This window comes from Balaenoptera borealis, assembly GCF_965194805.1.
Source record: "Balaenoptera borealis genome assembly, chromosome: 10".
Lineage (NCBI taxonomy): Eukaryota > Metazoa > Chordata > Mammalia > Artiodactyla > Balaenopteridae > Balaenoptera > Balaenoptera borealis.
This window is the reverse complement of record NC_138874.1, coordinates 113,333,271-113,405,359: the sequence shown is the minus strand read 5'-3', so window position 1 is coordinate 113,405,359 and position 72,089 is coordinate 113,333,271. Positions and strand designations below refer to the sequence as shown.

The following is a 72,089-nucleotide window of genomic DNA, read 5'->3' as shown; positions in this document are numbered from 1 at the left end:
AAACCAGAAACAAACAAACAAACAAAAAAGCCCCCAAAAATCCTCTCTCCTAACATGAGTTTGTCCTGATGGGGCCATGCGTGTCTGGATCCAGATAGACTCTATGCACACAACTGAATGGGTATTGCTAACCTAGCTTTTTTTATGCTTTGCACACATTTGATGGCTCAGTTCGCTATCTGGCTTAGGGAAAGGAGCACGGATGGGGAAAGCTGTTGAAGGGAGCGTGCAAGGAGGCTTGCTGGAAAATCAGGGTCTTAGCCAATCCAGATCAGAGGGAGATTGCACAGGGAGTTTGTGATTGACACAGGGACATCAACTCTTCACAAAGCTCTTGCCCACGGTGGACACAATTAACGTTTGCTAAATGAATGAATGGACAAAAATTACACTTTAATTCCACCTCTGAGGATCCTAGAGTTAACATATATCTTGCATTAAAGAGCCTATGTATACAGATCCTGTATAAATGGGTTCTATAGTTAATAAAGAAATCCAGAGAAAATCTGAAATGTTGAGTAGAAGAAAAGGCTGGAACATCAAATAGTCCGAATATAGAGACTCCAAAACATCTCCTTGTGTGGAGAGCATCCGGTGAACCAAACATCAGATCCAAAGTGCTCAGACCCTTTGGAATTATTCTTTAAAATCCCTGTGACATGGACAGAACATTCTTCTGGAACAACCCAGGACCACGGTTGACTTGGAGCAGCTGGAGGAAGCTAAGTCTTCTGTGTTGTTTGTTTACTGGGGATGCCAGGTCACTTTGCAGAGAATTGTTTGCCCTGGAGTCCCTGATCAAATTTGTGAAGTTTCACTAAAAACCCACAGCAGCCCCAAACTGTCAGACTTCATTCTGACTTGATGGTTTGTCATCTCTTCTAGTGTTGCCTGTTTCATTGTGATCAACACCTCCAATATTTTTTGGTTAAGGGATGATTTGTTGATTTCCTCTCCTCCCGCTCAGTTTCTCTGGGGTGAAGTCTCAGGAATGTTGACACTTGGTTATTTTCAGCTCCTGTTAAATCACCATCACCCTTAGGGCTCAGATCCCATGGTACTGGGGCCCTGCTAAGACATTTGAGAGCCGAGGTCTGGGGCACGGGAGGTGAAACAGGAGAAGCCTGGGGTTTAAGCTTACATTTTTCTGTCGCACTGCTAGCGGGAGGTCACTGCTATAGCTTTCTGAGATTTTTGATTTCCACAGTGGGGTGCTTATCATGTAGAAGATTTTAAAGGAATTATGCTGTGGGCTTCCAGAGTCATTACATGGATCTCGGGAGAACCAAGAACTTGACTTTTACCTCCTTTCTTATCCTTTTCTCATCTGTGCAAGCCTGAAATTAAAGTGCAAGCAGATAGAGCTAGCCCCAGGAAGAGTGGAAACCACAGGAAACAGATCAGAGTGTGCTCTTAAGGGTTTGAATCAGCTTTATCCACTGACTCTCTCAGAAATTGACCAAAGCAGAAAAGGTCTCCTGTTTCAATTATTTGTAATAGTCCAATCACACACTAATTTTCTACACCTGTTTTTCTCCTTTGTATGGACGATTCCAGATTTTCCAGGCTATTTAGGAAATAATTGCTATACAGCAGCATTCACTCCATAAGTTAACAATTCCTGAAGCTTTTCCCCGGTAACAGGTATCATTGAAGTAAAAAGTATTTTTTTCCTCATCATTTTCTCCTGAGATAATACAGGTTTTTCAAAGCAGAGGAGCCTTCATTCATTCAACAAATATTTATTAATAACCTACTATGTGCCTGGAACTAGGCTAGGTGCAGACAACCGGTCTTTGCCACCATCGTCCTATATTATAGCTAAGCAAGTAAACATCATACGTGGGCAAAACACAGTGTGGTGGGAAGCGCTACGGAGACAACTAAGCAGAGAAGGGGGTCGGGAGAGATGGGAGCATCCCTGAGAAGGTGACATGTGAGTTTCAATGATAGATGCCCCATCAGCAGGTGAAGGCTTCTCTTGGTGGAGTCTGGGGCACTCGAATTTTTGGATTGGACCAGTTGAAGCCTGGGGTTTAAAAATCAATAAAAGGCTAGGGTTGGAAGTGACCTTGCAAACCCTACTGTCAACCCCGTTCATTCCACTAGTGGAGACACCAACCCCTGAGATGTTAACTGACCAGCTGTGTCTCTGCTCAGCCCTGGGTTCTGTACACTGTGCTTCACACATGGACACTTGTGTCTAATTACCTTTCCTCTCCCTGAGAATTCAGTCCACCTGCCCCCCTCCTTCATGGTTTTGTAGGTTGCTTATGGAGCAACCTCTAATCATTGCCAGGAACCAAAAGGCAAGCAGGGTCACCCCGCAACTGTCCATTGTCTTGGACTCAGAAGTGGCTGCAACCCCACACTGGGCTATCAGGTCATCTTCGCTGTGGAACTGAATTCCATGGGCTGTTTGGCAACCCACCTTACCTTTCAGAGCAGGTATAGTGCATTCTCCCGTGTGCACTTGTAATATAAACTCCTACTGGCCTTGATCTTCAAGTGGGAGGTGAATTACACATAGAAGACCCTGCACACTTCCGCTGTCTCTACACACCAGCACAAGTGTCAGTGGCTACCATGTGTTACGATGCTAAAATGGCTGGCTCTTCTCTTTGTAGTTTTATAATGCATGTCAAATGTTAATGCCTTCTTTCCATCTGCTTGGAAAAGAGCAGGTGCAGAATTTGACATGTGAAAGTAATCGGGATTCTTCTGCTGGAAGCATGTTCTGCAGGGTGGTAGGTCATCAGTGCTCTATAGGCCAGCCCACGGAGCCCAGGGGCTGTCGTTGCTCTGAGCAAAATAAGAGCGATGCTTCTGTTCAACCATCCAGACAACTCAGGGGTCAAAAGAACGTATCCATTCCTTGGGCAAAAAGCTCATAAGATGAGAGTATTTACTGGGATATTAAAGTTAACATATCATACTGGTCCAATCATCCATTAATTCAACACACACACAGATGCTACAAAGAAGAACAAGACAAACCATGGCCCTTCCTCTCTTGCAGTCCAGTGGGGGAAAGCAGACCTGTGAATAAACAGTTCTGTTTGGTAAGTGTTATAATCGTGATAAGATAACAAATTCTTATAGGGTGATAGAGGAGAGAGATACAAGCCCTGCTTGGGTTTGGGGTCAGGGAAGGCTTTTTAGAGGAGGTGAAATTCAAGCTGGGTCTTGAGGAATGGGTGGGAGCTCATCCATAGAGGAGAGAAAAGACTTTGTGGGCAGCAGGAACAGCCAGCATGAAGACAAGGAATTCTGCAGGAACAGGCATGGGGTCCAGGAACCAGGAGTCACTCCGGGTGACTGGAGTTTGAAGTGTGGATGGGATAGTTCAGTGGGCGCCGAGACCACAGCCGAAGGGGCCCTGGGGAAAGGGTCTGCATGTCCCTCTGTTCTTTGGTTGGTGGAGTCGTTACCAGCACAGATCCCCATCTCCAAAGGCGAAGATTGTCTCAACCTGCATGCCAGTCAGAATCATGAACCTACCATTTGCACTGGGCTCCTAAGGATGTCTGGATGTACCCACTCCTTCCTAGGGTCGCTGCCTTCCACGTGTCCACAGCAGAGCAGCAGACGTGCAGCTGTTCTGGAATTGGTGAGCTTCGGCCCTTTTCCAAAGACTGTCTTTGCGCACCAGCCCCTCCCTGCATCAGCCAGGCAGCTCCGGCTCTCTTAATTGCTGTGATCATTATCATTATAATAATGGGATGGGCTCCCTCGTGGAATCGGATCCAATTACGTGGCCGCAAAGCCTGCTCAGCTTAGTGCCCGGGTCTCCACATCACCGTCAGATGAGTCATTGGCAGACAGAGCTAACTGCGAGCTGGCAGCTTCGCCGGCCCTGAGACAGGAGCGGGTCACTGCAGTAATTTCACGTGAGTGCAAAGGGCAGCCTTGGGTAGTTTCCATCTCTCTCTGTGAAACAGTAGAGCTGTTTGAACTTATCCTGGGGCAGCAGCAGAGGGTGGGTGAAGCTGCAGGAAATGTGACAGGCAGACCTCGGAGTGGAATCCTTCACGTGCTCCTGACGGTGGTCTGGACTACAGACAGTGAGGTATGGAAAGGTGTTTTCTCTCTCCCCCTGCCTCTGCCTTCTTCCTTTACGATTGCACCTTTTGTGTGAGGAGACAATCAATTAGACCACGGCAGAGAAGCCCCCATGCGCTAATCCCTTCTTAAGGAAACCAAAGGCACACTTAGAATCCCTTAGAGTAAACCTCACGGCAAGGAACAAACCTCATTTTTAAAAAAAATGCTTATTCACCCTATTCCTAAAGCTTAGGTTTCATGGCTGTAATTAAAAAACAAGGATCTTATTTAAAAACTTAGGTTCCATTAAAAAGCACACACAGGGTGAACAATCCCACAGACACTGGCTCGAAAATAGAGTGCTGCGGATGAGGGAGGTGGCATTTTAAAAATACAAATGGAGAGGACCAAATCAGAGTAGTGGCAGAAGTGTGCTCAATCAGTCAATCAACTCTAGAAGATTTCCTGAGGGCAGAATACGGCATTATTGCTTATGATTAAAATAAACAGAGAAGACAGTATCTCTACCCAGTAGGAGAATAAGCTTTTCTAGAGCAACATTTTCAACAAGTCCAAACAATAGATACTGTTCAAATAACGGAGTGCATTGTGGGGTGATGCAGGGGGCAGCATCTAGAAGGGAGCTCTGACTGTGAACCTGTCCTCCCAGACAGGATGGTTCTGGAGACCCAGCATTCTGCGGTTGCCGGGAGACAAGTAGAGACTGGGGGCAAAAAAGGCTCAGAGGAGTGAGGTTCCAAGACCCTACTTGGGAGGCTGCAGAGGGAAAGGCGAGTCTGGCCAAGGAGGGGGTGGGGCACGTGGCCAGCGATGAACAAAGTCATCACAGAGAGAGACGTCAGGAAGTCCTCCCGGGAGCCTCTGGATGGACCGTCTACAGGCCTCATGCAGGACCAGAGCTCTTACTGGGCTGTTTGTTTTGCACGTCTTCCCATCTGCTGGCGTCCAGAGTAAGTGGATTCCCAACTCCTTCCTCTCTCAGAAGAGCCACGGGGCAGCAACAATTATGATCCCATCTCATTAACTGTTTCCCTCCCTCCTCCTGCCCCAGTCTACTTCTGGCTTTGTTCCCCCAAATCTTCAGGAAGGAATGTCATGGGAGTTTCTAGAATGAAAAAACTCTCTTTTGGACTTTTTGACTAACCCAGTGTTCTGAGCACAGCCTTTGGAAGCTGAGGTCCTAACTACACCCACTGGAGGTGACCTTGGGAGGCACCCCTATGTTTTGTCCACTGTACTGACAGTCAACAGGGAGGGAGTTGTCCCAGCTGTTTAGAATGTCAAGGAAGGCAGGTGTGGTGGTGTTATTCTCACCAGTGTAAAAATAATATTTACTGTAAATCATTAGAGTTGCTTCATATCTGCTAATCACAGTTGAAAAGGAAATAGGCTGTCTGTTGGATTACAAATATTATGACCCAGATAAGTGACAGGGTGGTCAATTCTTTTTCATCCCAGGAGCTCTTAGCATTGGGGTGGAAAGAGGAAATCTGTAGGAACTGCAACACCAACTCTGATGTCATTAAATGAAACCTCCGTTGTTGCATAGCCTAAATTTTAGTTTCCAGAGAAACACTCTGACAAAGAAATGAAACCATATTGATCTGCATCTTTATCATAATAAAGTTCTAAACACGGATTTAGGAATGTTGTTTTGTTTTTCCACTGGAAATGAGACAACATGTTGGTGTTTACCAGGCTGTAGGCTGTGTCAGAAGCTCAGTGCTGTTACTGTGGCAACAAGATGCTCTTGCACCTCTCTGCAATACCGCCATGGCTTTGCTTGGACCATTTCCCAAAGAGTCTGGAGGGTTCTTTCCCAGTGGACATTTTGACCTGACGTTACATTTACAGAATCAACCAAAGGACTCACACAGAGTATTCATCTTAGATTCAGAAATCCTCAGAAATTTTGCCCCCCACCCCAATAAAAGGCAATGGTCAGTCAGAAGTCTGTGTGAAGTCTACCTTAGCAGCCAGGGAGGGTAAAAGGTCAGGACATTCTCTACTGAAGAGGCATGATTTGGGTCCAAGAAAACAAGGAGCCATTTGTCATGCATCATAGATGAAGTCAACCTTAAGAAAAAAGCCAAGACCCCACACAAGGTCCCAAAGCCTGTGCTGGAGGCTGCAGAGACCCCAGAGGAAAAGCAGGAGCAGCTAGAAGGAGAAAGAGAACGTTTTTAGGGAAATATATGCATAAATATAGTCTTAAGGGCTTCCCTGGTGGTGCAGTGGTTAAGAATCCGCCTGCCAAAGCAGGGGACACGGGTTCGATCCCTGGTCTGGGAAGATCCCACATGCCGCGCAGCAACTAGGCCCGTGAGCCACAACTACTGAGCTTGTGCTCTAGAGCCTGCGAGCCACAACTACTGAGTCAGCGTGCCACAACTACTGAAGCCCGCACCCCTAGAGCCCGTGCTCCTCAAAAAGAGAAGCCACCACAATGAGAAGCCCACGCACCGCAACGAAGAGTAGCCCCCGCTCACCGCAACTAGAGAAAAGCCAGCACACAGCAACGAAGACCCAATGCAGCCAAAAATAAAATAAATAAATTTATTTAAAAAAATATAGTCTTGGGCTTCCCTGGTGGCGCAGTGGTTGAGAATCTGCCTGCCAATGCAGGGGACGTGGGTTCGAGCCCTGGTCTGGGAAGATCCCACATGCTGCGGAGCAACTAAACCCGTGCACCACAACTACTGAGCCTGCGCGTCTGGAGCCTGTGCTCCGCAACAAGAGAGGCTGTGATAGTGAGAGGCCCGCTCACCGCGATGAAGAGTGGCCCCCACTTGCCGCAACTAGAGAAAGCCCTCGCACAGAAACAAAGACCCAGCACAGCCATAAATAAATAAATAAATAAATAAATAAATAAATAAAAATTTTAAAAAAATGTATAGTCTTGAGAGACTGTTCAATTCTTTTTTTTTAAACAAATTTTTTAAAATTAATTAATTATTTATTTGTTTGTTTTTTGGCTGTGTTGGGTCTTCATTTCTGTGCGAGGGCTTTCTCTAGTTGCGGCAAGCGGGGGCCACTCTTCATCGCGGTGCGCGGGCCTCTCATTATCGCGGCCTCTCTTGTTGCGGGGCACAGGCTCCGGACGCGCAGGCTCAGTAGTTGTGGCTCACGGGCCTAGTTGCTGCGCGGCATGTGGGATCTTCCCAGACCAGGGCTCGAACCCGTGTCCCCTGCATTGGCAGGCGGATTCTCAACCACTGCGCCACCAGGGAAGCCCCTGTTCAGTTCTTTATAAGAAGGCATGGTCTTTAGCATGACATGGACTGGGCCCAGTACAGGTTCTGCTAAGTGTTAATTCTGTGACTTTGAGGAGGAACTTGACCTCTCTGAGTCTTGGTTTCCTTATTGGAAAAGTGTGGTTTATAATATCAACTTCTGCAGGCTTTTGGGAAAAGTATTGATAATAAATACTGTCCCGCATGTGAGTGCTGTGTCATGATGTCTGACACACAGTAAGTGCTCAGTGACCCCCTTAGCTTTCTCATTCATTGTCTATTGGGCATTGACAGGTGATGCAGACATTCAGATAAACATGTTTCAATTCCTACCTTCAGGGAGCTGAAAGCGTAATTGGGGCGGGAGGAGGGGGATAGGTATTCATCTAATGGTCATGCAGTGTGACAAGCCTGAGAGCAAAGGGGCAGACAGAGCGTCTAACCATATCAGAAGAGTTGGGTGGGGCACCAGAGGAAGTGGCCCCAAAACCATGCCTTGAAAGAAGCACCAGAATTTACCAATAGAGATGTAGCTGGAAGGGCATTCCTGGCCAGAATGGCACCACTGCAGAGGATGGGACTTCTTGGTGCATGGAGGAGCTTCACATGCTCGGATGAGGCTGCCACATCTGGCAGTCACCCAATGCCCTTCAGCACTAAGGCCTCCGGGACAGTTCCCCGATCACTGTGTGTGTTTGGGGGTGGGGATGGAAAGGGGGTGCTGAAGGACCACAGACTACCTTAAAACTATGAGTTCACCTTGTCAAAGAAAATCAACATATACTAACCGCTTGCTTATTTTTTAAAAATAATATTTTGATTGCGATATAGTTCACATACCATACAATTCACCTATTTAAAGTACACAGTTCAGTGGTTTATAGTACATTCACAGAGTCATGCAACCATCACCATAGTCATTTTTAGGAGATTTTCATCCCCTAAAATGGAACCACCTGTACACATCAGCAGTCACTCCCCATTTCTTTCCAGCCCCCAGCCCTATGCAACCACTAATCCATTTTCCTTTTCTCTGGGTTTACCTATTCTAGATACTTCATATAAATGAAATCATATAACATGTGGCCTTTTGTGACTCGCTTTTTTTTTACTTAGCCTAATGTTTTCAAGATCCAACACTGTTGTAGTATGTATTCGTACTTTATCCCTTTTTATGGCCAAATAATTCCACTGTATGGATATAACACATTATTTATCCATTAATCAGTTGATGGACATTGTGTTATTTTCCCTTTTTGGCGATTACAATTAATGCTGCAATAAGCTTTCATGTACCAGTTAAAATGGATAAAAGGGACCAAGGGTGTGATGACAGATGGAAACTAAAGCTTTGGTGGTGAGCACACTGTAGTATAGACAGAAGTCAAAATATAATATTGGACACATAAAACTTATATAATGTTATAAATCAAGAAACAAATAAGTAAAATTCTAAAAGAGGTTAATATCCAGTGAAGTTATCCTTTCCACATGAAGACAGGATAAAAACATTTTCAGATAAACAAAAATTGAGAGAATTAATCAGCCACAGACATGTTAACAACAACAAGAACAAAAAAATGCGAAAGAAAATTCTTCAGGCTGAAGGGAAACAGCACAACTAACATTATCAGAGGAAGGAAGACTATTAGAAATGTTAAATATGTGGGCACATACAAAATATTATTTGTATACTTCTTTCTCTTAACTTTATTAAAAGATATATGACTTTTCAAAGTAATTATGGTAGCACTGTATTGATGGGTTTATAATATCTATAGATGTAGTATATAAGATATCGATATCACTAAGATTGTGGATGGAGATAAACAGAACTATATTGCTTTAAGTTTACTATATTTTACCTAAAGTAACTCAATATTAACTCTAAGTAGTTTGATGTACGTTTAAGATGTATATTGCAATCCTAAGAGTAACCACTAAAAATAATGCAAAGAGATATCTACAAAGTCACTAGATGAATTAAAAATGGAATATGAAAAGGTCTGATGAACACATACACGTATGCACACAAGGGAATGAAGAAGAGATGAAAAGCAGACAAACCAAAAACAAATAGCAGAATGGCAATCTTAGATGAAACATCAGTAATTAAATTAAAGGCAAGTGGATTGAACACCCTACCAAATGACAGGATAAAATTCATGAACCAACTATATACTGTTATAAGATATTTACTTTGAATACAAAAACAAATAGACTGCACATTGACAACTTGATAAAGACATACCATGAAAATTTGAGACAGAAGTGGCTACATTAAAATCACACAAAATACCCTTAAAGACAAGGACTATTACTGAAAAGAAGAACACTTTTTATACATGGCAATATTAATTTACTCTTTTCGCCATGCAAAACTTTTTCTTGTGAAATCAAATTTATCAATCCTTTTCCTTACTGATTGTGGATTTTGAGTTTCCCCCACTGAACCTATATAGACAAGTTCACTCATATTTTCATCTAGTACTTAAAAGTTTTCGTTTTTAAAAAATATTTAAATCTCTGATCCATTTTCACAAGCACTGAAAAAGTAAAATAGTCATGAGAAATTTTTGCCTCAAAATCTACAAAAGGTCTTGATTTGGTGCAACTGAATTAAGCTGACATTTGTTAGTTAAGAATGATTGTATTTCCACTTGCACTTCCATGTGCATTTCATTGGTAAATAATCAGCATGCAAGTTTTGGATATGAAAGCAAAACTCTCCAAATACGTTCTCTTTTTACGATCAAATGGGTGAGAAATTTCACAAGCCTGAACTAGCTCAGGTTCCTTACAGCTTTCTTGTCTTTCCATCTGTCATCACACCCTTGGTCCCTTTTATCCATTTTAACTGGTACGTGAAAGCTTATTGCAGCATTAATTGTAATCGCCAAAAAGGGAAAATAACACAATGTCCATCAACTGATTAATGGATAAATAATGTGTTATATCCATACAGTGGAATTATTTGGCCATAAAAAGGAATAAAGTCAGCAGGAAGCTGCTGGGGCATGGTTTGGGAATGGATCCTTTCTGGAAAAGACAGGGCTGTGACTTTTGTTTCCCAGCATGATCATGGTCATTGAGTCTCTCTTTGGTATTAGTAGCTTTCAGAGTGTCTCCCGTAACTGTCCAGTGGGTGATGTGTGGCTCTATGCTAAGCCCAGCCCTAATGCATGAAGACGGGTCAGGTTATACAGTAGCAATGAGACAGGCAGACACCCGTGGGGGGTGAGGAATCTCTACACAGGCTCTCTTGATTCCAAGGGGTTCCCATGTCTGGCTTTTCACAACTATAATTTATTAAAGGTGTTAGTGGGATCCTGGTTAAGTTTCTCATTTTATAGAGAACTCACACAGTTTGTATTTTTGTCTTTTTAGAAGACATACTTTCAGGATTAGAATACACATATACATGTATACACAGACACATTTTATCTATCTTCTATCTTTTCTGGCTCTTAGATCAAGGTTTACTGCGGTGTTGTTTCTTTTGAAATACAAGTTGATTTGGAGATCCATAATTGTTATCAAATAATATGTATAGGGCTTCCCTGGTGGCGCAGTGGTTAAGAATCCACCTGCTAATGCAAGGGACACGAGTTCGAGCCCTGGTCCGGGAAGGTCCCACATGCCGCGGAGCAACTAAGCCCGTGTGCCACAACTGCTGATCCTGCACTCTAGAGCCCGCGAGCCACAACTAGTGAGCCCGCGTGCCACAACTACTGAAGCAGGCGAACCTAGAGCCTGCGCTCCGCAACAGGAGAAGCCACCGCAATGAGAAGCCCATGCACCACAACGAAGAGTAGCCCCCACTCGCCACAACTAGAGAAAGCCTGCACGCAGCAATGAAGACCCAATGCAGCCAAAAATAAAAAATAAAAATAAAATAAATAAATTTAAAAAATAATATGTATAAATAGTAATATATGTATAAATCATAGGTATAAATCTCAGTTCCTGTGACATGCAAATGTTGGAGCATGTGAGGATCTTGCAGTCACAGGCACTAATTTAAATAGTTTTAATGTGATACAGGCACCCAGCTTGGGGGAGAGAGATGTTGTTGGAATATCCTTCAGTTACGCGATACTTTAGCAGACTTGCAAACAGATGTGTACTCCAGCAATTAAACTGGAGTCTGCTCTTCCCCATCTCTGGGAGGTGGGCCTCCCTTGGGGCGTGGTGGAAAGGGCCCAGAAATCAAAGTCTTGTGGCTGAGGCCAGAGTCCTTGTGTGGTTTCTTTGAGGCTCACCGCTCAGGCAGGGACCAGCCGCTTAGACTGTCAGCCTCGACTTCTGCATATGGAAGCTCATGATGAAATGATGTGAAGATCTAAAGAAATGATACTGGGAATTCCCTGGCAGTCCAGTGGTTAGACCCCGCACTTTCACTGCTGAGGGCACAGGTTCAAACCCTGGTTGGGGAACTAAGATCCCACAAGCTGCGCAGCATGGTCAAAAAAAAAAAAATTAAAAACATAATAAATAAATGATACAAATGAACTTATTTACAAAACAGAAACAGACTCACAGACTTCAAAAACAAATTTATGGTTACCAAAGGGGACAGGTGAGGGGGTGCGTTAAATTAAGAGCTGGGGATGAACAGATATACACTACGATATAAAAATAGATAATCAACAAGGAACTACTGTATAGCACAGGGAACTCTACTCAATACTCTGTAATGACCTATGTGGGAAAAGACTCTGAAAAAGAATGGATATATGTATATGTATAACTGAACCACTTTGCTGTACACCTGAAACTACCACAACATTGTAAATCAACTATACCGCAAGATAAAATAAAAATTAAATTAAAAAACAAAAGAAAATATCATACCTACCTTAAGCCTTGTTTGTGGGGCTCAGATGGATCATTTATGTATAATAGGCAAACTGGTCTCTTGGTTGTGGGAGAACTCAGTCACACCATTTGGGTTCAAATCCCAGCTCTACAGTTAGTTGCTGTGTCATTTGGGCAAGTTATTCAAACCTCTCTGTGCTTTAGTCTCCTCATGTATAAAGTAAAGATAGCAATAAGTCCTACTTCTTAGGTTGTAAGGGTTACATGAATTCATTGGTTAAAAACCAGTTAGAGGGCTTCCCTGGTGGCGCAGTGGTTGAGAATCTGCTTGCCAATGCAGGGGACACGGGTTCGAGCCCTGGTCTGGGAAGATCCCACATGCCGCGGAGCAACTAGGCCCGTGAGCCACAACTACTGAGCCTGCGCGTCTGGAGCCTGTGCTCCGCAACAAGAGAGGCCGCGATAATGAGAGGCCTGCGCACCGCGATGAAGAGTGGCCCCCACTTGCCGCAACTAGAGAAAGCCCTCGCACAGAAACGAAGACCCAACGCAGCCATAAATAAATAAATAAATAAATAAATAAATAAATAGTAAAAAAAAAAAAAAACCAGTTAGAATAAACTCTGGCACATAGTATGTTAGGTATTATTATTACAAAGAAAGACAATTTTAGAAATGTTCTGGAACTGCATAATAAACAATTAACATGTGTTGTGTCCCTACCAAGTACCAGGCACATTCCAGGTATTTTATGTGTATTTCCTCATTCAATCCTCAAAGAATTGCCGTGAGGTGGTGTCTTTTACCGTGGGGGAACGGGAGACCCAGGGAGCTTATGAATTAGATGGTTTCCCTCCAAATAATCCTGATGGTAAACGTAGAGCCAGTGTATGAAGCCAATACCCAGGTTCTACATACTCAACCATAACTTTTTCCAAAAGCGACCACTTCTGTATAACCCTCTCTTCACTATGCCAGCCCCTCTTGGTACCATAAGCACCCACCCCTTTGCCCTGGGGGTCAAGTCCTAACTGCCCAGAGGACTCAGCCTGTGCTTAGCCCTCCAGCCTCTTCTTATGCCACCCCAATGCTGGGCACCAGCCACGTTGATCTTTCATGTCCCTGAAACATCTCTTCTTCTCTTGCTTCCAAGTCTTTGTGCTTTCCTGCTGCCCAGAATACGTTTATATTCTTGTTCAGCGTTTTATTTAAACAAAAGTATATGTCACCGTGAAACACAGGCAAAAGGCTTGAAAAACAATCTCAGGGACCTAAATTTCTTTTGTTTGTTAGTGGGCTGTGCTGAAAATTGTCTCTTTCTGTAAGAGAAAATAGACAAGGACACAGAATATTTATTACTCAGTGGGCTAAATGCCGAAAGCTGTTTATCTGGCTAATCAGGTTGAAGCCATGGACTTAAGTGAGAATAGACTTGACTGTCCTTTGTTCTTTACCATTAAGTAGAGATTCTCTTCTGTGTTCCTTGACATTCAACATACAGAAGGAATGACTCCCTGAAATGTCAAATTATTTTACTACAGAGCCTGTTTTAATTTCTTAGGAATATAACCTTTCAAGCAAAGGCTTATGTTAACTCTGAAGTTGGTAAAACATGTTCTAGAAAAACAGTTTGAAATCATTAAAGTGTTTGTTCCAGGATAACAGGATATATAGCAATAGTTCATAAAAGATGCCTGTGATTATTGGATTACATTGGAAGTAAACACACTTGGCTTTTATCTCTTCTCCCTTTGTTACTCTGAAAATGGGACTGTACCCTGGGAACTTGCTGGCAAGGAAAAAATGCACCCATCCCCAGCTACCTGTATTTAAAATGCCTCTGGAAGTTTCTGATGCAAACGTACCAGAATGCTGTCTTGCTTCCATCCCCTAAATACTGTGTCAGAACAGTTTTCTGAAGTTTCCAACTGTCACTCCCAGAACGTGAAGCTCTATCTGTGCCCGTCTGCTGACGGGTTATAAAGAGCACCTCCCTCAGACAGCACAGCCCACGTGCCTTCAACTCTGAATACTCATCCCTCAAGCAAATGTTTTCTGACCACCTACTGTGTTCCAGGCTGCATTCCTGCCAGGGTTCCAGGCTTTGCAAGCCACACACAGTCTCTGTCCCATATTCTTCTTTGTTTTTTGTTTGTTTGTTTGGCTTTGTTTCTGACGCTCTAGAAACTTAAAAGCCATTCCTAGCTCAGGGCCATAGAAAAACAGGCAGTGGACTGGATTTGGCTCCTGGTGATATTTCAAGGTGATATCGTGATGAAAAATGCAAACACAGCCCCACCCTCAGAGAGTGATGGAGAGCGATGAGTCATCTATGAGAGGAAGTAAGAGGGTTGTGAAAACAAAGACTCAAAGGCCAAACCCAGAGAGGCTTCCTGGAGGAGGGACACCGCCTGTGCGGGGAGGATAGAGGTTGTGAGGATGACTGCAGTGGGCACACCGGGAGGAGGACTGGGGCCGAAAAAGCTGTTTGTGCAAAGTTGGTGAGGCAGGAGAGAAAAGGAAAGAGTAACGCCCTGTATGGCTGCACTCGATAGCCTGAGGGTGTCAGTGTGGCCTAAGGAGCCTTGTAGGGTGTTCAGCCGTGTGGGTTTAAAAGGAAGGAGGAGCTACTGAAAAGTGTGAAGCCAAGAGGCCAGGAGTCATCAGCCTAGGGCTGCAGAAGTGGGTGGATGGAGGGAGCCCCAGGGAATGTGGTCCAGAGGGAGGTGGTGGAGGAATGCAGGAGAGAGAGGATGGAGCTTGGACTGACCTTGGAGCTTGCCAGCCCCTCTTAGGCCAGTTAGAGGCCAGAGAGAATGACTAGGAGGTGAGCCTAAGCCCTCTCCTTATAGGACAATTGCTTGGAGAGTGGAGAGAGGGGCTTTGAGATCAGCCTGGGACCCTTCCCACAGCCCGTGGGACCTTCCAGAGACTAATCAAACCTCTACGCTCCCCTATTGCCTTAGTGATGGAAAGCAAGGTTCTGCTAACAGACAAAAAAGTGCCCAAATCCTTGTCCTGTGTTTACTGAGACTCCATCAATGTGCCCCAAACCTGGGTCTTAGGGGCCTGAAGAGTAATCAGCCTACTCTGTCTACAGGGAGTTGACTGTCCGGTTAGGGAGACAGATAGGCAAAGTGACCACAACACAAGAAAGAACAAGATGCGGTTAATCCTTAGTTTTAGGAAGACAGTGCTATAGGAGGAGATGGAATGATGGTTTGATGGGAAGGCAGCTTCCCAAAGGCCCTGGTGCTGGAAGCTGGAAAGGCTTATTTATTACTGCCTCTCCTAATGGAACGTTCCACAGTTTTCTGGAGGTCTGTTTGGGGAAACCCACCTCAGCCACACTTGGAAGCATGCATTGGGAAGAGGAGCAATTGGTGGGGCGGAGAACCCACCTAATTTCAGTTGGCATCTTAGTCACCTTGATGAACTTGGCTACCTGCCCATCCGTTTGTGCCTAGTATGTAAGGCAACTGTGCGAATGAATCTTCCCTTTCTTGCACCATCTCATGCCAACAGCAGCTTCTGTCCTGAGTGCTGGAGGGAGTTGCTAACAAGCCTAAGCCAGGGAGACAAGAGCTACTTGATGAGAATGACTCACATTCATTTGTGAGCGATACTAATGATTCAAGGGAGAATAATGACAAATTTTCCTTTCTCTCAAACAAGGAACTTTGTGCCAAACTGGTTTTTGATGAGGTCAGAAAGATACTAAGAGGTCATTAACACACTTGTCCCAGTTTTGTGTTTCTATTGTGTAAAACTTTTAAGAATCAGACAGATTTACAATGGATAAAAACGTGTAGACTTCTGGATCTTACTTTTTTTCAGTTATACATTTGTCGATGAAATGTGCAGAAACGTGCATATGATTCAGCTGAACCTTTGATTATGCTTTTCACAAATGTATTTTCCCCCAAATTATGGGATTGTCAATATGATGCTGAACTGGGGCATAGGAGAAGGACAAACTCAATACCCTTTCACATTCTACACTGATTAGAGGACCACTTGTGGCCTTTCTGGAAAAATAAAGACCCTAACTAGAGAGATAAATTTTATGGCCAATGGGGATAACCAGATGCAGTGGGACCCTCTTGTAATTTCACCCTGTAGTCCCTGTAGGTGGTGGACCTGAGTTCTTACAGATAACACTGTTTTCAGTTCCACTGTTAGAAGGAATTACTCCTACTTATAAACTTCAGTGAGGTTGAAGCAGTGAGCCTGTGATCAACAGAGCCTCCAGTTGGGAAGAGAGATGAAGGAGAGACATTCTGAACAATTTTTTTGGAGGCTTGTCTGATGGAGGAAAGTTGGGTTAGAGGGAAGAGAGAAGCAAGCTTCAACCTGAGGGCCCCCTCCCCCAACCTGAGGGCCCCCTCCCCCAACTCCAACTCTAAACCTATCAGCAGCACATGACATCATCATTGGATTGGGCATCTGGGTACCTGCACCACTTCTGAGATAAGCAAAAGGATCAGGAAGGCTGGCATCAGCCAGCATAGCTGCATAGAGCTACCTTAAGTATTTCACATTAAATTCAGCTTAAAGAGGTTTTCGTAGTTATAGACTTTTTTATTTCCACTGTTTATCAATTTATCTGTAAGTTAAAACGGAGGATATTCTTCAGAGAAATGACATCGGGAGAAATAGTTTTTAAAAATCTTTTCATTTTTATTACATTTTATCCCTTCCGATTCAAGAGAACAATAAAACTAGATCATATATGTAATCTGATCAGATTTTTCACTGTAAACTTGTAGAAGCTTTAAGTTCAATATTATGATTATTTTCAGTTAAATATCTGAAGCCAGTAGGGGGCATTTAGGAAAAAACTTTGTCTATCAAGTATCACCTTTAGAAGCTGTGAATTACTTCTGCTGATATTCAGTGTTTAAGCTTGACTAAATCTGGGTCATGGTAATGCCCGCTATGACCTGAATGGTGAGATGTATCCCTTGCAAAAGGAAACAGAGCAAGATTTATCCAGTGTCTGACTGCTGGCTCATCATTCATACAGAATTTTAGTGTCAGTCTCTGGACAGAATAAACACACCTGTGAAAATTGCCTAGACCTGTTGAAACTGGAGTAAAATAAAAATATTAATGACAAAAAGAGATGGAAAAATAAATTTAAAAATAAAATAGTAAAAAAAAAAAAAAAAATATATATATATGTATATAAATGATAGTGGTTGGAGACCCTCTTTGCCAGAAATGCTGTCATGTTGCTGGGAACAGGCTTGTTCAGTGGAAACACCTAGTTCTGGGCCTGGAATGACCGGATGCTCAATATTGGGGGAAGCCCAGGTGTTTGGCAGAGGCAGAGAAGATACGGAGATGGGTCAGAGAAGACACATGAACCAAGTCTCACAAAGAACAAAATTCTAGCTCCATAAGCCCTTTCCCTGGGAAGGTCTCCTGAGAGGTTAATCTGGATTCTTCTCCCAGTATCAGTGCCACTGAACTTGATTTCCAGTTCTTTTCCATATCAGGTCTGTAGCTAGAGCCATCCCATATTTCACAGCCATGGTCCCCTACTCAACTGATGGAACCTCAGGAATATGGGTCACACGTTTACCCTCACATTCCCCCCATATCGAACTGCTGTTTCGAGACCCTTAAGTCTTTGCTCACCTAGTTTCTGCTACCAGGGGTGCCTGCCTGGCGAATCTCCACTCCACCTTCCAGGGTTCACGACGAGGCTCCCGCCCGATGAAGTCTTTGCTGGGCCGCATGCTGCTGTGGAGATGGCACCAACCCCTCTCCCCATTTCATTGGCCTCCTTGATTTACTTAACTACTTTTTCTGATGCTCCTGCAGGCTGCTTTTGTAGAGTCCCAAGTATATACCAAGCACTCAAAGTTTGCTGAGAAAATAAATACGTAGATCTGTTCGTAATTTTGATAAACTTTATTCAAGCCCCTCCAATATAACATCAATTCAGTCCCAAAGTAATTAACCTGCCTGGTATTTTCCCCCTCTCAACTATTTAAAAAAGAGCTTGACTCCAGCTTAATTAACCAGAAGCTGCTCTCTATTGTTTTATGAGGCAAGTCTGACTAGACTTTAAAACACATTAATGGAGAGTTTGTTTATCTTCCTTTTCCCTTTCTCAGTGAACACAGCTTTCCTTCATGTTGAGTTTTCTACATTTAAGTCTGATAATTTACTCAAGAAATAAAAACATGCAAAATGAGACAAAGGAATGTTTAAAGATGCATGGGATTCTGCTTATTTTTCCCAAGTTGTATTATTGGTTACTACAACATTCAACTGTTTTCTCAGTGTATTTCTCTGAGGCCATGATAATAAGAGTATCAGGTGGGCAAAGGCAAACCTAGAAATCAGCCAGGTAACCTCCAGGCCAGGATGAAGATAAAAGTCAGTGATAAGTGCAGATCTTTCCATTTTATAATAGCAAGCATTGTTTCTGTGCAATAAAATCCCATTTTCAATTAAAAATTTCAATTTTCATATTGATGCTTAGTGTGGGAGCTAATATTTTTTGCTTGCGGTATACCACCAACTTCTGACAGCAAGAGGAAAATAAGGGATGCATGTTCTCAAAAAAAAAAGAGTCACATTTTTTTTAGTGGGGAAAAAAATATACGAATAATCATGCCTTAGGGTGTGCTGTGGTCTGAATGTCTGTGTCTCCCCCATTATTTATATGTTGAAATCCTACTGCCCAAAGCAAGGGTAGTAGGAGGTGGGGCCTTTAGGAGGTGCTTCGGTCATTGAGGGTAGAACCCTCAATGAATGGGACCGGTTCTCTTGACCCCACAGAGCCCCCTCGCCCGCCCCTCCTGCATGGAAGGTTATCAGGAAATGGGTCCTCACCAGATACTAAATCTGCTGGCACCCTGTTCTTGGACTTGAAGCTTCCAGAACTCTGAGAAAGAAATTTCTGTTGTTTGTAAGCTACCTTGTGTGTGGTATTTTGTGATAGCAGCTGAAATGGACTGAGACAGAGCGTCAGACGTCACAGAAAGTGTGTGTGTGTGTATATGTGTGTGTGTGGGGGGGGGGTGTAAACGTGGATAGGGAGATGATTCATTCTGTCTGGGAACTGAGGTAAGATCTTTAAGGAGTATTCGGGATGTGGTGGGAGATGGGGAGAGAGAAAGGGCACTTGGCGGGGGGTGGGGAGGGACTGGCCCTGGCATACTTGGTGGGGATGAGTGAGAGGAGTTACGGTGGAAGAGAATGGAAATGATGTAGGGCCAGATGGCAAAGGACCTTGCGATAAGGTCCAAATGATAAGGAATTCGGACTTTATCCGACACTCATGGTATTTTAAGAATGGTGGTACCATAGACAAAGGATTGGAGACCATTGAAGTCAGGAGACCATTGGAACACCCTAAACAGGGATGGTAGAAACCTAAGCCAAAGTTGTGGCAGTAAGGATGGAGAGAAAGCCTCTGAGTTAAGAGTTATCTAAGAATGAGGTTTATTGATGAAATAGAGGGATGTGGGGAGGGCGTGGTCTGGGGTCTCAGTGGACCGTGGTGAATACAAGGCTAGCAGTTGGCTTGGTGGGGAGGCACCGAGGTCCAGGTTGGCAATGTGGAATTTGAAAGGCTGATGTGACATCCTCCTAATAGCTAGAGATGCGGGTCTGTGATTGAAGGGAGAAGGTGAGGCTGGAAATGATTTAGGACTCCACAGCCATCTGGGCATCAGTCAGCTCAACAAAGCAGGGATTTTTGTTTCTTGTGTTCACCACCTCATGACCAGGCACATAGTAGGCATTCAATAATCTTTGAAAAAGGTATGAAGAGGGCTTCTAATTTCAGCTCTGACATGTAAAGAGCTTATAAGTCATCACTCCCATCTTCACAACACGAAAAAGCTGAACCAACTGAAGACCAATGACTTTTCTTGAAACCATCAGAGAACAAACTGCCACCCTAAGATCTAGAAAGAAAGGCAAACCTAGAGTCCCAGCCGAGATCTGCTTACCTGGGGCAGAAGCCACTGGAGCTATAAACTGTTAGACACACTTACGGGGGGAATTTGATAAATTGTTCGAGGCTGAATGCAGACAAGAGTGAGAGTGAAAAGCCCTCAGGGGGATCACAGTCTTAGGGTTCCCCTAGACTTTCCTGGGTTTTGTTTCCAGGGATCCCTCTAAGTTATCATAATAAGGAGCCAAGAAAACCCCTTGAAAGTCAGGAAAAGGGAAAGGATAACCATTGGGAAATACACCCAGAGTGTTCTCCATAACAAAAGCCTACTTTACAGGGAAAATGAATTTTGCAAAAAATGACCATGCGTGCTAAAAGGCAAGAAAAAACACAGTCTGAGGAGACAAAGCTAGCATAAGAACAAGTCTCCAATATGACACAGATGTCGGAATTATCAGATAGGTGATTTAAAATAGTTATGAATAATATGTGAAGGACTTTAATGAAAAATATAGACAACATGCAAAAACAGATGGGTAAGGACTTCCCTGGTGCCACAGTGGTTAAGAATCCACCTGCTAATGCAGGGGAAAACGGGTTTGAACTCTGATCCAGGAAGATCCCACATGCTGCGGAGCAACTATCTCATGTGCCACAACTACTGAGCCCGCGTGCCACACTACTGAAGCCTGCGTGCCTAGATCCCGTGCTCTGCAACAAGAGAAACCACTGCAATGAGAAGCCCAAGCACCGCAATGAAGAGTAGCCCCCGCTTGCCACAACTAGAGAAAGCCCACATGCAGCAACGAAGACCCAACGCAGCCAAAAATAAAATAAATTAATTAAAAAAAAAAGATGGGTAATGTAAGCAAAGTGATGAAAACCAAGAAAAAATTCAAAGGAAATGCTGGAAATCAAAAACACTACAACAGAAATGAAGAATGTCTTTGATTGGCTCATCAGTAGACTGGCCAAGGAAAGACTCAGTGAACTTAAAGATAAATCAGTCGAAAATTTCCAAACTGAAATGCACAGAGATAAAATAATTAAAACACAACAAAATAAAACAGAAAACAGAACATCCAAGAATTGCAAAAAGCGTAACACACAAGTAATTGAAATACCAAAGGAGAAGAAAGATAGAAAAGAGCAGAAGAAATATTTGAAGTAATAATGGTGAAAATTTTCCAAATTAATGACAGACACCAAACCACAGATTTGGGAAGCTCAGAGGATACCAACTAGGATAATTACCCAAAAATCTCCCACCTTGATATGTCTTGAATAAGACATATCTTATTCAAAATAAACAAAGAAAAAGAGATAATATTAAAAGACACCAAAGCAAAAAAAACACCATAAAGTTATTATTGAAATATAGAGATGTCTGCTACCTTTTCCACAGTACATTAGCATGGTTGACTGAGTTGAGAAACAGAATCTATGCATAACTCTGCCATTAACTGGAAGACCTACTTTGAACAAATTATTTGACCTCTTTCAATCTTCATTTATGTTATCATGGCTGGAAGCAGATTTAATTCCACGTATGAACTCTGAGAGACAGGCAATGGTCTCCTGAAGGACAAAAATGAGAAAGATTCTGAAGATAACTGAAGATGGAGTGGATAAGAATCCAGTGATTGATTATTAATGTCTGCCCTGAGAGTAAGGAATGGAGAGACAAGTGCAATGTTATTAGCCATCCCTGGAATAATAATCTCAAAGGGTCATTCTAGCTCTAAGAGTCTTGAATTTTAAAATACTTTTTAAACCAATACAACTTCAAGGTTTTAGCTGGAAACAATTATTTGAATATACTCATCACAGGTTTTTATATTTTAGGTGGTGCCTCGAAGCTTTTGACCCTCTGCCTGATATCAGAATTGAGACCTGAGTAAGGAACCTGTCCCTACCTTCATCTGGAACCTTGGTGATGGTCCCCAAAACTTTTAGGGACATTTAGTCTTCTCCTTTTGTTGTTCACCACTATATTCTTCTGCACCTTCTCTTCGTAAGACTCCCTTTCTCTTTCCTTAACTCCTCCTTCACTCCTTCCTTACTTAACTTTTACCTCTCAACAGGTAACTTCACCTTTTGCTTCCCAGAGAAAGTAGAGCCTCACATGGAATCTCCCCCTCCTCTCCATGTGGTAACTGCAATCTTTCTTACCTCCTTCCCTCCAGTCACAAAGGAGCATTTCAGGGGTAAGCGGGTGGTAGGGGCTGAAGATGCCCATTTTTCCTGATAATGGCTTACTGATTCCTTTTTCTTTTCTTCTTGATCTGTCTTTCTAAATTTTGCCTGATTTATTCATTTTTTGAAGAAACAACGCTTGATTTTTTTGATTGTCTATATTGTTTTGTCTTCCATTTCACTCATCTATTTTTATAGTTACAATTTCCTTCCTTTTTTAAAAAAACCATTTATCTCTTCTAGTTATTTGTATTGAACACAAAACTCAATTATTTTTTATATCCTTTATTTTTCCTAAATACATTGATTAAATAAATGTAATGCTAAATGTTTCCCTCTAACAGCCATCTTTTAAGCACTTTTACAATTGTTCATTTCAATTCTCTCTTTACTCCATGACATGTTTAAGAATTTAAGAATTTGAAGAATTTATTTTGGTATCCAGACATTTTTAATGATCTTTTACTGCACTGTAGTCAGAAAACATGGTCTATGTGACAAAGTCCTTCCATCATTGTTGAGATTTACCTTTGTGACCTAGTCTGTGGTTACTTTACAGAATAAAAACTGTAAGAAATATGTATTAATATCATTTTAGCATATGGTTCTAACTATCTTTGTTATACCAAGTTGGGCAATTTTGATATTCAAGTCCACAGCATTACTGATTTTTTGTTGTTGTTGTTGTCTGCTTGATTTAGATAGAAGTGGGTTCAAATCCTCTACTCTGTGGATTTGTTAAATGTGTATCTTTCTGTCAGCTTTTCTTTACTGAATTGTGAGAAAATATTGTTGGTTATATATATTCTTTATACCTTCTTGATGGTCAATTTCTTTTATTATTGTGTAGTTTTCTTCTTTAGTCATATCCATGTATGTTCACTTAAATTTTATTTTTTATTAGTGTTGCTATACCAGCTTTCTTTTTGTTAGAATGGGCCTGCTATTTCTTTTTATATCTCTTCACTTTCAATTTTCCTTGAGGTTTAATTCCAGGTATATTTCTTATCAGCAGCTTATAGTTAGATTAAACATACATAAATCCAGTCCTCTGTTTTTATTAGAGCAGTTTCATCATTTACATTTATTATGATTAATTATGCATTTGGGCTTATTTCTGCCATCTTATTTTGTGTTTACTCTTAACTATTTTTTCCCACTCGCCTTTCTATCCTCTGATAAATGTTGACAACTTTTTTTCTGTAAAGGGCAGATGGTAAACATTTTAAGCTTTGTGGATCAAGGGTCAAAAATGAGGATATTTTGTGATACTTATATAACAAGAGAGAAAAAAGAGATTTCCACAAAATTTTTATTGATGACATTCAACTTATAACACATAATTACAACAGAACAAAATTGAGGACAAAAGCTAATAGTCTTAAACAAATTTACTTTTTCTGGATATTTTCTGAGCACATATCTTCAACTGCTGCTATCAAACCTGATTTAATGAACACATCATGAATAAACAGTTTTTCTTACCCAGAACCTTACTTTGTCTGGTTGCAACTTCATTTTCATTTCCTAATTTTTGTGGAGAAATTCTGCTGTGGTGAGATAGCTTGGTTAGAAAATAGACAGCTATTTTCTAATTTTTCTGACCATCACTGTACTGAATGGAAAGGAAAGGCTTAGTCTGGTAATGGTGATTAGAGTGTATTCTTTAGCACATGTATGGTGTCAGTGCCTGATAAACACAGTGCCTGGCCATCTAACTCCATAACAGAATAATCCACCCTCTACTGTGTCTTAAAATTGCAACATTTGAAGTCCATTCTTTTTTCTTTTCTTGTTTTGATATAATGGGTATGCATTGGTAATATAAAAAAAAGTCTTGGAACATCCACATACATGGTCCTTAAGATGCAGGGCTCTGTCTGTCTCTGGGATCTGCGGTGTGTGTAGCCGTGAGAGCCACGTTGGTCTCTAATGCAGCTGTGGTCTCTGATGCAGCGCCAGAGCGCTGTGGACAGCACGGAAGTGAATGTGCAGGGTGTGTTCAGTAAATCTATATTTACAGGCGTTGAAATTTTAATTTCATGTAATTTTTACATGTCACGAAATATTCTTCTCTTATGTTCTCTTTAAACCATTAAACAATGTGAAAGCACTCTTAGGTCGTGGGTCATACAGAAACAGGTGGTGGGCCAGATATGATCATTTGGAATTTCCTGGCTGTAATTTTTTGTGCCCTCTTTTCAGTTTGGAGCCTATAGATTATATTTCTGTTCATTTAAAGATTGCCCTTAATTTTTAAAATTATAGTACTAAATTCTATTTTATAATAAATAACAGTCGTGTTTCTATTTTTTGAAATCATACCCATTGAATTATGTTATTTTATATAATAAAGTCCAAAGTTAGTGATGTTTCCATCCTGTGTCTGAGCTTTCCTGGGAATGGGACACCATGGATTAACATCTCTAGAGCAGAATTTGAGGACAGAGAATGCGGTGTTTCTCTGCCGCTCCTCGCCCCCCCCCATTAGTTACAGGAAAGACAGTGCGGAAAGTAGAAAAACCAGTGACTTTGGAGTCAGACTAGTTTAGCTTTAATCCTTGGTCCCCACTGCCTTACCCACCTTGGGTGAGTCACTTAACCTCTTTGAGCCTAATTTTCTCGTTTGTAAAGCTAAGTTAATACCACCTTCCTTGCCTAGTAGCTTTTAGTAGAAGTCATGTCTTTAAAGCCCCTGCAGACAGTGAGTACTCAGTACCAGGGCAACATCCTTGATGACCCAGGCCTGCCGCGTGCATCTTAGCGAGATTCCTTTCAACTGCAGGGATCTGTGTTCCTACAATCAAAACCCCAGCTCTGCAATTTTGCTCTCTCTTGACACTGTCACTTACTCTGTAGCATGTTTGAAGACGTTGATTCTATTATCTCTAAACTGAACATCTCCACTTCACAAAGCCCACAGCATCGTGTCCGGATTTATGAAAGCCTGTTCCAGTGGATGGTGAACAGGGCATGCGTCTCAGCATCGGCTCTTGTCATTCTACACCCAGTTATGCTAAAAGTCTTTTTTTTACTGTGGATGCCCCAAAGGGAGCCATGGGGTTGCTGTATGAATGAGCCCAGGCGAAATCTGAGCCGGAGAGGGGTTCCTCCTGAGAGGTCAGAAGAATTCAGAAACATCCATCTTACTAGTTACTTGAAAATATGTGACTTTTTCCTGTTATAAATCTCATTTTAATTTTGTGCCTGCAATGAATGCATTAATATGATATGTGTACTAACAGACTTATACATTCAAACCCAGAAAATGAAGAAACATTCCTGCCAGGGATGAAAAAGATTCTTGCTAATGAAGAAATATTATTATTGTAGATTCTTATATATATTATGTTTCTTACATATCTTTTATGTATTATATATCCTAACTAGGGTGTTGTAGAAAAATTAAAGCGATAATGAATGGAAAAAAAAGTTTAAGGGCAATATATCTCTTAAGAATTGCATTACAAATGAGTCTTTAAAAGTTTTCTTCTTTCCTTCCCTTATAATTTCTTTCTTACGTTGCATGTAAGTAGCATGCAGGGTTTAAGTAATATGCCACATTCCTTTTAATTTTCCTCAATTAAAATATATGATGTGATTTATTCTTCTTAACAGAAATTTAAAAATAATATATCAAACAAACCAAAGTAAATAAAGCAGCAAGGCCATCTTGTTCCACTCAGGATTCCAAAAGAGCATAAAGAATTAAGCTCCAACTTTTCAAGAATCCTGAAACAGAAACCTTTCATTAAAGTATTAATTCTACTTACTCAAGAAAGTCCATCTTCCCCTAAACCGACCTGCCCTTAGGCTTCTAGGACTAAAGTGTTCCCAGCCCAGCAAAGCGAGGTCCAGTCAAAGGGCGTCGTTTGGTTCAGGTGCAGAAGTTAATGTTCCCCTTAGGCAGAGGCAAACCGCCAGTGCGTGCAGGAGTGAGGAGCGGCCACAGGTGATGGATTGCTGAGACAGATCAGGGGCCCCGAGCCAGGCAGACACCTGAACGCTTCTAGAAGATGCAGTCAAAATTATCAATTGTACACGCACTCTGCCGCTCCCCATCTTTTAGTCCAGGTCTTGTGGGAGGAACACCGAAGAATGACCCAAATCTTGTCCTTAAATTCTTCCTGCCTTCTTGGAAGCTGAGCCTCATTCTGGACAAGGATGTAGGTCTGGGGAGAGCAGAGGTGACAGGGAAAGGTATTCTGGAAAGGCCCAGGCATCACTGGCAAATAAAGACTCATCCCTCCGATAAACGTGTACACATAGCTAACCTCTCATCAAGGTGTGGCCATGGAGGTGGCAGCCTGGATTCTCTGTGACGTTGTTGGGATTATTATGATGGCTTTCGTGTTCAAAGTGAGAAACTAACCAGACCTTATTGGCCTCATCTCCCATCACACCTCTGGCTTTTCCCACACGTCGCTCCACAGTCCTCAGCACACAGCACTCCAGCACAGGGCACTCTGCCCGACAGTGGTCTCCAAGGCTGTGTCTCATTCATTTTTGTATCTGCAGCGTCCAGCTGAAGCTCTAGCTCTATTCATGGAGGAATCAGGCCTGTCATAGGAGACCAGGGGGGCTATGAAGGGAGGGAGAGTGTATGGGAAGCTTAGGGTACAACTCTGCCCACTCACACTCTCATTCATTCATTCATTCAACTGCTACCCTCCCCACCCCTACAATATTGTGTCTATAATATGCCTGGCACTGGGGATGTTCCTGTGAAATAAAGCAGGCAACTCCTCCCCACATAGACCCCAGGAGAAGATGGAGGTGATGACAGGGCCTTCTTGGGGAGGCTGATGAGGCAGTCCATCCAGGAGCTGCAGAAGCAGAGCAGAGGGGCACCTAACTTGGACTTGGATGCCGGGGAAGGATTCCTGAAAAGTGAGATCTTCCTCAGATCTGAAGGATGAAGTGGGAGGCAAGGAAGTCAGGGGCGGGTGGTAGGTAGGTTCTTGCTGACACAGCTCTGAATTCTCTGTGGTCTCCAGGAAACAAGCCACTTAATCTGTCTGAGCCTCAGTTTCTGCATCAGTAAAATGGGGATAATAATGCTTGCCTCCCTGGCTGGTTGTGAAGGCTTAAATAGATGATGTCCATTAAGCATTTAACAGAGTCCTTGTCACCTTGATGTTCAATCAGTGTCGGATGAATGAATGGGTGATTCTTGGGGGTTGAGAAAACCTCAAAGACTTATCAGTTCAATTAGCTCCATGTTAAAGAAGGGATATAACTCTGATTTTTTTTTTGGTGAAAATCTAATTTAATATACTATTCATTTACCCTCTGTGAACTGAATGAAACTAAGACTATTTCACATTCTTTGTGTCCAGTCCCTGATGGGAGTTTACCAAAGAGAGTAGTCAGTTTACTGCAGGTGCTGGGCAAGTAGCCTTGAGGAATGTTACTTAGCAAATTTTACATTAGATTAAAAGAGAAAGAGTTCCCAAAACTTCAACAAATGGATGCAGGGATGCACCAAAGGAATCCATGCCCAGGAACCTTGGGGAAAGGCCAGCTCTGGTCCCATGAGTCGCCATCTCTTGTGACCATCAGTTAATAGATCTTCTAATAAGAGGACAGGCTTTATGTTAAAGTTCCTAAATGACGCTGTGGAGAAGCGAGCAGATCACACTTGTTCCAGGCCAGGGCAGTGTTCAACTCCTGGCCTAAATCACAATGAAGTTACAAAGCTGAGAAAGCAAACAAACACTTCCGAGTTTTCGGAGTGTAGGAAACACAGCAATGAGGTAATTTTGTGTTTACAAATGAGATGGCTTAAGGACTTGATCATAAAGTCATTGTTTTGGAACCAAATAGCCACGGTCCAGCCTGTAACTGCTCCTTGATCTCTGCCTCTCCCACTGGAAGGAGGCTTTGGGAGGGCAGCAACGGCCCAGGGTATTCACTGCCGGGCTTAATACAAAGCCAGGTACAGAGTTGACACTCGAAAGGTTTACTGAACACATCGCATTTTATTAGGATGTGTGACTCCACCCCTACTACATTTTATGATGGTTGCACATGTTCCTCTCCATCTGAAGTCAAATCCTGAATGCAAATGTGATACTCTTTTTTTTTTTTTTTTGGCTGCTTTGAGTCTTTGTTGCTGCGCGCGGGCTTTCTCTAGTTGCAGTGAGCAGGGGCTACTCTTCGTTGTGGTGCGCGGGCCTCTCATTGCGGTGGCTTCTCTTGTTGCGGAGCACGGGCTCTAGGCACACGGGCTTCAGTAGTTGTGGCCTGCGGGCTTCAGTAGTTGTGGCTCGCGGGCTCTAGAGCGCAGGCTCAGTAGTTGTGGTGCACGGGCTTAGCTGTTCTGCGGCATGTGGGATCTTCCCAGACCAGAGCTGGAATCCGGGTCCCCTGCATTGGCAGGCAGATTCTTAACCACTGAGCAACCAGGGAAGTCAGCAAATGTGATATTCTCACAGTATTGTTTGAATATACTATGCCTTTGAGTATCATGGGTTTGTGCGGTCATCTATGGCTTTTTTCTTGAGGATCCTGGTCAAGACATGGCTCAATGATGTGTGTGTGTGTGTGTCTGTGTGCACGCACACGTGAGCAAACGGATATGTACACGTGAAGATGCATTTCTGAGTGTGAGCCATAGCAAGGTTGCGTGTCTATCAGGAGCCCTTTTAGTTCTCATTAGATGAGCTTCTGGAGATCGCTTAACCCTTTGACTCAGATTTTCTATCTGCAAAATCACAATGAGCTTCAGTCTCTTGTTTCACTGAAGAGTTAACAATAATTACCGTAAGGTTATTTCCCTGAATAAAAAAATGCCACTTGATTACAATGGATACACTCAGGAAATTAAAGATTAAAAGTTGAACATGAATAGCCCAAGGTGGCATCGCCAAAATGCAAAACTTGCGTTCATCATAGGTGGACACACTCAATGTTGAATCCATATGTGAATTCCTACCTTGAAATCCAGTGCTCACTTTTTAAAACTCTAGTTATTACCTTTTAAAAAATACTTTTAACAAATATTTGGGTTTTCATCACAAATGGTTCTTCTCTGCCTGGGGCACCTCTTCACCCCATGACTGTTTCCAGGGGAGGTAATATCATAATTTACTTTATTTTTATGCTCTTTGGTTTTTCAGTCACCTGAAAATTTCCACTATTATTTGGCAATGGAAAATATTCCTAAAAACCTGGTATCCTGACAATTCTGTCTTTCTCCTCTGAAGTTGGAAACACATCATTTCTATACTTGAAACTATTCAGTGCCACTGAAATGTTGATTCAAATGAAGAGTTGAGAACTTCAGTGACACTCCATCGTGTGCTTATAACATCTTACCAAGGCACTCCTTTTGTAAAGGTTTGCAGTTAGTTTTAAAACAACTTGGAATTTTCCTCAAGAGAAAAGCCATAGCTTACAGCACCTACCCTTGATATGCAAAAGCACAACATTTTGCTATTTCAAAGACCAAAAAGACAGAGGGGTGGAGATGGGACCCTGAGCCCTGGGGAGAGGATTCTTCTGGCCTCCTGGCAGCAGTTCCTCCATCTGACCAAAAGGAGCTGGTCCTTCAGTTGCTCATGTGCAGGCTGCTCTAGAAACTAAGGTCAGATTCACTGAGTCCTGGCCCAAAGAAGATATTTAATTATAAACCGGTAACAGGCTTCTTTGTTCTTTTTGCTTATTTTGATTTCAGCAGTTTCTTTCCTCTGGGAAAATATATCTTTGGGATAATGCAAAGTGGTTCTGAAGCTGACTGCCCCAGGGCCCAGAAACTGCATTTTGGTCTCTCCCCGTCCCTGCCCCTCCATTATAAAAATACATCCAGACACATATAGACTGTCACGGAGAAGGGATGGTTTCTGATTTCCAAATACCCTGCACTGCCAGAATTACTTTAAACTCTACTTTTCTCATGAAGATTCCATCTATTTGGTTATACCATTACCAATTAATGATATAAAGTATGAATGGATGAACCATTTTTAAACATCAAAAATTGATTTTTAGTCAAACAAACTAAAAGTTGAAAGATCTTTTTGAAACTTTTTCCCCCTCTATTTTGTCAGAAAAACCATTGTTGGAAGATTAAAAAAAGCAGCTTCGTACCAATTTCTAGCAGTCATGCAGCTATGAGACACAATGTTTATATACATATTTATCGGCCAATTTTCTGAAAGCTCTATTAATTGTAAAAGTGTCCATTGTACTTTCCCAATGTTGTCAAACTTATTTTTAAAAATTCCTTTACTCCAAGTTTCCTGCAGATGCAGAGTCTAAACTGAAAATGTTGGAAATAGTGGTGGATTCTTCACATGTATAGAACAGCAAGTGGATTCAAGTTACAGTATGTTGGTGTTTATTTTTTAGCATTTGTCGTTTATTAAATGGGCCTGAGAAAATATTCTTTCTTTTCGTAAGGTGATGATTTTCTTTTTCTGGTTTTCTTAAATTGTATTACACTTGGGGAGTGTTTCCCCCCAAAAGGTTTTGGGTTGGTTGTTAAGTTTGGCTGGGCAACATAGTATCACAACAGAGCTAGGACGCTGCTCGCCTTCCCACAGCCTGGCAGCAGAGAGAGGCGATGCTGACCGGCCTGCAACTTTGTGCCTCACGACCCAGGCTCCAAATTCACCGCGACTCTTGGCTTGTTCTAGCCCTGCCCGAAGCCCTTCCGCTTCCTCTAAAACTCGCGCCCTGGAGGCACCTGCTCCGCTGGGCTCGCCAAATCCCCTGCCCTCCTCCAAGTTCGCAGGGTCCTCTCCCTGCTCTCCCCCGGGGAAGACGCCTCCCTGCGCGCCCCCAGCGCAGGGAAGGTTGGTGCGGGGCGACAGCCGCTCCAGGAGGAACCAAATGATCCCGGGCCCCGGCCTCCAGAACCTCGGGGAGGTCCCGAAGTCAAAATTTTTCCTCCCAATGGCTGTTGGCTCCAAAGATAACCTTCTGGGTAAAAGTCATACAAATTGGGGAGGGGGGTTTACATTTGCACAGAAGGCAGCCGCTCCGCGCAGGAGTGGGGACTCTGGGGACCAACTTGGGGGGATGAGGGGTACGAAGGGAGAGGAAAACAAGAGTGGTTTCTCCGGCGTGTGAGTGTGGCTGGGTGGCAAACCTAAACCCACCCTGAGACTCCAGCGCGCTCGGCGCGGCTCTGGTGGCCCCCGGAGGCGCCTGCTGCTACGACAGGGTCAGGGAGGCAGGCGCTGAGTGGCAGGGAAGGAGCTGGTGTCCCCAGGGCCGCGCATCCGCAGCCCTCCTCGCATCCAGCCCTCAGGAAGTCCCTCGAACGCGCGTCCGGTCCCCACCGTCCCAGGTGCCCCTCGCTGGCTGCACACTCCCTCCGACGGTGGGGGGAAGCCGCCCGGCCCCCCGGGGCTGCTCCGGAACCCCGCAGGCCTCCCTGGAGCGCCAAGGAAAGGCCCTGTGCGCCGGGTGAGCCAGGCTGGGGCGGAGGAGAAAACCCGCCCCACAAGGGTCCGGGCATCCCCACTAGCACGTATAAGAAGGCTCTTTGGGGTGCGCCAGGTTTCCCTCAGAAAAGCTGGGGTGAGCGCCAGCCTGTGGCCCCTTTAAGGCGGAACCCCCTGGGAGCGTGGGTTCGAAGTCCAGGTCAACTGGAAGCACAGGGGAGTGGGGAGCGCCCGCTCGCCCCACCTGGATGGTCGCCTGGGTGAGGGGTGCACGACAGGCCGGCTCGGTCCCCTGCATCCCGACCCGGGACCCTGCGCTCCCTGCGCTGCCCGGACCCCTGCGGAGCGAACACGTGGGGCTGAGCTCATCGCCTGTGGACACCGCACGCGGGACAATCCCCGGCCTCCCTTCAAACTTCGGTCCCTTCCCGACTGTAGACGAAGTGACCGACGCGGAAGCCGGTGGCCGCCGTCTGATGGCCAGCGGCGAAGCCGAGCGCGGGGCCGGGGGCCTGACCGTGGGCAGTGACCGTCGTGGATCTCCCGAAAGAAAAGTCGCCCGCCAGGCCCCCGGGAAAGGTGCCGAGGCCTCCAGCCAGGGCGCCCATGGCCGAGGCGAAACTGGAGAAGCAGGCGGCCGCCTCGGGCGCGGGAGGGGACGACGAGAGCCGCAGGTCCGGGGAGGCGGCGCCCAGGGGCTCCAGCTCGGGCGCCTTGGCTCCTCCCGGGCTCCGGGCACCCGAGGGTGCGGCCGCGCTCGCCTCCCCCCTCCTCTTCCTCTTCCTTCGGAAGTTCCCGTTGTCGAACATCTTCTCGCAGTTTGGGTCCAGGGTCCAGTAATTGCCTTTACCTGCGGAAGAAGAAAGGGCCCAGATCAGACAATCCAGGATTTGACCGAGGTGATGTGAGAACGTGAGAAATGGAGGTCAGCTTCACGGAGATCCCCCCACCGGCCCCTCCGTGAGCCCTCACGCCCACCCCAAATCTTGAGGGGGCACTTTGTACCGGATCAGGCCTCCACAGTCAGACTGGGAAGAATGTGGGCATCCCAAAAAGACCAGGGAAGGGCGACCCCCAGGAAATACAGAGCCTCTTTAAAGTCAAGGCCAGAGAGACTTATGAGGTGCAGAGCCGAACCGGCTCTCCTCTGGCACTCGCTTTGCCAGTGGAGTGGAGCCCACCATGCCAGGCCTCTCTGCAGGCTCCAAGGCTTCCCGAAGCGGCATCTGATTTGTCTTAATCTTCCGGGTGCCCACCGTCTTTCCCATTTTACAGCAAAGGACACAAGCCCAGAGAAGTCACTCCAAAGGTCCCCCGGCAGGCTAGCTCTCCTGCTTCTTCCTTAGCGGGAGCGCGCGAGAATTAGAGACTCCTGTTGCCCTAGACCTCAAGTCAGGGCCGCGGGCTCTGCTGGCGTCCTCGAGCCGTCTGCGGCCAAGTACGTGTCTCCTCCCCACCCTCCTCCCGCCTCGGCACCCTCAGCTGTGCAAAGAGGACCGGGTTGTCCAAGGCCGCCCCGTCCCTAGAGCGCCAGCAGGCCAATTGCGGGAATCCGCGGAGTCCTGGACGGGGCGAGGCGGCGCGCTTCTGTTACCTGGGTCGTCCTCGTCGCGGGGTACCTTCTGGAAGCAGTCGTTGAGCGACAGGTTGTGGCGGATGGAGTTCTGCCAGCCTGCCTTGCTGCGCTGGTAGAAGGGGAAGTTGCCGGCCACGTACTGGTAGATCTGGCTGAGCGTCAGCCTCCGCAGCGGCGCGCTCTCAATGGCCATGGCGATGAGCGCCGAGTACGAGTAGGGCGGCCGCACCAGCCGCAGCAGCTCCTGTTGGCCGGACAGGCTCAGCCACGCGAGGTCGGCGCCCGCCAGGCCGCCCGGGGCCCCGAGGAGCGGGCCAGGGGCCCCGTAGGGGGACGCGGGCGCGGGGCCCGGCGCGTAGGGCGCGGAGCTGAGAACGGGCGCGTTCAGCCACAGGCGCGGGCCACCTCCGCCCGCCGCGCCCAGGTCTCCACGCGCGTAGCCCGCGGGGTGCGCGGCCGCCCGGGCCTGGCCGTGCGGGGCCGGGCAGGGCCCCGAGCCGTCGCGGTACGCGGCCATGGCCAGCCGCTCCCGGGCCTGGGCGGGCGGCTCCGAGCCGAAGCTCATGGGCGCCCCATCCAGCGCGGCCGCCAGCAGCTCCCAGTGCGGCCCGCCGGGCCCCGCCCTCCGCCCTTTAAATGCCGTCGGGGCCGGAGCCCCAGGTGAGTGTCGGCGGCGAGCCCCCTCCCCGACAGTTTTGGAGGAGTGATGTCTCCATCCCCGCCCAGGGGTCAGCTTTCCGCCCCGCCCAGGTCCCGAGGCGCTCTGGACGAGCCGCTCCAGTAATTCCCAGACCCTGTGCTGTCTGCGCCATCTCGAGCCAGAATCTTTGCCACTGTCACCCTGGGTCCCCGGGGATGTCGCCGATCCCGGCCTCGTCAGGCCTTCAGGGCCCCGCAGCCCTGGCTGCTCTGCACCCTGCGGCAGGTACCGCGTCTCGCGCAGGCCCCCAAGATTTCGGAGCGGGATCGCCGTCCAGCGCGAGGCCCCCTGGCTCGGCCACCGGGGACTCGCTGTGTCTTTCGGGACACCGAGTGAGCAGCGAAGGGCCAGTGTGCGCGGCGGAGAGGGCGAGGGGCCCGGGCAGGGCCTGGCCGGATGCGGACGGTGGCGCTGGAGTCGTCGGGAGCCCCCGCGATGAGCTCGAAGGCAGACCGGACCCCTGTAAGCGCGGAGACGCTGGAAACTCGGGACGCCCCAGTCATCCAGGGAGCCCGAGACCCCGCCTGCCCAGTCCGCGCAGTGGCCTCGGGCACAAGGCGCGGTGGGTGGCAAAACCCTCTGCGGGGTTTCCCTGGACGCCGTGAAAACAGGGACGTCCCTGCGGTGCGCCCGCCACCACCCGGCGGGCCCTGGCGCCCCCGGCTGCGGGCCGCGCCCGAGGCTCATGCGCGGAGCAGGGAAGAGCCGCGCCGCCTCCCGGACTCCGAGCTGGGGCCCCTCGCCCTCGCGCGGAGAAGCGGTGATCAAGGTTCAGAGATGAGGAGACGGGCCCCCGACGTTCAGCGCCCGCGGGGTTAGCACCCTTCTGGTAGAAATCGGTTTCGCCCTGGGACCTTCCCAGCATCCCGGGGCTGTGCAGGGTCAAAGCCACTACATCCAATTCATTTAGAAATCAAACGTTCCAACCCACCTGTCCCACGCCGCCCCCTCCCCGCACTTCTGGAGGTGGGGAGGGGGCAGGGGGAGGCGCGTGGGTGGGGCTAAAGATTAGACGGAGTGCAAGACCCGGGCTCTGGAAATAAGCGGCCCAGCTGGAGTCAGCCGTGAATCTCCGTGTGGTCTTAGGCCTCTCAGGTTGTGATTTCGAATTTCATATAAAACAACCAATGTGTGGAACTATTTAACAAGTAGCAGAAGGGAGAGTCCCTCTATTGCCACGTGGGCCTCTCCTCTTAGAAGTAACAGCCCCCTGGGAAGTGGTCTCCGAACTCTAGGCAGTTCTGGGGGTTTGTTTGCGCTCTGAGAGGGTAGAGACCAGGGACCCTGGTCTCTCAGACGACGTCAGGAAAGAAACCGCCAGAACTGGTTCATCGAAGTCAGCTTCTCAGCCGGCCTGTACCGGCCCTCCCCTCTCCCTCTTCCCAAAGATTTCCAATTGATGTCAAAGGCTTGTGGGTTGTGAGGATCCCAGTACCTTTCAGAACTCCCCCCCACCCCCGCCCCCATCACTGCAGGGATAGTTCTGGGGGGAAGGGGAACAGTAGTACTTGGGATGGGAAGTACGCCCCTGATTTTTCTTGCTTCTGTCAAAAAACAGCAGCCATCGTGTCCACCTAGAGGGGTGGGATAGGCAGGGTGGGAGGGAGACGCAAGAGGGAGGAGATATGGGGATGTAGGTGTATGTATAGCTGATTCACTTTGTTATACAGCAGAAACTAACACACCATTGTAAAGCAATTATACTCCAATAAAGATGTTAAAAAACAAAACAAAACAGCAGCCAGAACCATTGGCCTGTCAGTTTAGAGATTTTCAGTACATCCTCACAATTTTAAACACACACTATCTCTGTAGATACGACAAGCTTTTTGGTGACTGCGTCTTAAAGACAGTGTCTTTCCATCAGCAAATACGATTGCAGCCATGACTTGGATGGGTTCATTACCAGCAAACTGGGTATCAGCCCTGCACACACCCCCTCCCCTCCCCTCCCCACCCCTCTATAGTAGCCATACTTAGTTTGCTGAGAGTCAGCAGTTTTCCACACCTGACACTTTGAAATGGCTGCTGGTTAGGGGGCAGCTTTCCAGAAACCACCCTTCATGAGGATGGGACATCACAGAAGCCACGCAGCTCTGCCTTAACCCGAACTATGGGGGTGATGGAGAAAGAGTGTGATGGGAGACACAGCCGGGTGGGCGGACTTACCAGCCAGGCCTGAATCCACAAAGACCAGGCCCCGCCTTCCCTTTGTTCCAGCAGCTGCTGTGTGACCTGTAGAGGCCCCTGGAAGAAACCTGCTGCTCCTTGTGGGGGATTTGAGTGCCCAAGGCTTCAAATGTAGGAAACACTTGTCTTGGAGGAGTGACACAGTGATACGGAGGAAGAATCAATTTTGTCTGCAGTTATCTGTACTGCATCATAATACAATCAAAGATACTGAATTCTAAAGAACAGCCTGGGTCTTCTCTTGTAATGTGAAAGAATAAAAACAGTTGATAGTCCTTTCCAAATTCCTTTTAATTTTAACAGCCTTTCTTCCTGTTGATATTGTAACTCTTTACTACTTGTGAGTTTCAGGACTTCTAAGAAAATCAGATGAACCTCCGTGAAATTTCCCTCAGTTTCACCTTACAGAAGTCATTACAACTTGTGCTGTGCAGGAATGCCCATATTTTAATTACCTTTCCTTGCTTTCCGAGCCCAGTGTGCACCTTCCGTCTCTACTGTAATAATTTCCTCATTTTTCAACAGATTGGACTCATAAAATGAGTATCAAGCGATGGAGCACAGTCATTTGGGGGAAAAATGTTTTAACATTTGAGTCAGTCTTGGATGGAACTCCGATGAGAATTTTCCAAGAGGAAAAAACAACCCCCCCCCACCAAAACAAACAAACAAACAAACAAAAAACCTCAGGTGAAGACATAACGAGGGAAAAGGCTATGCCTTTAGAGTCCCCAGCTTCCCCTGGGTCCCTGGCCCTGCCCAGGAGTCCTAAACAGAATTGGTCCCCTCCCTCAAACATCTGACCCATTGCTTCTCCTTCTCAAACCTGACCCACTGCCTACTTTGTGGGTAGGTCTCCCCAGCCTTCCTCCATCAAACTTCCAAGCACACCACAGCTGTCTTCCTTCCTCTGGTCACCGTGGGAGAGGTGTCCTTTCTTCATCACGTCAGTCTCTCTCTTTGCTTCTCTTCAGCAGCCCTGTGTCTGGAAGGGTTGCCTCTGTTGGCTGTTGGTGCGTCCTTCTGTCTGGAGAACACACCTGTGCAGCCCAGACGGGCGTCCACCCCCACGGCTCCACTGAACCTGCTCAGGCATAGTCTCTAGTGGCCTCTGTCACCCTAAGTCCAATGGTCACTGTCACTCCTTTTGCTTGACTCTCAGCAGCTCCTGACACATTTGAGAATCAACACCCCTTTTTCTACCTGCTTTTGAACTCCGTCCTTTGGTTTACCTCCTATTCTCTGGCTCCTTCTCAGGCTCTGGCTTGGCCTGCCCTCCACTCAGAGCTCTGTTCCAGGCCCTCTCCTCAGTCCTGTGGCTTTAACTACTGACCATAAACTCCCGGTTTCTCAACCTCTTCACTATTGGCATATTGGGCTGGATAATTCTGTGCTGTCCTGTGCACTGTAGAGCGTTTAGCAGTATCTCTGGCCTCTACCTGCTAGATGCTGGCAGTACCCCTCTGCTGTGACACCAAAGATGTCTAAAACATTGCCAACCGTTCCCTGCAGGGCCAAATCACTCCTGATTGAAAACTTCTGCATTAACTAATGATTTGGTCATTTTTATCATCCATTTGGATGTCTTCCTCTCCAACTCAACATGTACTGAATTCATTGTCTTCCACACATGAGCACTGAGAGCAGCCTCTAGCAGATGAGAGCATTCTCTACCCCCCACAGCCATCAAGGAAGCAGGAACTTCAGTCCTACAACCACAAGGAACTGAATTCTGTCAATAGCAGGAATGACCTTGGAAGAGGACCAAGGTCCAGATGCAGCAGCCAACTCCTTGACTTTAGCCTGAGCAGAGAACCTAGCCCTGCCTTGCTGGATATCTGACCTACAGAATGTGAGCTAATAAGTGGGTTTTGTTTTAAGCTGCTAAGTTTGTGGTAATTTGTCACACAGCAATAGAAAACTTAAAAACACAACCACCAAACCAAAGAGGGCCATGTCACCCCAGTTCAGTAACCCCACCTTTGTGGTCATAAGGAGGTTCCCACTTCTCATGGGGGTTGTGCCTCCCCCGAGAAAGGCCCTGCCCCTGTGCCCTTACTTCTCACCATCCCCTGTGTGGAACTCCAAGTAAGGCACAACCACTGTTGGTCAAGGCTGATTGGTGGGGTCTAGTCAACTTTTTTAAACATTCAAAATTGGAGAGAACTCAAGGGGTTTTTGGTCTTTGAATGGATCAGTTACAACATCAACAAAAACTGGCCTTGACTTTTGCAGTTCTTCTCTGCCAAATAATGTCCCAAGTTCTGGAATTAGCTATGGATTTCTGGTTTCTTACTCTAGAAGGGGTCAGGTCAAGAGTCACTGTGACCAAGAGCTCAGGCCCAGGTGTCAACCGGACTTTGGCTTGAACTCTGTGGAACTTAGGTCAATGATTCCACCTTTGAGTTCCATTTTTTCCCCCACCTGTGAAGTGCTTTGATGTATTAGGTTTCTCAGTTAATGCATATCCTGTTTCCTTACCACACCATGGTAGTTCATAACTGAAAGTTACTTCAAACTCTTACCACTGAGAAAAAAATTGAGGCAACATTCAGGCTGTGCCGACTGCCAAACCTTTTTTCAGCTGGCAAATGTAGAAGGTGAGAGCTTTAGCTACAGACAGACTTGGATTCAAACCTTGGCTCTGGTCCCAATCACTTGAATGGCTAGGCTGCTTAACCTCTCCAAGTCTCAGTTTCTCCTTCTGCAAAGTGGAGCTAGTAGTGCCCAGCTCATAAGTTATTATGAAGACTAAATGAGATCATGCATGCCAAACACACATAAGCATTAAGTACTTACCAATAGTATGTAACGGTATTTTTTCTCTCTCTCATTCAATCATCCATTGGTCTGGAGAATCCAGACCTGATCCTGAGTTCACAGTTTGTCTCCCTACATGTTAAATACACTTTCATACCTAAATATGTTATCCACATTCTTGACATGAAACCGAGGAAAGGCTTTATTTTAATATGTTTTCTCCAAATACACTCTAGCTTCCTTTACTAGGGAAAATCCTGGCTGTGCTGAACTATGTTTAAACAGACCTCATCTTATTGATTTTAAAACTGTTTTAAATATTATATATTTTAACTTTTATTCTAAAAATGGTCATACATTGAATTCAAGTTTGTAAATTGTTGCTGTATTTGCTTCACCTCTGTGTAGGTATGCATTTTGTTGCTGAAGCCTTTAAATGCAAATTATAAATCTTTTGATTTATAATTATGTTTACCCTTAAACATGCATCAATCTTTTAAAAAAAGACATTCTCCTGTGTAACCACAATATTATAACCACAACTAACAAATTAGCAGTGATTCTTCAATATTATCTAATATACGCTTCATACTTAAAATTTCTCCAATTTTCCCTAAATAACTTTTTAGCCTTTTTCTTTTCAAATCAGAATCCAATGTGCCCACGAGAGCTATCTTGTATTTGTCAGGTGCCTTCCGTTTCTTTTATTCTAGAACAGCCCCTACCTCCCTCTCAAATTGAATATTTAAAGGCACTGACTCTTTGAAAAGAGCAGTCCCACCATCTAGATGTGTCTGATTGTTTTCTCCTGGTGATGTTTAACTTATTACCATATTCCCTGCATTTCCTTTATACTGGCAGTTAGCTCTCAGGATTGGTGCAGATTCAGGTTACGTGGTTTTCCCCCATCATATCAGGAGACACACGATGCCAGGTTATGCCTCTCTCACTGACTCTGAGTTTGATCACTGGGCTAAAGGAGTGACATTGAGAAGACAATTAGGGACTAATCCATGGGATGATGCTCGGATACAATAAAAGTTCTCCGGTGGTCCAGTGGTTAGGACTCAGCGCTTTCACTGCCGCGGCCTGGGTTCAAGCCCTGGTCAGGGAACTAAGATCCCAAAAGCCGCCCAGCACGGCCAAAAAAAAAAAAAAAAAAAAAAAAAAAAAAGCCAACTCCCCACGTAAAGGTATCCTCTCCAGGTAAGAATTGCTATTGATTTTATTTTCCATTAATGGTTGCTCCCTAAATCAATTACTCTACTGGGAGCTGCAAAATAAAAAATTTTCTAACTCTGTCATTCTTTAACATTCATTAACTGTCATTTTTCTGTAAGACAGAGCTGTCATCAACTGGATTTATTGGGTTTCCCTGAACTATAATTTATATTAAAGAGACCAGAAAATTACACACTTATTTCCCTTCATTGATCAATTTTAAGAGTAAGGAGTTGGTGAAACAGTCATCTTAATTGGAAACAGTAAGTTCTAGTTTTGTTTTGTTGGATTTCTCTGAGTATCATTATGGACTCATAAATGTTTATATATTTAATGTTTTAATAAATTATACTTACTTTTGTGATGCATATGTTGTCCCAAACTGAGGCATTGGGGGTCCCTTTGAGCTGGCCACCGTATCTTTTTGACATGGTCCCAGTAGGCATTGGACGTTTCTTTGCTGTTTCACACAAGCAGTCCTGGGCTTATTTTGTACTTTCCCTGACCCAGATCTTGAATCAACTATTTCTCCAATGGGCCCTGGCTCCTTTTTAGAAGGAATAGTATTAAGAGAGTAAAATATAAGGAGTAGGATATTTTCCTGGCAAAAGGGGTAACATTGCTTTCAGACCTTTCAATGGACAGAGCTAGGAAATATATTTTTAAAAAATCATGAGTTAATATACTTATTAAAATTTAACACTTACAAGGTTTGTTTAAAAAAACTATACCTGTGTCTTCTTTCTCTTACACTGGAAATCTGATTCCTAGTCACTTTAGCATAATTACTTCTTGCTTTATCTCACAGCCTACCTCCAATAACCATGCCAGTATCATTATTAGTAGAAAAACTATTGAATGAGAATTAAGACTTCTTTGCAGTTCTTTTTTTTATCCTTAAAATACATCCCACTAAAGAAGTATAATCAAAGCAATATGTTATAGAGTCCCTTGAAATTTTTCTTTTCTCTGTGTGGTCTGTTGCTGTTTTGGCAGATAGTTGGGCTCATTTCATTTTATTCCATGTATGTTTAAAGCCTGGAATTTGCTGAGCAGTAAGAAGTTGGAAAGCACACTTGGTCATTTAACTGTACAATATTTATTTCCTTTCCTGTATGTGTTTAGTAAATAAATGTGATAGACTTCATATAGGGTTACTTGAGTATTAAAAGTTATGGCGACCATTGGGATCATCTAAGGATGTTCTAAGTGTCGTGGTAACATTTATTATCTTGTATCAGGCAGACACTTTCAGGGACTGAGTGGGACCATGCTAACAGGGGTTGGCTTTGACAATGAGGAACTGTCAGATGGACTCCGGTTTGAATCCTGGTCCTGCCAATTACTAACTATGTGATCCTGGATGAGTTAACTTGGACCCTCACTTTCCTCATCACTAATAGAGTAATAGTAACTGCCTCCCAGGTCCTCCCCTCCCCACTGGGGCAGAATGATATCATGCATATAGGGCACTGTGCACGTTTCCTGGCATAAAATACATGGCAGTGAGTGTTATTAGGGTGGCAAATAATAGTGCATTTTCTCTCTTGTCTGCTTTATTTTTTCAGAAAAAAAAATTTTTTTTTTTTTTTTTAAATAATGAGCTTGCCTTGCCATCATTGTAGCAAATAAACAGTAAACTCCAATAAGCTGGGGGTGAGACAATGATTTTATCGTCTTTAGAATCACGTGATGACTTTGTTTATTCAGCCTTTCCCTTCCCTCTGTAATTATGTGACTGTACTGCCATCTAGTGGAAAGTTATAGAGTCTATTTCCTCAAGTAGCTCCATTTCATAAAGAAAAATCCCACATTGATGTTACAAAATAGGTAGCTTAAGTTCCATTGCTTCCTCGGTATAAAGGTAATGAAATAGACAAGAGGAAAGAAATATTCAGAATCCATAGTCTTCAATAAAGATATTCTTGAATGAAAAACATTTACGGATATAACCTACCTACAGAGAGGGTAGGCTTCTTTCATTATAAAGGTTTTTTTTATATTTCTTATGTCTGTGTTAAAAATTCTAATGCCAAGTTTCATGATCATTCTATAGAATATTTTTTAACGTAATATATAGACAGGACTTTTTAACGTTTTATTTAAGAGAAAGGCATTTTATTTAAAAGAAAGACCTATTGCAGTTAAGTACCATGAATATTCCTTTGATTTAAAAAAAATAATAATGTATTTGGAATGAAAATAAAGTTGCACCGATGGCGAAGCTAAGCCCATCCAGTTTAGCGGCAGCGGCGGGATTGCCTGGGAACCAGGGAACCGGCGTTCTCGTCTGGGTTGTGCCTTTCCCATCTTGGGTGACCTCTGGTGGGGAAAGTCCCCACCTGAGCTTCATCTGTAAATGATCGGGTTGGATGAGAAGGTCTCTCATCTTCCATCTTGTAGATCCTTGAATCCTTAACTACTGGTTTGTAAAAGTGAGGTCTTCTCTTTACGACTGCCACTTACCAATTGTATGAACATCTAAGTCCTATTTTTCCTGTGAAATGTACATGGCCATATAAGTAGGATAGATCAGGATGGAGACTAAGATACTCCTGAGTAGTGGATGGGGCATTTCTCCTCCTTCCTTGCTCCTGCCCGGATGTAACTCTGACTACATCTTGTAATGACTAAAGGTCAGAAAATCGTTTTCTTTTCAATTTCTTATCTTTTTGTTTCTTCAACTTAATCAATGTCCCCTGATTCCTGACCACTCTGGTTCAGGAGCGAATCAGGCCAGCAAACTCAGGAGGACAGAAGGGGCTGGGGTTCTGGCTGCTTCTCGCCAGAGATGCAGATGGAGATGATGTGAAACACTGAAAGGAATGGTGTCGTTTCTCCATCGTCGGCACCTGGTCTGTTTAGGGGCCACGAAGAGAAGGTACAGCTCTCATTTCTGAAGACTGCTGCCCCTCCAGAAATGAGGAAGGTCTGAGTGGTCTTCCAGATCTGGCCGAGGCTCCGACTGCTTCTCACTGCTCTCCTGTCCTGACACAGAGCATGAGCCCAGAATGCTTGTGCCAGGAATCAACAGGACACAAGAGCTCACGTCCTGCCTAAGTGGCAGTGAAATTAGCACTTAAGAGCCTGGGCTCTGGAGTTAGGCAGTCCTGGCTTTGAATCCGTGTCGTTGCTCTGTGCCTTTGCCTAAGATACTGAATCTCTCTGAGTCTCATTATCCTTGTGTGTGACATGCATATAATAATAATACCTGCTCCACTGGGTCAAGGGAGGATAAATCAGGTAACGCACGCTAAGCACCTGGTTAGTACTTAACACACTGTAATTCAAGAGTCACTAATATATATTAAATCAAATATATTAATTTAATAATACAGTAATTACATTTTATATTTTATCCTATACTTTGTTATATGGTGTACAATATAATTATTATATATTATGTACATTATTTATATTATACTATATTATTTAGTAATATATTAAATTAGATTAAAATATTGAATTAAATATTTGTTATATACTAGTATGTGAACATTTATTTTTTTGATGATTTATTTATTGAATTGGTTTTCTGGGAGACCCGGCTGAAGGAAATGACGTTCCTATTTCCACATAATGATTCCATATAATTTGGTTCTTAGCTTCTGCCGTTTCCACAAGTCAATTAGATCAGTCTGGTTCTCCTTCCTCTTGCTGTCCTTTCCAAAATTAGAGCATTTTTCAGGGGTTCCCCCCCTGGAGTTTGCTTGCTCAGTATTTTTTACACCTTTGGATTTCTGCAATTTTGTCAATTTTGTGTGTAAGCTGTGGAGATGCTCTCTGGAATGGATTGGTACCCTCAGCTCATACCCTCTGACCTCACGGATTTCATCTGAAGGTCCCCTGTGCCCACATCAGCTCAAGCATTATCTACGATGATCTGGAATTGAACTAAAATGCTCTGTGTCCAAAGGACTTCCATCCCGAGCCCTTTACCGTGCCAGGCACTGCTTCCTCCCCGGCCAATGGCCAAGCATTGCTCTCTTTCCATCAGATTCTCCCAGGGGCTGGTGGGAAACAAGTCATTTTCCTTGGTATTTTAGAAATTCCCCTGCGTCTCTAGTTACCTTTAGATAGCTACTCACACAATGGCAGCTCTGCAGACATCTGTCCAGTTTGGTGGCACATCTATAGAGAATTGCATTAAGAAAAGGAAACCAATCTAATTACAAGATGATAATTAGCTGTGTGTCTCTCCAGGCGCAGTGGAGGGGGGGGTGGACATCGGTTCAATGTTGGTCCTGAGGCATCATGGGGGCAGGGGGGACCCAACCAACCCACATAGGTTATGAAGAACAGGGCTGGTGGTCCAGCTTCATTTCCCACCCAGCCTGGCTTTTCCAGTTTACTTTCCCTACTTTAGAGGTGCTCCTGAGGGACAGAGAGCCTGGCCAGGGCGGAGGGTGAGGTGCTCCCAGCTCCCAGTTAGGCCACTGACCACCCCGTGCCCTTGGGCGCATCCCTTAAACTTCCTTGAGCCTCAGTTTCTCTATCTGTAAAACATGCCATATCTCAGAGGGGTTTTGCAAAGGACAAAAAAAAAAACATGTTGTAAAAGCACTCGTGCTGTACAAGATTGGGGTATTTTTCTCCACAAAAGAAGACACTTCGTTGAGAAGTAAATATGCACACCTTTTCAAAAGAAATGATATTCAATGAAACTTTTACAAAACCAGAAACATTTTAAAGGTCTACACTTCTCCCCACTTATTTTTAAAAGAAGAAAATTTAAAACTAACTTCAGCCTGATGGGTCTAAGTTTCTCCTTAGATATCAATGTAGTTACAGTGATCAGGGCTGGTTACTTTTACAAAATAACAGATAATGAATTTAGTGCCAGATATTGTCTGTAGCACTCATTTGTACTTCTGCCTTTCTAGGGTTTTTCTGTATGTTCTTTTGCTCTTCCAGCATAGAAGCCTTCAGAAGCAACTTTCCCATCAGAAGCAGGGTTTCCATTAGCTTCTGCCAATGGGAGGTTGAAAAGGCAGGGGAAGGCATGAGCTACTCTGTTTCGGGTGGTGCCACCAGCCAAGGCAGGGCCACGAGTCAAGGGGCAGCTGCAAGCTCTGGTAGCAGCACCTGTGGCAGTGGGAGGTGGGCTGACTTCTTCCCATGGAGCTGGGGGCCCATAGAACATGACTCCTGGAATCTTGCTCAGGGGAGCAGAGACAGTGGGCTGTGGGCTCAGGTGAGCCCTGGCTGCAGCAGCGATGTGACAGCTTTCTGCAGCTCCTGATGTCATTGTAACGCTACCTTTATGCAATTAGTTTATCACTTAATTCCCTGTGTTAAATCATCTCTGTTTGTAATACCTGGAGTGGTGTCTGTTTCCCAATTAGACACTGATACTTGGAGAGTTAATTTGGTGGTTGTTGTTGAATTATTTTGCTGTTGCAGTGTTACTTTGGTGGTTTGATTCTGAATCAGTGCTACCAGCAAAAATGATAACTCTTCACATGTACATGTGCTTTGGAATACACAAACACCCTTAGAGATGTCTCATTTGAGATTTTCTGGTAGTCCACGAGACAAGAAAAGTAGATCGCTATTATCACCTTTACACAGGCAAGGAAACAGAAACCAGGGGTGGTTCAGTAAAGTTTCTTAACTGTAAACCTCCTGTTTCAGGTTTAGTTCACCTGTCAGAGGCTGATGTGTGGTACCCAGCAGGTATACTCACCAGAAAGCACTTCCAGGAGGAGAAGGTGACTTCTCCACTTTAAACTTCACATGTCTCCTCCACCTTGATTGCACAATAACCTCTGGATGATTTCTTTTTCCACAAGGCTTGTTCATGGTCATCGCTTTAACAAGGTGGCACCTGCGTGAAACCTGCAAGGTTATGCCAGTTTCTGTGATTTTTTTTCCTTGTCTACACATCCTATTTCTCGTGAATTACCACAAGGACATGTGTTAATTCTCAATCAACAAGAATTTACTCAACACCTACTGTAGGCCAAGATCTGTGTTAAGTCCTGGAAGGCATGACACTCATGCCAGCAAGCCAGTGAAGAAGGTCTGAAACAAGTGTCTAACTGCAGAGCAGGGCAGCAAAGGACCAGGCAATGCAAGGGCACATATTGGTTCAGGGTGGAGGCGTGATGTTATCAGAATCAGGAGGTCAAGAACGAGGAAGAGGGGATGGAAAGGGCAGAGGCACTAAGGGAGAAAAACCTGGGACAAAAATTTGGAGCAGGCGAGGATAGCTAAGCTTGTTATGATAAGATATATATGCACTATTTTCTTCTCTAAGCCAGGAATTTTATAAGGTGCTCAAGTTGAGCTGGAGGTGAACACGCCCAAGAATACATCAAGACTTCTTCCCTGGTTCAATTCATGTTTTTTTTTGTAAATGTTATTGCTATTTCTACAGATAAGTCTACAAATCAGGTGTATAGCTTGGCAAACTTTCACAGAGTCAATTCATCTCTGCCACCAGCACCCGGAAGTTTACAGCACTTTAGAGAATTCCAGAAGGCCCTCCTGCTCCCAGTCATGGCTGCCCCTCTTGAGGAGTAACCTCTGTGCTGACTGGATGAGTTGTATCTGGTTTTGAACTTTATATAAATGCTAACATTAGTATGTGCTGTTTTTTCTAGTTCCTTCATTCAACATTTTTTGGTGAAATTCAGCCATATTGTTGCAAGTACTTATAGTTGATTCTTTGTCGTTGTTGTTGTGCTGTAATATATTCCATTGTGTGACCATATCAAAATTCATTTACCCATCTCTCCTGCTGGTGGAAATTTGTATTGTTTCCAGTATGCTGGCTACTAGATATAGTGTTCCAATGAACATCTTATACAAATCTTTTGGTGAAGATATGTATGAATTTCTAGAGTGGAATTACATACTCAATGAGGTACGTATATGCTCAGATTTATTAGATATTGACAACTTTCCGAAGTGGTTGTACAAATTTACACACCAGCCCCGCCTGTCTGAAATTTCTAATTGCCCTGGTCCTCACCAACTTTTGATATGTCTGACTTTTCATCATATTGACTCAATACCATTTGGGTGGATGGTAAATGTAGGGTTTTGTCTTCAGGATTTGTAATGGTTAAGGTCCATAAATGCAGTATCTTGTCCTGAGCCCTAGTAGTTAGATTGGCAGTGGGCTATGTTTCGCTGGATCATGTCATTGAATTTTCAAACCTCTGACATTTTCTTCCCTGAGAGCTCATATTTCTGAAATGAGAGCTTCTTGTTATAGCCTAACATAGCTAAATACTCTAACATAGACACCAAATCCAGGTTCTGGGGGAATATTTTTTTCAGCATACATGCTTTTGATGTGAACAAGAACTTTAGCAAAAGTGAAATGTAAGACTTGAAAATCTAGTCGCAAATGTCTTCAGAACATAATTCATTGCTGCTGCCATTTTGACAAAGAAAGACTGTGAGTCTTTTTTTTATGGCTGTCTACCTGCAGGGGAGTAATGCAGTAGAGTGAAAAAAGGCATAAGTTTTGAGCTTGGGACTACTTAGTTTTGAATCCTCTTCCACCATGACTTGTAACTAACCAAGTTACCTAACCTAAACTTTAATTTCCTTATGAGTTAACTTGGGGATAAATCAGCAGTGACCATCCCATAGCATTTTATTTAAACACCAAACATGGTAGCTCACGTTAGAGCATTTAGTTCAGTAACTGGCACTCAGTAAACACTCAATATTTGTTAGCTAGAACATTTTCCTTTTGGTGGGTTGCTAGATATTTTGATATCTATTTTGTAAATTGCTATAATAAACTTAAATATGTTCATTTTTGATCCTGTAGTGATTTTGTTTTTATTTGTTATTAAAGTAATATGTACATAATGCTAAACGTTTAAAGTGAAATATTAAAGTCTCCTTCCCCATCACCAACCCTATTCCCAGAGGTAACCACTTTTAATTCTTTCCGTGTTAGATATTTTGAAGTTTCCTCTCTAACTTTAAATTACATGCCTGTACCTGTTTTCTTTTTTTAATTAACTTTTTAATCAAAGTAATAGAAAATTATAGCAAAAACTTATTTTCTTTCCCTCCCACGTACCCCATTCTGCTCCATAGAAATAATAACTTTTAAGCTCTTTTACTTGATTTTTAAAAGATTTACCTTCACATTTCAAATAATATGCAGATACTGTTATTGCCCGATTCATTAATTTTTAGCTTCACCTATTGGCTTTACTTTAAGGGAGATGAAATTTTGGTTCCCTTATACCTAATCCTCCAACTCATTGTCCCAGTTTAGTATCATAATTTTAATTTAAATACATTTTTAGTGTTTTAGCTATTATAATTATGTAAATATCATTCATTCTGACCAATCCAAATATGATTACATTTTCTTTTATGTAAATTTTTATTTTTCCAAGGGTTAACAATTGCTTCAGTTTTTAAAATTTACATTGTTTCTCTTGAACAGTTGACTGAGTCTTTCTATACCTCCAATACTCTCTCCAAGGCTTATCAGTACAATTCTTCACATAGCCTAACTGGTGAGATAATAAATTACCTAGTTTTGTATATGTGTCTGAGAAGTAGTCTTTCTGGAGTCCTTCTTTTAATTTCTCTAAACCAGGCTGCCTACTATTTTCATGGGGACTTTTCTCCACCATTATCCAGGGGATTTCTTTTTCCTCTTTCCTTCTTGAATCTCCTGCTTTCTGGGTCTCATATCTTTCTCTTTCTTGGATTATTCAGTTCTTTTAATGGAGGGCACTTCTTGTTGCTTCTCAAGAAAGGGTACTTGGGAAGTATTTGTTCTTCAGATTTCATACTTTGAAATTTCTACCTTCATTTTGATTAGTAGTCTCTCTGAGTATAGATTTATATGTTGGAAATTATTTTTACATAGAGTTTTGAAGATGTTTTTCCATTATAGTCCAGCTTCAAAAACTTCTGAGAAGTACACAGTTATTTAAAATTCTTGATCCTTGGGATGTGGTGTATTTTTCCCCTTGAAAATGTTCAAGGTCTTCCCTTTGTTCTTGGGATTCTGAAGATTCATGATTACGGGCTTCTATTTCTCTGATTATTCTGAACACACTTTCTATCCAGAGGCTCATGTCCTTTGATTATAAAAATATGCATATTGACATTGTTTTTAGATCATTTTACCCCATTCTTCTCTCCTCTCTCTTTTTGTAATGTCTACTAGTCGGTGTTAGACACCCTAGATTGACCAACTATTTTCTTTTCATTTCTGTCCTATTAATTCTCCCTTTTCTTATTATTGTTCTACTTCCTGGGAGAATCCCTTGACTTTATGTTCCAATTCTTTTATTATTATTTTTAAATTTTCATGGATACTTTTAATAATTTCTTTTTAACCAGAGTACCCTCTTATTTTTTGACTGTTCCTTTTCACAGCTTCTTGTTCTTGTTTCATGGATGCAAAACTCTCTCTTACCTCTTTTAAGATATTAACTATAATTGTTTTGAAAGTGTCTTCTTCATCCTGTGTTGCCTCTGCTTCCTTTGAGTTCATTTAAGCTTTTTAATATTTTATTCATTTCCATCTGTATCTTTCATATTGGAGCCTGTCATTAAAAGTCTCGTGATGCTTGGCCGACCAATCATATTTAGGAGTGAGGCAATAAAAAATTTGGTTGGTAGCTGCGTGTGTGAGTGTGTGTGCATGCACACAGAAATCAGGGCATCTTTTGAGTTGAACCCTGAATGTCAGCTCAGAAAAAAATATGTTGTGGAGCTGGGAAGGGGAAGAAGACTCATGTCTCACTGTTCATTTTGTAGACTCCTACTTAATCTCCCCAGTGTGAGTAAGATATTTTACTCCCATTTTCCTCTGTGCCTGGTGCTCTTAAGTCTGAGACCCTCTGGTTTAGTGTTCTTTCTTTTTTTTCTCCTTTTTTTACCTTAAATTACATTTATTTAATTAAGTCTTTAAATGCAAATACTAGTGTTGTTTCTTTTATGGGTATAGGGTACTCACAAACATTGGATGGGGGTCTAATTGCTCTCTTATATGGACTTTCAACAAACCATCCCTTTGTGTTTAGTCGTTTACCCATCCCTGCCTTTTTCTGTTCTTAACGTGTATTAATTAGCTTGCTCCCACCTACGTGTTGAATCTGACGTTTTCTAAGGATTAGCATTTGGGGACCCTATTCTCAGGATTTCCTGCATCCCCATCCCTGCCTTAATCACCAACCCCTCTATCTCTGTTTATCTAAACTTCAAAACTTTTGAGAAGTTACAGAATTTCTAAAGCAATTGTTGAAACCAGAGCTTCTGACCTATTTCTGTAAAATAGCTGGTCTCTAGGCATTAGACTGAGATCTCCCTGAGTTAAGACTTAAAGATTATTTTACCATGTCAAGTAACAGGAGAATAATTTTGTGTGGGAACCAGAAGTGTATTGAGCTGAGTGTCTGTAACCTTCTATTGGGGGAGGTGTAATTCCCAGACATTGAGTGTCACAGAGGAGGAAATGAATAGAAAGAGAATCCCCCCTGGTGCTTTAGGGAAGGATTCTTCATCTGATTCTATGCAGGGAACAGCAGGGGTGTAGGTGAGGCAACACCCTCTAGTTTCAAGGAAGCAGCTGACACCGACTCCCAAGCACTTAATAGCCCAGCTGGATAATTTTGGGGAGTCATTACAGCATTTGTCGCTAATGGGAGCCCCCCCAGCAAAGGTGAGCCAGCCTCAGCTCGTAACTTAATCCTCACGACACCTTCACTGATGACACAGAAGACCTGAGAACGGGAGGCTTGACCAGGAACACAGTTTAATTGCTCATAATAAGAATCACTCTTGGCTGGTGAGCCAATGTCCCAGGCGGCAGGACTCCTCTTGTCAACAATTAATCACTCAAGGGATATTAATCAAAACTCCCATCATGTCAAAGCAGGATGGATACACAAATTCTTTCAAGAAGTTACCTGGGGTCTAGAATCTGCCTTGAAGGAATCATGGTTTTATTTTTCCAAGTACCTTCCTTTAAGTGCAGAGGTGATCAGATTACTGATTGCAAAGGACAGTTCCAATTTGGAATTAACAACCCAAATCACCTTTGGACCTTTGCAGCATGAACTTCCTATCCTGTGCATGAGGGTAATTTTGCCAGGAGCTACAGCAGATTGAACCTCCCAAAGGGTTCTCCAGCTCTGAAACAAGCACTGACAATGCTTTAGTGGATAACAGGGTCTTTCTAAAAGAGAAGGTCACAGGCTTAGTCTTTACCTAAGCAAGGTGGATGTGCATTATTCAGCTCTTTACAAAACTGCTGCTTTCTGGAAAAAATCAACAGCCATATCATGTGTCCTGTACAGTAACTGATTAAATAGCTGTCAAAAACCAGACTGGATCCTTCTGGTTCTGATTTTATCTGAGGCATAACTGAAAAGCACATATGTTGCCAGGGTTAGTATAGCAGCCCTGAAGCTCTGGGCAGTGTCCCTGCCTTTGGAGACCAGGACTGGCCCTTCCTGTTCCCCCTGCCTTGTAGGAGACGTGGCAAAACAAAGTGACTTTTTAAAAAGCTCTTTATTTATTTACTGAGTGTTATTTCTGCACACTGCATTTCAAAGAGGGGTTCATAAATATTGTATAATTCCTTTAAATACCGACATTTTTTAAACAGAAAAGAAGATTTAAAAAGTGTATCTTATAGTAATTTTCCTGGTGAGTAAATGTACGTGAAATTACTGTGAAGGATGATGTCAGAATGCATTTTATGGGTTTAAAGACAAGTGTTAAGATACATTTTATCATGGATTAGTCATATCTTTCGTGTAAGAGATTGTTGCTATTTTTTCTTAGACTAAGGTCATTGGAGCGTAATTTAAATTGAGTTGGTAGAAATTTACTTGTTCCTAAAACTGTGTTTTAAAAAGGGTCCTGTAAACTTTCTAAAGTCGAGTGGCTTTTCATTCTTGATTGATTTAAGTGCTGTTAATGATTCCTTCTGGAAAAAAAAAATTTTTTTTTAAGAAATAAAATGTCTCAAATTGTTAATATACACTTTATTCTCTTCACTGAAGGTTCAGAGAAAAATAGGAAGGTGAGACATCTACATGAGTGTGTACGTTCAAAATGAACAGACAAGCCTAATTTTAGGCCTATCAATCTTGACAGCTCCTTTTTAATCCTTTGGATTTGCACAGATATGAACTCACAATTTAGAAGTCACATCAGGGCTAAAATTGCTTGAGAGGTGCAATGATTTGTAATTTGTTCATTACACTCTGAATCCAGAAATCTATGGTTCTATTAAAAATGGAAACCAGAAACCATCTATAATGTACAAATCCATATGAATGACATGCTTATGTGTAAATGTCAAATCTGAAGCGCCACAGATATGCTCTACACAGAAATGCCTCGACTTGTCTGCGAGTGGGGTGTCTACCCACTGCCCCCTCGGCACTGGGAAAATGAAGGTTGATACATAAATGAAACCATTAGCATCCTCCTTCACAAGTCTTACAGGGGGATAAGATGGGTCTTTTAAAAACGCTGTAACAGAGCCTTTTAAACTTGAACTTCTCCCAGTCCTCTTATGCCCAAGTCAAAATTGGTCATGTACTTCATACTAGTTGAATATTATAGTTTGACCTCAGTGCAAGTGGAGGACATAAGAATCCAAAATGTATTTCTCCTAGGAACTGAATGAACCTCAGGATTCTACAGTCGTGTAGAGCATGAGGGTAGAAAGCATTTAGCCAGGTGAGCTCCACGCTTTATCTTCTGGGTGGAGCAGGACACCGCATGGCTGGCTGCTGTCCAGAAGCGCTTTCATTAAACCACGGGCTCGCTTTGAGCTCTTGATGCTCGGGATACGGCGCCACTGTAAGTCATCCATCTTCTGGGCTAGTAAACCACCGTATGATCAATTCCTCTGCAAAGGATGATCATAAAGTTTTTCAGAGGTAACTGCAGAACTCTCATTTCATGAAACATCATGAAGTGACGCATTATGATCAATGTTTAGTCAAAGACAGGGACTAAAATATACAGCCAAGGCATGTCATGGCGGAGGAGGTGCTTCTGAAATGTGGACGCTAAGCAGACACAAAGCAGGTCCAGCTGGGTTGCTAAGGGGTCTGGCCATTGTCATCACGTGGCTTCTGTGAAATGACTTCAGGCTTCATCTGACACATCTTCCCCCTCACTGCTCCCACCCCACTCCACCCAGCTGGCCCTTGTCCTGTGAAAACTTCACATTAGCACTAACTTATATCTCTGCTGGGATTCTCTGCAATCGGGTTTGAACTCACCAGGCAGGAAGACTAAGCCACCCACACAGGAGCAGAACAGAAAGGATGCTGGATGCTTCAGAGACAGCGGTCCAGCAGGATGCTCTGCGCTGGCCCCAAGTTCAGGGCCAAGTAGTGGCATTTCTTTCTCTATGACCTTTGAACATAGAAGAGGTGTAGGAGTGGACACTCTATAAGTCCCTTCAAGTTCTACAGTGTTGATGTCTCATTGCTACTCAGCTTCGTCATAGAGAACCCTGGAAAGAATGAGAATACTTTATTACATACATGGCCCCGTAGCAGTGGCACGCGTATCGCTCTGTTGGGTGCCAGTTTTTCTTCATGCTTTATGAATAATCCTATCATATGTGGAAAGAAGGAAGCAATGGTGCGCAGCCAAGCACTCTGACTTTGGAGGGAATTCAGGGGGAAGGGAGTCTTGCTTTAAAGGCCAGAACTGAAAAATATACAGGGAGCTGATGCACATTGCCGGGTTCAGAATTCCGAGCTCCTGTGGTGCGAACGGCTCTCTCTGCTCCCTCTTTCCAAAATCAGCCAATGGAAGCGATCATTTCTTGATGGGATCATTTCTGGCATCCAGGAGGCTCCCAAGTCACCTCTCACTTGTCAGCTAACACTCATTTTCTCTTTTTCTTTTCCGATTCTTTCTTCTTCCCTCCGAGTGGTGCGCACACGTAGCTGTCCTTGTGATGGGGGCCCTCTTGTGCGACATATTCTTTTTAGCATACAATCCAAGAGCTTCATCTACTGTTTCCTCCACGGGTAACTCTCAGCATCTTCAGCATCATATTTTATGTGGGTGAGCAGGCTGACGCTGCTACCGGACACCTTTCAGGGACGTTGACTTCCTTTTGTGAACTTGTACAGACACTTGTCTAAATGACTATTTATGGAAGATTTGTGGCCTATTGTTTTAGAAAAGCACTCAAAGCATTTTCTACACATATTAGTATTTCAAAGTTGATGAGTCAATAATTTGAATTCCATTCTTGAGGTAAGCTTTTTGAAAAAGGTAAAGAAAACCTATACCTAAGCATTATCTACCAGTGTTAAGTATTTTCTGTGTCTTTAAGTTGTATTCTGGTAGCATCAGCATGCTGATAAAATTATGGTAAATGGTATTTTAAGAAGCTAGGTAATATAACTTTTAGTGAAAAAATAAAGTGTGAATGCTGTTTTTAAAAGTAATTGTAGGTAAAACTAAAAATATATGCACAAACACATCTCTTTATAAACACACATATGTGTATATAAACGCAGACATATGCATAGACACACATTTGCATATACATAAATGTATGTGAGCACATATAGTTTTTTAAAAATTACGTGTATTGCTTGGCATTGTAGTTCCTTAATTTCATAGCGTCTCAGTTATCTATCTCCTTTGTACGCCTGGATTGGTTTCTTAATATCCTCCTATGGGTTTATTACATTTTATTTGCTGCTATTGAAACCCTGACTCATTTTCTCTTGGGGCTGGGTCGGAGTGTAAATGAAAAATATTAAATATCAACAGGAAAAATGACTCATCCTCTTCAGATTTCAATATGTGCTTTTATTTATTTTTTTAATTATTATTTTGTTTAATCTCTAATTCCCTTTAACTTTCATGTTTTCACTCATCCCACCAAGAAGTAGATTTCATATAAAAATAAAATTCCTGTTTATAACTAATTGAGCTGTGTCTTTCCCACCCTCTCAGTTGTACTCTGTAGCAGGAATGCTTTTGCATCTGAATAAATGTCAGCAAACAAACATCTTGTGTTGAAATGAAATAAAGGCTCCTAAGTGCATACAAAACTCAGTATTGTTTTTAAGTCTCTAATCTTTAAAAAATGTTTTTCACTCTATGATTCCAATTTGCAGCACATTTTAGTTTGGTTTATAGCTTTGTAGAGCATCTGCATATTCACTTACTCAGTGAATGAATTTATTAGTGTAACATTAAATTATTTTCAATTGAACTTTGATAAGGATCACTTATTACAACTGAAATATATCTCATAGATCGTATTTTTATAATATATGAATTTATTTTGATATACTTTAAAAAATGGACTTGGGAGATGTAATTGATGTTATTTATAGGGAAAGGCAATTGCCCGAATACGCCAAAACAGCGCTCTTCTCTCTAAAACGGCCTTCCTCGTTCACAGGGCAGAAAGCTCTTAGAGGAATGTCTGCAGCCCATGGCCTGAGAGGATGGGGCAAACGGAGCTGCCATACGAGCGTTGTCAGCAGGGGGCTGGCACATGCTGCAACCAGAACACCGTCATGGCCATAATTAAAGTAGGTACATGGAGAAACGTTCACAGAAGTGGACTATTAAAACAGGACATTTAGGCCTCCCCGCGCCTCTTTCCCCGCCGCCGCCGCCGCCCGAGACTCGCGCAGAGCAGTCGGGGCGGATCCCGCAGCGCCCGCGCCCGCAGTCCCGGCTCCCGCCCAGGTCCCGGACTCGCCCCGGACTCGGCCTCGGCCTCCGGGCCCGAAGCCGACTCGCAGCGGCCGCGGTTCTCTCCCGACCTGGAGTCGGGCCCTCAACGCGGCTCGGTGCACCGCCGGCGGGGGCGCCTCGTCCACGGCGAGGGCGAGGAGGAAGCCGCGGGCGCCCGGGCTGCCCCCAGGCGGGGCGCGGGCCACGAGGAGGGCCGGGCCGCCCGCCGCGCCGCCGCTACGTGCGCGTCCGGTGGTACCCGCGGGCGCAAGCAGCACGTGGAGGAGACCAGGACCAGCCGCTGACGAGCCGAGGTGTCTCGCTCCGCTCCAGGTAACTGGCTGAAACCCTAGCCGGAGGGAACCAGCAGAGCGGTAGGCAGGGTGGGGCTCTCAGATTTCCTGCAAGTGACCCGCCATAGAATAGACGATACATCGGGACTCAGGACACGTGTATGTTATATGTGCGCCTGGAAAAGTTTTCTCGAAACAGTACTTAGGGGCTTCCTTGGTGGCGCAGTGGTTGAGAATCCGCCTGCCAACGCAGGGAACACGGGTTCGAGCCCTGGTCCGGGAAGATCCCACATGCGGCGGAGCAACTTAAGCCCGTGTGCCACAACTACTGAGCCTGCGCTCTAGAGCCCACGAGCCACGGCTACTGAAGCCAGCGCACCGCAACGAAGAGTAGCCCCCGCTCGCCGCAGCAACGAAGACCCAATGCAGCCAAAAATAAAGTAAATTAATTAATTAATTTTTTTAAAAAGAATACATTTAAAGCAATTGCCCTTAAGACTAGTCCTAATAGATGTTAACATGTTAAATGAAGTCCCATTAATGAATCTAGTTTGGCCCTGAAAAAGGATGGACAATGCAGCAGAAGAGAGCAGCAGATTAACAAGAGAATCAAACTCAAAAGGTAATTTATAATATAATATAGGTAAGCACTTCAAATAAACGGGGAAAAGAAAGATGATTTATTAAAAATATAACCAAACTATAGACTGGCATTTAGAAAGAAAGAGAGAGATTTCTATTTACTTCTTATAATCAGTTCTAAACAGATTAAAGAGTAAAGCACAAATAAAATAAAATGAAATAAGATAAAGCCATAAAAGACAAAAAAAAAAACCTACACATGAATTTATATATAATCTTACAATGTAGAAATCCTTTTTAAGCAGGGCATGGAACTCAAAGCCATAAAAGAAAATTGAGGTTTCTTTACTTATAAAATTAAAATTTCAGTATGGATAAAATGTCTTAAGTAAAGTCAAAAGACAAATGACAAACTAGAAATATTTGTGACACATATGGCAAATTAAGGGCTAATTTCCTTAATTTACAAAAAGCTCATAAAATAAATGAAAGTAAGACAACCCAATAGAAAATGAAGGTAGTAAACATGAAGTTCACCACAAAGAAAGTCTCTGACTAATTAACCTAAGAAAATCTTATGCATAATTAAATAAACATGACATAGCATGTTTTTAAGAAATTTATTTATTTTATTTATCTTTGGCTGCTTTGGGTCTCCGCTGCTGTGCGCAGGCTTTTCTCTAGTTGTGTCTAGTGGGAGCTACTTTTTGTTGCGGTGCGTGGGCTTCTCACTGCGATGGCTTCTCTTGTTGGGGAGCCCTGGCTCTAGGCACGCGGGCTTCAGCAGTTGTGGCACGTGGGCTCAGTAGTTGTGGCACACGGGCTCAGTAGTTGTGGCTCGCGGGCTCTAGAGCACAAGCTCAGTAGCTGTGGCGCACGGGCTTAGTTGCTCTGCGGCATGTGGCATCTTCCTGGACCAGGGATCAAACCCATGTCCCCTGCATTGGCAGGCGGATTCTTAACCACTGCACCACCAGGGAAGCCCCTGACATAGCGTTTTCAAATCTATCTGATGGTTAAAAATTTGACAGTACCCAGTGCTAGCTTAAGTGTGAAACCTGAAACCCCAGTTACTGTCAGTCAGAATATATATTATGACAACAATTTTTAGAGGGCTTTGTTCTAATATTTTAAAATTGAAGAAAATATGAACCAAGATTTCTGCTTACAGTAATGATGGAGGAGCTTACTTTAGGCTAATCCACATAAAACAATTAAAAAATATTTTAAAATAATTATTTGAATGTACTAGAAAGTGACCCAAAAAATGTAGGAAATGGAAAGGGTTGAATGTTGACATGAAGGAAAGCATTGGGTGAGATTTGCATTTATGCAGCCTTTTGCTTGAAGGCACTCACCAGTCTTCTCGGAGTGTGGTAACTAAAAATGAAACAGAAATCCACAGATTTACTGCATTGTGAGTAAATGAGGACTGAAACAAGGGAAGAAAGCCCTTTCTCTGCCAGGCAGATCAGGACTTGGTAAGCAGAGTTTGGGCGGGAACTTAGCCTTCACTTGACCCCTTGGTTGGGCAAAACCATCCCCTGTACAAACTGCCCAACTGTATGCATAGCCCCTGGAGGAAGCCATAAAACCCTGGGAGATGGGCTTGACTCTGGCCAAGGGTTCTAGCTTTGGTCTTGGACAGCTCTGAGTTTTGAGTCCCCCTCACCCACCCCCATCGCTTGGTAGATATGAGATTTAGAGCAAAATACTTAAAGGCTCCTTCTTAATAAGAGAAGAGAAAGTCTAAACATGACTTTTGCTGATAAATCATTACTGAGTTTCCTGTTGTTTTTATCTTCAAATGAAAATGCCTGGAGGCATTTAGGCCTTCGTGTCCTTTTTTTAAAAGTAGCAGCTTTATTGAGATATTATTCACATGTAATTCACTCATTTAAAGTAAACAACTCAACTGTTTACTAAAAATGCAGAGTTTTGCAGTCATTGCCACAATCAATTTTAGAACATTTTTATCATTCCACAAAGAAATCCCATACTCTTTCGCTATCATCCCTCAAACCCCCAGCTCCACGCCCTGAGCTACGTAAGCATCAGCCTACTTTGTATCTCTGTATGTTTGCCTATTCTGGACACAATATAAATGAAACCATAAAATATGTGGCCTTTTGTGACTGGCTTCTTATACTTAGCATACTATTTTCAAGGTTCACCTATGCCATAGCGTGAGTCATTCCTTTTTATCGCCAGATAATATTTCATTGTATGAATATACTGCATTTTCTATCCATTCGTCAGTTGATGAACCTTAGGTTTGTTTCCATCTTTCAGCTCTTCTGAATAATGTGGCTATCAACATTCATGTACAGGTTTTTGTGTGGACATATGTTTTCATTTCTGTTTACACTTAAGGTAAAGCCACAAACCCATGTCATACGCTAAAGGCCCTACCTGGTTGTCTCCAGATACTCTTTTGCTCCCTTGCCAAGCCCCAGACATATTGGCAATCTTCCAGCTCCTTGAAGAAACCCCATCAGGTTCTCTGCCTGTGAAGTTCTTCTGTCTAGAATGTTCTTCCTCCAGGATTTACCTGCCTCGTCCTACTCTTTCTTCAGGTCTCAGTTTCAGAGCAGCCTTCCCCGATCCCCTTCAGGAAAAAGTCCAGCTGCAATCCTCATAGTACTTTGTGCTTTTTCTTGATAATCTTTATTGCAAGTGGTAACTATGTTTTTATTTGTGTGATTATTATTTGTAATATCAGTCTTCTGAAGGAGTGAGCTCCCCACTAGGACAGGGGTCAGGTATGCTCTGATTTTCCTTGTATTCCCAGCACTTAGTATAGGCCCTGGCATGTGGTTAGAGGCGTGGTAAGTACCGAGTGAATGAACAAATGAATGAATGAACAAATGAATGAATGAAGAACAAATGGATGAATGAATGAACAAATGGATGAATGAATGCACGAGGCAGAGGTAGACCTCTTAGAAAAATTGAAAACCAAGACATCTAGGTTTTAAGAATGGACCAAGACTCAGTGTCACAAAAGGGTAGTTTGAGTGTAGACAGAAGCGGGTCTCTTGGCATCACTCTCCCTGTGGATTCCAAACATTCAGCCCCATTCTCTTATCCGTTTAGTGCTTTCTGGTGCTTGATTCCAAGCAAGGTAACACAATTCATGTCACGGCCTTGATGTGTCCTTTCTGAGAGCGCTAGCAATCAGTTTGTCTCCTGATTACCTTTATCCACCATGAATAATTATGAATGTTATTATTAGACTTAAAATGTGACTAACGAACAGCCCTCTTGAAAGGCCTCTTACATTATATATAAAGATCTTCAAGGTGGTGTTGACATTAGGTGGACGAGGCCGGGAGCTCTCCCTAGACTTTCTTTCAGGATCGGATTTAAAGGGGATTTCTGAGACCTTGCTCCTGCAAGGTTGGTTAGTGATAAATTCTGAAATTCCGCTCACCACGTGCAGAGCACCACGCCAAGCAGTTTACATGTGACTCCTCACTGCATCTGTACAGGAACCCAACAGGAGGTAAGGGATGCTGTCGTGGCCATTTTGTGGGTGAAGGAACAAGCAGAGTGGCGCGAGATAACTTGCTCCAGGGCACCCGGAGAATCAGTGGCTAAGCTGGCTGGTCAAGCATATTCCAGGACCCACCTTCTCAAAAGCAATCTTACTTGCTGGACTTGAGGGGGAACTCCATTCCCTGACACTATGAAAATCCATAAAAAAATCCGGGCATGATCTTAAGAAGGCTCAGCAAGGCCATGTCCATGACCTTTCTTTAATCACAGTTCACAGTGTGGGTTACCGAAGAAGAGTCTGGACCACCCTGACATTTCCCGTCATAGAGACCGCCACGTTTTCCCAGGAGATTCACACACAAGACTCTCACTTTTGGCCCAACAGGGTAAGCAATCGTTTTCACCTTTACTACTCTTCACAAAGTGGTTAAATTAAAAATGTAATACAATTCTTCTTCTAGATTTCTATAGTTTTATAATCTACTCCTATGGGAAACCATGAAACCTCAGACAAAATAGGTCATGGCTTAAAAGGGAAGAAATGTGAACATCAAGTATATTAATAAGATTTCTTAATTTAGACAAGCACCAATATTGGTGATGGGACAATTAGTGAAATGCTCAGGAAACGAATTTCAGTAATAGGGAAGGTAGATGAACTCTTTTTCAGATTGTGAGGACATTAGGGAAATAGCCAGAGTCAAGGAACCTCCAAGCTTGAATTGACATTGGAGACAATTTCACCCGATATGTTCATTTCACTGACGAAGATCCAAGTGGGATCATTTCCCACTTGCACACCTGATTGTCTCTTTAACTCAGAGCTCTTCTGCTGAGAGATGATCCTAATTTTTACCAAGTAACAATGGAATAAAATTGGCAAAACAGGAGAGAATTTCTTGGATTCAATTTCAGTTAGCTCCTGGCCTGTGTTCAGTTTGGCTTTCCCTTAAAGCCAAAGGACCCTGGGATAGTTATTCTTTTATGATGTGACTCAAGTGTCAGGCTAGATTTTTGTACTGTTTTTGGAGGCAATTTTTTTCCAGAAGCAACCATGCATCCCTTATCCTGACGATCCAGCCATTTGTTGAAGGCAGATGTACAAAGAGAAGCCCAAGCAAGCAGATCTGAAGAGGCACAAAAGGAAAAAGGAATAAAACATTTTTAGCTCAAATGTTACTGATAACTTCAGTAGATAACATTTATACTGCAAGCATTTTTATTTGCAAGGGAGTCACAAAGTAGTTTATACATTTTTTTTTCCAGAAAAAATAACTTCAGGAAAAATGTTGATCTAATATATTCCATGAGTTGAAGTCAGTATTTAGAAACTTTTAATTTTCTGTACTTGATAACAATTGCCTCACCTACTTTTATTTAGAGTAATTCTTGGATACAGAAAACAGTTTTTGTTTTGTTTTTGTTTTTGTTTTTTCTGTATATTATAGTGATCATCACTGTAAAATACAACACTAGGTATATAGAAATTCAAAAGCTAGATTTCCACTCTTCTCATTAGACTTTTTTTTTTTTTTTACTGCTGAAACTAAACATGTTCTCATTTGATGCCACATTTAATTGGAAGCATTTTTGGCTTCATTTTCCATTCCTTGTCAGAACCATGTATTACAGAGTCATTTAAAACAGACTTGAGCTGGGCAATGACCAAATAAATCCATTCCAATGAAAGGAGATTTATTCTGTGCATTTTGGAAATCCACCTTTTAGCTCATATTTTACCACATGCTACATAACTGGTAGCAAGCTGCAAGATGTATTGTACTCCTGGGCATTTTTGGAAGGGAAAGAAGTCAAGGACATTACTTGCCAGAAAAATATTTTTACATGAGGCAGAATACATTTGTGAAGTTCCATGGAAATATCTTTCTCTCTAGCAGCCTCCCCAAAAGCACTGTGCAGGAACGGTGACTTGACCTTCTTTCTGCCTCCCCAAGTGTCTTGAATGAGAGCCAGGGCCATGGGTTCCATGTCCGAGCTCTGGGTATGATTCAACCTACAATACAAAGCTAGTCAAATAATTTCTCAAGGATGTACAGAGGAAGTAGCAATTCTCCAATTAGAAAGACAGAGAAGGACTTTGTATAGGATTATTATTAATTATATATGATACTAAAAAATATTTAGAGGTGAGCTCAGACGATTTTAAAATTTATTTGTCTGGGCTGCCTCCCCCTTCTTTATATGGCATTAAAGCAGAGTGGTATCAGGAGACATTTGCTGATGAATTTTTCTTCTCTCTGTTGCCCCAACTCATGTCTTTGGAATACCACCATATGTACCAATTCCTTCTGATAGGATCTGGTCCCACCGATGTGAACAACTTAGGTGACTTGGGATCATCAAAGCATTGTGTAGAATTTGCCCCTGATGTCAAACATTGGACTCTTAAAGAGTGAGATAAGACCACTACATAATCTCAGGTCAGAAAACGTTCTTTCTCTCTCTTTGTGATATGGAGACTGCAAGGTGCAGAAAAGGAAAGTACTGGATTTGGAGGAAGCTGAGAGAACTCATGGAATCTTTGTGAACGCTTATCTCTCTAACATTGGCCTTGGGTGGGACATTGCTGGATTCTCACTCGTGCAGAGTAGATACCACATAAGTCATCAATTTGAATATTCTTCCAATGAAATGAGGCGGTATGTTACCCTCATTAGTCATCAACAGAGGAAGGGATATTTGTTAGGGACTTGACATACCCAGTGGGACTTAGCAGCTGGAACCCACGAGAAAACATCTAGTGGCAAGTAATCCAGTGTACTTGTGGAGGTGCTTGATTCAGTAGGGTTGTTTGTTTTGTTTTTAAATTGTGGTGGAAAACACATTACATAAAATTTACCATTTTAACAATTTTTAAATACACGCTACAGTAGTGTTAACTATATTCACATTGATGTGTAACAAATCTCTAGAACTTTTTCATCTTGCAAAACAAACTCTATATCCACTGAACAACTCTGTACTTCTTCCTGGACCCAGCCCCTGGTAGCCACATTCTACTTTCTTTTTCTGTGAGTTTAACTACACTAGGGGCCTCATATAAGTGGAATCATTCAATATCTGTCTTTTTGTGACTGGCTTACTTCATTTAGCATGTCTTCAATGTTCATCCATGTTGTAGTGTATGACAGGATTTCCCTATTTTTTAAGGATGAATAATATGCCATTGTATGTATATGCCACATTTTCTTAATCCACTCATTTACCAGTGATCAATTAGGTTGCTTCCACCTCTTGGCTATTGTGAATAATGCTGCAATGAACATAGGTGCAAATGTCCCTTTGAAACCCTGTTTTTAATTCGTTTGCATATATACCAAGAAGTGATATTACTGATCATAGGGTAATTCTATGTTTAAGTTTTTGAGGAACTCCCATACTGTTTTCCATAGCAGCTGTACCATTTTATGTTCCCACCATCAATACACAAGGGTTCCAATTTCTCCATATCCTTAACAGCACCTGTTATTTTCCATTTTTCTTTTTTTATAATCATTTGAACTGGTGAGAGGTGGTATCTCATTGTAGTTTTGATTTGCACTCACCAGATAATTAGTAACGTCAAGCATCTTTTCATATATCTGTTGGCCATTTGTATGTCTTCCTTGAAGAACTGTCTATTTAAGTCCTTTGCCCATTTTAAAATCAGGTTACTTTTGTTGTTGAGTTGTAGGAGTTCTTTATATAGAAAAGAACCCAACATTCTTTTGCATGTGGATATCCAGTTTTTTCAACATCACATGTTGAAGATACTATCCTTTCCCCATTGCATAGTCTTGTTCAATAGAATTTTAAAATAAAGATTGTTTGAGAAGGTGTCATGAGTTAAATTGTTCCCCACAAAAATTCATATGTTGAAGTCCTAACTCCCTGTGTCTCAGAATATGACCTTATTTGAAAATAAGGTCACTGTAGTTGTAATTAGTTAACATAAGGTCATACTGGAGTAGGGTGCATCCCTAACTCAACATGACTAATGTCTTTATAAAAGAGGGAAATTTGGACACAAGCTCATATACAGAGAGAATACCATGTGAGCATGAAGACAAACATCTACAAGCTGAGGAGATGGGACGGGTCCTCTTTCACAGTCTCAGAAGGAACCAGCCCTTTGGACTTTGGTCTTGAGCCTCTGGACTCCAGAACTTTAAGACCATAAATTTCTATTGTTTAAGCTCCCCAGTTGTGATCTTTGTTACAGCAGCCCTAACAAACTAACACAGGAGGGATATTGTAGGAAGAGTGGTTGAAAAAGGCAATTAAGGGCCATATCAAGGAATTTGGATACTTTGTATAGCAATTACGTGAAAGGGGAAGTGACAGTGACAGTTTTGGGGTAGAAAAGGGAAGCACATACCTTGTGCTTCAGGAAAACAGCACATGGAGACCTGACTGCCATAGTTGGGATGGGAGGCCAGGAGCTCCGAGAGCTCTCCTGTGATCCAGGCAGGAGGAGAAGAGCCTGGCAGAGGCAAGGCTGTGGGACAGGAGGCCTTGTTGCTGATGGACTTTGAAGGTACTGCAGGGGAGGTGGTAAACCAGGCGCTGAGATTGCAGCCTGTTCAGAGCAAGGAGGAATGGTTTCAGGGATTCCTTTTGGAAATACTGGTCTTGTGAAAAAAATCCATCCATATGGAAAGTGCTCAGTAGTCGGTTATAAGTTTGGAACTGGCCATGAAGGCAAAGCTGGAGATGTCTATTACGGAGCTGGCACCTTTGGGGTGAAGGTGAAGCTGCCACTGTGGACAAAAGCACCAAGTGGGGGACTCTGAAAAGAGGGAAGAGAGCACAGTGTCTGCCTTTGAATGAGTCCCTTAGGTGAAATTCTTGAAACGCCCATGCATATTTTTATGCCTCTTAGTATATACTGCTAAATTGCTCTTGAAAAGGACTGTACCAATGCCACAAACTAGCATTGCACGAGTAGATTATTTCCTATTACATTTTACAATCTATTTGTGGTCTGTGCTTTGAGCCATCCTTGACTTCCTGGGGTAAATCTTGCTTCATCAAGATGAGTTACTCTCTGAATGCATGACTCAATTTCCTTTGTTAGAGTTATACTGTGATTCATTTCCTTTGTCATTATTTTTTCCGTGATCACCATGACTATCACCATCACCATCAACACCACTATCATGTTAGCAGAAAAGCTGGGGCTCACCCAGTGTCCTATGGTACGTTGCCAGGGAAGTCCTAAATCCATGGATGCAGTGGACCTTCATGTATCTGCTCCCTCCTTTTTCAGTTTCTGCTTCATTCAGACACTAGATGTGGCAAGGAGTGTGGAGCAGGACCAGCCATGCACAAAACTGGAGTGAGGTCAGTTGGGAGCTGAGAAGAGAGGAAGTGGAAGCTGAGGCAGCAAACGAAAAGGAGGCTGGATGGGAAGGAGTAGGTTCTGCCAATGATCCGGGAGCACCATTTGCCTGATACCACCGTTCTGTTCAGCTAGGGAGCCCCTCGCAGACACACTGAAGCATGAAAGGATAGACCCATGGTTACTTAAGTCAACTCATGTAGACCATTCTTTGTGGTCACCAAGCTAAAGCACCATCCCATAGGTCAGACATTCTGGCTTCTTTTCCTTAGATCCCAGCACACAGCTTAGGGTTCCTCTGGACTCAAGTGTGGTCAAGGGCACTTGTTTCATGTGCACTTGGGAAGCAGAGACTGAGGCTTGAAGAGAAACAGTGAGACCAGCCCCATGTGTGGACGCATTCTGAGACCCACCGGACTGCCAGACTGCTCTCCTCTGCTGCCTGACCTTTTGTGCTGTGTTCCCTTTATGACAGTTACATGCCTAATTCAACGCCAGAAGGAGATGAGCGCCTCCACCGTTGTAAATGTAGCCTAAAGAACTCACCTCTGCCACGAGAGCAATTATGCCCATAGCGCACAATTAGTAGGATGGCCTTTTTTTTTTTTTTTTAGTAGAGTGGACTTTTTCCCTTACTGTGATGCTTCTATTATTCTTTTACCAAGTGCAGTTATTATGATGTAAATGCTATGTTTTAATTAGTTTTTATACATCTGTTAATCCAATTAGCAGCATTTTTTCCATGAGCAAGATGAGCGGAGTCAAGCTAATGAAGTGCGCATGCACACACAGGGCGGGAAAAGATGATTGATGGCCCCAGACACGTGGCAAATAAAACATTTGACAAGCAATCTTCTGTTTTTAATAACATGAAACATTTTGAGGGAAGAGAAGCCAGGAGGAAAATAAATCTATTTTTATAGAGCAGAAGAAGCAATGAAACGCCATATGAGAAGGCCAAGTATGTGTTCAGTAAGATTATCATTATAGGTGATTTCAATTATTCCAAACTAATTGAAAAATCTCTAAGGTATTCTGCACCACAGCCGCCGTTAGGAAGAGACATGCAGCAGAGAGCTTGGCTATCTTCTGATTCTGAAACTCCCCAGAGCAAAATTCCACATTCCTCACCACGGACCAAGATGGTGCCTGCAAATTAGAATTAGCCAAAGACACCAAGGTCAAATCGGGCTGCAGACTTATTACAAAGACGACAGGACATTTAATTTAAAAAGAGTATTTCTCTCTGCTCCTTGGAAAGTGCCTTCCATTGTGTGATGCTTGCTGAGTGATTGCAGACTGGATGGAAGCCTTCCAATTGCCTTCCAAGGTACCCAAGCTCTTCCTGGAGCCTCACTTCCATAAGTAGGGCCATCTTTTGAGTAATACATCATCAGTGTGTCCTGTGCAGATTATTACACTAATATATCATTAGGCCAACAACTTGCTTTGGTGATGGATGGCATAATTGCACCCTGGGAGGTGCAGTTCACTCCATGATGGAATGCCCCCTCATTCTGATATACATTCACAATACTGCCTTACGGGTCCTCTGTGAAGGAGAGAGGGCAGACTTCAGAGTGGGTTTTGTTTAAAGAAGCACAAATGAAGCTCTTTACAGAGGAGTGTTCCTTGTAGATCAAGCCAGAATATGATTTGTATTCTGATCACCAGGCAATAAAATGACAAAAGCATTTCCAGCATTCAGCTAGATTCTAAAAAGCCCATATCTTGGGTAAGCCATATTGAAATTTTCAAAGGGAGTGGCCGCTTTAGGACATGTGTGTCTCAACTACTGGGGCAACAATGGATTCTCTTTGATTTTCAATGAATGTGTTACTCTCAGTGTCCTGTATGTCGGTTCTGAAAGGAGAGCTATAGCAGCCCTATTTTCTGATAGATCAGGTCTACTCTTAGGTAAGTGGGACAGTCCTAAAAGTCAAACTCTATCAGTTATAAGAAAGGTTTGATTTCTGCCTTGCTTAGCTATGGATTACAAGTGGACCCACTTGAGTGCAGGAAGAGGAGTACCATATTCATATACAGGCGTCATTCACACCCAGTCAAGTCTTCTGCTATTTATAGTCCTCAGACTTGTCATTTAGCAAGTCAACGAATAAGATTTCCCAAGTCTCTGGATGATTCTTTTAAAAGAAGCTAATAGTACAAGGGCCAAACCTGGGGCATCTTTTAACCAGCTTTGGGTTTTGCTCTAGTTTAAGATTATTTCAGTGAACAGGTATAATGAAATATATTAATATATTGACCTGTACAGTTTGGATCATCATGGGAATGATTAAGAACAACAGTAACCTCATATTATTAGAGTCTTTTAAATACTAGAAAGCATAGCCACATCGCTATCCAATTTTGAAGGCTCTCCACACATCAATCCATCATATAGGTTGGGCAAGTATTAAGGTCCCCCTTTACAAAAAGGAAATTGATATGCAAGGGGTTAATGGTTTTACCCAAGGCCATCATGCCCCTTTGGGTCAGAGCCACTGTTGGACACATGCCTAGGCACTGGCAAGTCCCACCCGTTTCCCTTATGCCAGGCATCTGCCATCTTTACCCCATGAATCATTTCAGAATCCCTGAAGTCCTGACCACTCCTTCAAAGTGAAGTACCTGGGAAAATCAGTAACAACATTGTAAAATAAAGTCATGTGTAGAGGTATTTTGCTGGAGTCATCAGAGTCATTTCAGCTGCAACTAAAATTTCAAAAGTGAAGTGAACAGGAACCTCAATGGACCTGAAGGACCCCAGCGTTCCTGAAACCACAATTAGCCGGTTTAAAATCATGTCTCCAACTGGAAAGATAATTCTTTTTCACTTCGAAAGAGTCTTGAAACTGGACAGGCTATCATAATCCTATTCTCTGCCCCTTATGGATAAATAATGCCCAACTCTCCGACTTCGACAGGCTCTGCTTGTGTTTAATTAAGGGTGTGTTATGGGCTGACTGTTCTTTCTGTTGGTTGTCTTCTGGGGACAAGATCCTGCCTTGGGTGGTTCGCCCCTGCTGGGGCCACTGCTCATGCTGGCTCAGCACTCAGTTTTCTCAGCTTGTCTGGGAACTTCTACCCACTGGAGGTGAGAATTTCCCCCCCAAGCATGACTGTTTAATGTCACTCCAGCTACCACCTGGTTCCCTCTTTGATGGCAGAGGGCAGACTAGCCGCTGTCCTGGAACACGACGCTTCCTCCACAATGGACTCTTTCTCAGTATTTTCACACTTACAATGAAATGTCTATTTCTGAAGGTAATTTATCTCAGCCCCTTTTGTCCTTTCCTGTGTAGCTTTTTCAGAACCTCTACCAGTTCTCCTAGCAAAGGTTTGTGGTAGATGTTTGAAAAGAAGTTCCGCTGGATCTTGATGTTTGTTTTTTACATTAATTAGCAATATTTAGTGTTCTCTGTTTTTTATTTTTGCAGAAAGCTTGGGATTTATGTGGTTTTATTTGTTCTGCTTGTTGATTGGTAAAGTTTGTGGTAGATGTGTGGAGATATTTGTATTGAAGTGTGTAGTCCCCATTGCTTTGGCTACCAGGAAATCCCCTTGATGCAGTTTTTTTTTTTAATTAATTTTTATTGGTATAGTTGCTTTACGATGTGTTAGTTTCTGCTGTACAGCAAAGTGAATCAGCTATACATATACATATATCCCCTCTTTTTTGGATTTCCTTCCCATTTAGGTCACCACAGAGCACTGAGTAAAGTTTCCTGTGCTATGGAGTAGGTTCTCATTAGTTGGCTGTTTTATACATAGTAGTGTATATATATCAATCCCAATGTCCCAATTCATCCCACGCCCCCTTTCCCCCTTGGTATCCATACTTTTGTTCTCTACATATGGGTCTCTATTTCTGCTTTGCAAATAAGTTCATCTATCCCATTTTTCTAGATAAGCAATATTATATAATATTTGTTTTTCTCCTTCTGACTTACTTCACTCTGTATGACAGTCTCTAAGTCCATCCATGTCTTTGCAAATAGCACAATTTCATTCGTTTTTATGGCTGAGTAATATTCCATTATATATATCTACCACATCTTCTTTATCCATTCCTCTGTTGATGGACATTTAAGTTGCTTCCATGTCCTAGCTATTGTAAGTAATGCCTCAATGAATATTGGGGTGCATGTATCTTTTTGAAGTATGGTTTTCTCTGGGTATTTGCCCAGTAGTGGGATTGCTGGGTCATATGGTAGTTCTATTTTTAGTTTTTTAAGGAATCTCCATCTGTTCTCCATAGTGGCTGTACCAATTTACATTCCCACCAACAGTGTAGGAGGGTTCCCTTTTCTCCACACCCTCTCCAGCATTTATTGTTTGTAGATTTTTTGATGATGGCCATTCTGACCAGGGTGAGGTGATACCTCATTGTAGTTTTTTTTTTTTTTTTAATAAATAAATAAACTAATTAATTTATTTATTTTTGGCTATGTTGGGTGTTTGTTGCATGGGCTTTCTCTAGTTGCAGCGAGTGGGGGCTACTCTTCGTTGCGGCACGTGGGCTTCTCATTGCAGTAGCTTCTCCAGTTTCAGAGCACGGGCTCTAGGCATGCGGGCTTCAGTACTTGTAGTGCACGTGCTCGGTAGTTGTGGTTCATGGGCTCTAGAGTGCAGACTCAGCAGTTGTGGCTCACAGGCCCAGTTTCTCCATGGCATGTGGGATCTTCCTGGACCAGGGCTTGAACCCGTGTCCCCTGCATTGGCAGGCAGATTCTCAACCACTGCACCACCAGGGAAGTCCCTCATTGTAGTTTTGATTTATATTTCTCTAAGAATTATGACGTTGAGCATCTTTTCTTGTGTCTGTTGGCCATCTGTATGTCTTCTTTGGAGAAATGTCTATTTAGACCTTCCTAAATAAATTAATTTATTCTTTATGCATGCCATTATAGAAGGGCAAAAAGATACTTACAGAATAAGTGGAAATACTTTTCTTTAAAATTTATTTTGTGTAAAACAATTAAATACTTTATAGTAAGACACATTTGTTTGGTAAACCTTCATTAACATACAATATAAATTCAATTGTTAATACAATTGGAATATCAGTCAATATTGTGTATCCTATTGAAAAACTCATAATAACACATTTAGTTTATTTAAATTTCTGTATTTCATGACATTTGAAATTCTGGACCATGTATGAATCCTCTATGAAGTACTGATAGCTTAACTATGTCTCAACACAAGCTTCTTAAATATAATATTCATCATGCTATCTAGAGATGGGTAACAGCAATGGAAACAAAGATAATTAAATAGGATTAAACTGTACAATCCAGAGGAGTTAACCTTGTTGAAAATTTCTTAGTGTTACCTGTTAATAAATAATTTCTTAACAGTGATTAGAAGTTTGTTTATACATTATAATTGTATTGTATAATGAGTCTTCCTGTTATGCAGATAATAAAGAAAACTGGGATGTACTTTGGAGAAAATGCTGAAGTTTATTAAAGATAAAAATTATGGATTCAACAAATGCAAAATAATAAGTTTGAACCATATTGTTTATATACTCAAGTAATCATTCTCTTATTTTCTTTTAATATCCTGTTGTTATTAGAAATTTTATACCCTATTAATCTTCCTTGACTTTTTCCCAGAGGTAACATTACTATTAAACACACACACATTTATATACACACAGACGTTCACATACAAACAGGCACCTTGTGAGTATAATTACTAACATTGATAGTGAGTAGTAGTACCACTGAAATACAGAAGAGATAACAGACATATCTTCCTAAGAACATAATGGACTATTTTCTAGCTTTATCCTAAAATGTGTGAATTCGGAAAATTTGAACTCAGAGGAAAATATATGACTACAAGTTGGAGTGGTATTTTTTGTGTGAGTCTTTGAATTTGAGGAATTCAGGTTAAAGTGATTTTGAAAAGCATCTGGCAGCCCAAAGGTTTCTGAGGTGTTTCTTTCAAAACCACAGAGGAATCCTGATTAAATGAATCTTCCTTATGGCCCTTTGTAATTCCTTGTGAGAGACATGATCCAAATTAATTTAATGTCACCTGAGGAAAAAGGTTAAACTTATTGACTAAAAGTCCCTGTCTATGTGTAACATTTATTCTCTAAGCATGAATAACCAAGCGTTGACTACAGGAGCAGTTCACCTTATATTAAATCACACCTGTTTCTGAAATATTCAGAGTATGTATAACAAAGGGAGATGGGAATGGAAAGAGAATGTTTAATTGCAAAAACATTCTGTGATGCTTTAAATTCTTTAAAGTGCATTTATGTGCCCTTGAACTAAATGAGCCACCTAAAACCTGTGGATTGTGTAGAATAGGTACTGTCATCCCCCATTTGATCCATGGGGAAACGACAGCTACAGGAAGTTGCTAAAATCACTTGGCCAGACTAAGATAACTGGGGTTTGGGCAGAAGTCTTCTGTCTCCTCATTCAGTGTTCTCTCAACTATATCTTTCAGCTTAATTGCTTGCAAATTGATCCAATATTCTCTAGTTAGACTGTACTTTGGAAGCCAGCACTAAAGCTTTACTCACAACCAAGGCGTCTTTATTGACTTGGCTCCTGAATTGTTTCTACTTCATAGAGAGGTTTGGAGAATGGATGTAGAG

At 43.0% G+C, this 72,089-nt stretch overlaps 1 protein-coding gene across 1 annotated transcript; it reads right to left on the bottom strand.

Moving 5' to 3' along the window:
* Positions 1 to 32,032: 32,032 nt before the first annotated feature.
* On the bottom strand, positions 32,033 to 33,763 carry FOXI2 (forkhead box I2; the record flags this gene model as incomplete). Its single annotated transcript, XM_082407122.1, has 2 exons — positions 32,033 to 32,472; positions 33,217 to 33,763. The coding sequence occupies 2 exons, from the start codon at positions 33,761 to 33,763 to the stop codon at positions 32,033 to 32,035; spliced, it is 987 nt and encodes a 328-aa protein (XP_082263248.1).
* Positions 33,764 to 72,089: the final 38,326 nt, after the last annotated feature.